Source organism: Macrotis lagotis, chromosome 2 (genome assembly GCF_037893015.1).
Source record: "Macrotis lagotis isolate mMagLag1 chromosome 2, bilby.v1.9.chrom.fasta, whole genome shotgun sequence".
NCBI classification, from domain to species: domain Eukaryota; kingdom Metazoa; phylum Chordata; class Mammalia; order Peramelemorphia; family Peramelidae; genus Macrotis; species Macrotis lagotis.
The window spans coordinates 182,001,192-182,066,383 of NC_133659.1; the positions used below are offsets into that span (position 1 = coordinate 182,001,192).

At 34.6% G+C, this 65,192-nt stretch overlaps 1 pseudogene; it reads left to right on the top strand.

Annotated features, from left to right (window-relative positions):
- The first annotated feature begins 14,558 nt into the window (after positions 1-14,558).
- On the top strand, positions 14,559-18,981 carry LOC141512035 (HCLS1-associated protein X-1 pseudogene; annotated as a pseudogene).
- The last annotated feature ends 46,211 nt before the right edge of the window (positions 18,982-65,192 follow it).

The window sequence follows — 65,192 nt, forward strand, 5'->3', positions numbered from 1 at the left end:
GAGGCCGGATTTGAACTCAGGTACTCCTGACTCCAGGCACAGTGATGTATCCACTGCACTACCTAGCCACCCCCTTTCTAAGTTACTTTCAACAATATTTGCAAATAGTCAACTTTGCAATGGCAGTCAGAAGCTTTTGTCAGATTTACACATATATATGAATTTTTCTTTTTCTTTTTATTCTTTCTTTGATTTTTGCAGGGAAATGGGATTAAGTGACTTCTTCAAGGTCACACAGCTAGGTAATTATTAAGTGTCTGAGGTCACATTTGAACTCAGTTCATCCTGACTCCAAGGCCAGTGCTACCTAGCTGCCGCTCATATATATGAATTAAACCAGTTCTGATCTATTTTTTCTTTATAGATATTTTTCACTTTAAACCCATATAAATTATAGAACGATTCAATTCCTTAAAAAATCAAGATTTTAAGGCAAAAATCAATGTATGCTAGATATAAATCAGTCATACTCAATTACTAATGAGGATTTTCACATAGACATATGTGACATACAAAACATATCACCTTGGAGAAGTAAAATTGGTAAAAAAAATGTGTCTGTTGTTACATGGCAATAGTAACCATTATGATTTCATGAATGGGACTCTGACATCTATTAAATCTGTGAAAAATTAAAAGACCCCAGAGGAAGACATCCAGTTAACTGGACAGATCCTACATAGAAGATTTATAAAAGGGCATGAATAAAGAAGTATAAAAGGGGAAAAAGGGGTGTGAGATAATTGTTACTCTGCCCAATTGGAGAGGGAACCCACATTGATGAGGTCAAAGACCCTTTGAAGTACAGAAACAGAACAGACAAGTAAGTAAAGGAAAATGAACAAGGGATTATGTAGAACTAATAGGGAGAGAGAAAAACAGAGATAGTGGAACAGAGACTGAGAGATGAACAGAGAGATGCGGAAGAAGGGAAACAAAGAGAAACTGAAATAAGTGAAAGATGAGAGTTGAGGAGAGATGTAGAGGCAGACTGACAAAGATGCTGAGAGAGAGAGAGAGAGAGAGGGAGGGAGAGAGAGAGGTAGAGAATAGAGAATCAGAGAGAAAGAATGAGAACAATTATTGCTGGAATAAAATCTCAGGTGCAGAGAGTAGTATATCAAGGATTATTTTCTCTGAGCAAAGGCAAAGTCATGATTCATGGGGAGAGAGATATTTTTGAAGTGGAGGAGGAAGGGAGGGTAAGAAGATAATGGACGGTACAGAGGAAGAAGTATATGTGAACTCATATGGGAGCTCACAAGATATCCTGAATTCATATAATAGGAATAGAAACTAGATCTGTGAATTTCAGGTAGGGAAATATCCTGTAATATTGCAATTGGACACTTTCTCTTCAACTTATAATCTTAGAAAGTTGTCTACAGTATAGATGACATTAAATGATTCACCCAAGATCATGTCAATGTAAAACCTGAATACAGGCCTTCTTGGAATCAAGGAAAATTATTGATATACCACTATCTCTGATAAGTGCAGAAATATAAGTCTTCACAGGATGGATGTTTTCATTTTTTTCTTTCTATGACCAGTATCTAAAATAATGCCTGGTACTTAATAAATATATATATTTATTAATTAATGACACTAAAGCATCTGTCCAGCATTGTCAATTAAATAGAAAATTAATCAGCAGAAAACAATAACATTGAAATTTGTCACAGATTCTAATTTTTCATGTAAATGTTGGAGCACCCTATAATAAGAAACTCTTGGTTTGACTACCCCTAACCAGCACATACTGGTTCACTATCATTTGGTTACATTTGAGTTGGTGTTTGTAGGTGTTTCCATTGAGCCCCAGAGATCACTCTTAAAATGTCCCCAGTTACTCACTTCGAGTTCCTCCCCAAAACATGATCAAGCAGTGGAGACTTGATGTAAACCAGAATCTACTATCCTGTTTCAGCTTCACCTATGAATTTTCATTGCAGTGACTATGAGCTAGGAGCTCATATCTATTAAAAACCCATTGGAGGCTTATAAGAACAATAAATTAGATCCAAGATAGAAGTTTGCACATCTTCTTTGCTGCTCTGGCAGAGAATGGAGTGGACTACACTAATATTCATTCTGGACCAGATTCAGTGATTTCTGGTTGGTTAGCTTCCAGCTGTAAATCTTGCTGTACATGAAATGTATCATGAAGATGCTGTGATGGGCAGTATGCCCAGTGCTTCATTGAGTTATCAACATTCTACTTGATCTGTAGACAGTGGGGGGGCCTTAGAATAAAGATCATTAACCACAAAGAAGAGCTGGATTAACTCAGAGCAAATAGGAAAGCTCTGTATATAGTTGATGCCCGCATGTGAAGTTACATGCTATATAACTTGGCTTCTGTAGATAACATGAATAGTTGCAATCAATTGTGAACTTTGTTAAAGTCATTAAATTTTGCTCAGAGTTAGACTATGTAATTAGTGCACATTACAGAGTTACTATATTTGTGTGTTCTGTCAGGGTTCTTAGTTTTGTAGGAATAGGAAGGAGACTGACAAAGAACAGAGTAATTGAAGATTTCCCATTTCTCCCTCCTATTGCATGTTTATTTTCTAACTTTGACCATTTTTCTGCTCCTTGAGAGGTTTGAGGGAGTAGTATATTCCATCTGAGGGAAGGCAGAAAAATGATAAATATCAAATACATAAGAATCCAAAATTAGATTGTTATCTCTTCTTCATGTTTGTTTTTGAGATTTCTTTCCTTCCTATGCAGGATATGCTTATTTGTGTTTTGTGGGGTTTTTTTAGGTTTTGGCAAGGCAAATGGGGTTGTGTCTTGCCCAAGGCCATACAGCTAGGTAATTATCAAGTGTCTGAGACCGGATTTGAACCCAGGTGCTCCTGAATCCAGGGCCAGTGCTTTATCCACTGTGCCACCTAGCCACCCTGCTTATTTGTTTTTCTGAGTGACTAGCAACTGATATTGGGAATAGTGGATCTCAGGCTCTCCTGAGGCAATATGGTACTGTGATAAAGGAGCCAGAAACAATTGAGTTTAAATCCTACCTAACACACTTTCTGATTTTTTGATCCCTGGAAAGTTACTTAATTCTCTGAGACTTAGTTTCTTTATATAAAATAAAAGAATTAAACCTAATGTCCTCTCAAGTCTCTTCTAGTTCTCAATCTATAATTTTATAAGAAAGTAAAGATCATTTGTTCTAAACTCCCTCTTCTCTTTTTCTCTTACCTCAAAATCCATTTTTAAAACCTTCCCACTTTTACTTAAATTAATCCCATCTCCAAAAATTATGATGCTTTCATTGTTAAGATCAACCCCTCTAAATATGTCCTTGATGTCTTCGTTCCATCTGATTGCCTCTCCATTATTCCCACTTATTGAATATTTCATTTCCTTATTCTTCCTTCTAGGACAAAATATAACATCCTATTAAATATTAAAGGACTTTCAAATCCAACTTCCAAGCTATTTTTTCCAATCTCCTTATACGTAATTCCCCTCTATACACTCCAAGATTCAGTACATTTCATCTCCTATTTCCGTGCCTTTCTGTTCCTGCAATGCATTCCATCTTCATCCCCATTTCTTTGAATCCCTTTTTTTCTCTTCCAAATTCTGTTCAAAATCACCTTCTATTAGAAGTCTTTCCTAATCCATTCTCCCTTTCACCCTTAGATTTAGCTAGTCTTTTCCAGAAAAAATTCCTATATTTATCTTATATTCATATATGGTAAATATGACAAAACATACAAACACACATAAACACACATATTATATATATATATATATACATACATACATACACATAAAATTGTACTTAAATACATCTATGTATACAAGTTGTCTCTGAGTGAAGAAATAGTTTATCTTTGTATCCCTGTATCAAGCAGAATTGTTGATACATGGTAAGTTTTGACAAATATGTATCAGGTAATTGATTGACCAAGGGACCATATTGCTAAGATTCAGACACAGGTCTCTGCAGTTGCGAGAATGATTGCTACCATTTCCAAACAGACTATACCTGAATGGTGGCAAGAAAGTTTCTCTCAGCCTGCAGCAGCAGACATAATTCCATAAGTATAAATCCTAATTCCCAGACATGCTTCTTTGGCAAGGTATCTCAAAACCAACACCACTCTTAGAGGTATAAGAGATGACACCAAATAATGGGGACAGAGAATGTCTTTATTATGTAATAAGTCTTCTTTTTTACCTACAGTGTTTTACATTTCAATAAGATTCTTTCAGTTTTAGCATTATGGTATTATGTTGTATGGGAGCTTAAGCCATAACTGATTAACTAAAACAATCACACTAACTTGGGGAAAGTAGAATCAAGTTCAAGAATCAGTTTCCATAAATGTTAGTTAGTTGCAATTAGTTTTACCAGGAAGAATAACAAGACTGTCAAACCAAGCACTAAATATGCAGTGCAAACAAAATTACCATATGATTCTAAAAAAAGGAAAAATTTCTAGCTATAATGAATAGGTAAACTTCTTTAGATTAGAGTACCTTGAATCTAGAAAACATTTAATAAATGCTTATTGAACTGAATTGAATTTGGCTAAGATCTTAATGGATAGGCAGGAATTGAGTAGGAGGGAAAAGGTGGTGTAAAGCATGAATCAGAGGTGTGAAATTAAGAAGCTTACATGTATGTAACAGTCCCAGTAATCTCCTGTGAGATACTAGGCCCATTATTTACTAATTGTGCTGTGCCTGTGAGGCTTCTCCAGTTGAACAGCAGGAGCATTAACTTGAAAAGGACTTTTTTATTTTATTATTTATGGGTGGCTTATGTTTTATTAAAGATTTTATATGAGTTTTACAATTTTTCCCCCAATCTTACCTCCCTCAGCCCCCAACAGAAAGCAATTTGTCGGTCTTTACTTTGTTTCCATGTTGTACATTGATCCAAATTGAGCGTGCTGAGAGAGAAATAATATCTTTTAGGACAAAATAAAGAGTGGAGGTAACAAGATCAGAAAATAAGATATGTGCTTTTTTTTCTAAATTAAATGGAATAGTCCTTGAAATTTGCTCAAACTCCACAGTTCTTTATCTGGATACAGATGGTATTCTCCATTGCAGACAGTCAACAATTGTCCCTGGTTGTTGCTCCACCAACAGTGTAATAGTGTCCCAGATTTCCCACAACCCTTCCAACAATGATCATTATCCTTTCTGGTCATATTGGCCAGTCTGAGAGGTGTGAGTTGGTACCTCAGAGAAGCTTTAATTTGCATTTCTCTAATAATTAATTATTTAGAGCAATTTTTCATATGGTTATGGATTGCTTTGATCTCTTCATCTGTAAATTGCCTTTGCATATCCTTTGACCATTTGTCAACTGGGGACTGGCTTTTTGTTTTAAAAATATGACTCAGTTCTCTGTATATTTTAGAAATGAGTCCTTTGTCATAATCATTAGTTGTACAGATTGTTTCCCAATTTATTGCATTTCTTTTGATCTTGGTTACAGTGGTTTTATGTGTGCAAAAGCTTTTCAATTTAATGTAATCGAAATCATCTAGTTTGTTTTTGGTGATGTTCTCCATCTCTTCCTTAGTTCTAAACGGCTCCCCTTTCCATAGATCTGAAAGATAAACTAGTCTTTGATCTTCTAATTTGCTTATAGTATTGTTTTTATGTCTAAATCCTGTGTCCATTTGGATTTTATCTTGGTAAAAGGTGTGAGGTGTTGGTCTAATCTAAGTTTCTTCAATACCAACTTCCAATTTTCCCAGCAGTTTTCATTAAAGAGAGAGTTTTATCCTAATAGCTGGACTCTTTGGGTTTATCAAACAGCAAATTAATATAATCATTTTGAAAAGGACTCTTTTTTTTAAAAAAAATCTCTATACATTTTAAAAATCTGTCTATACATCACTTCTATTTTCAATTATATCCTTCCTTTTAAAATTTCTCTTCCATAAGGAGGTCATCACTAAATCTTTTGTAAAGGGGAACAATTTAATCAAAATATTTAAAAAGTCTAATATCATATATATATATAGGTATGTTCCATACCCAAATCTATGCTCTGCTTCTAGCTCGAATTTAACTTTCACTTGTGATACTTAAACGTTAGAACTCTTTCTGATGTCCTACACATATACTCCCCAATATTTCTAGTAAGGTAGATTTCTATTGAAATGGGTCTGGTGAAACTCTACTAGAATCAAAAATTTCTTTAGCATAATCCAACAACTGATCAGACAGCTTTTGCTTGAAGGCTTCTGGTGTCGAGCAGAATATTACCTTTTGAAAAAGTTCATTGAATTTTTTGAATTCCACTATTAAGTTTGGAAGTAGTTTTCTTTTTCTTTTTGTTTCCTACTCCTCACAAGATGGTACTCTCTAGATTAATTAGCAACTGTGGGGTGATTATGAAATCCTGAAATATAGCAGAACCTTAAAAGCTTAGTGTGACTATATGAGAAAAAGAACTTGTTAACAGTATTTAAGAAAACATGGCTTAAATGTGTACAGTTTATTCTTCATATGTATTTAGGTTTAAGGCTAGAAATAACCTTAGTGCACACTGAATTCAACCCTTTCATTTTACAGATAAGAACTTTAGCCATAGAGAGGTTAAGTAACTTTTAACAGCCACATAACCATCAAGTGTATGTTTTAGGATTTGAAACCAGGTCTTCCTAACTCTAATTCCAGTAGTCTATCCTCTAGGTCACAGCAATTGAATGACAAATGGAAAATGAGGCAAGAAAATAGAATTTTTTTCTATAGATAGCAGAACTGAATTGAACATTGACTTGAAAAGAAAACTCAATTAGCTTTAAAATTCTGAATTCCTATTGTTTCAACAATATGTTTCTAAATCTGAAAATTTTAAGCCTGCATGTAGTAGATACTGTTGCTAAAAATGTAAATAAATCAGCCAGTAAACAAGCATTTATTAAGCACTTGACATATGCAAGGCTCCATGCGAATGTCTTGGAATACAAATACAAGCAAAAAAAAAAGATAATAAATTTAAGTAATCTCTTGCTCAGGCAAATAGGTGATACAATGGATAGAGTACTGGGTCTAGAGTCAGGAAGACTGATTTTAATGAATTCAAATCTGACCTAAAGGATTTATTATCTATGTGACCCTGGTTTACCTATGAGACCCCTATCAGTCTCAGTTTCCTCATCTGTAAAATGATCAAAGGAAATGGCAAAAATCAATAATGATTAGGAGGATTTTATATGACTATAGGTAGTTTAATTTCATCTAAAAACTGCCTGTTCATGATTTTTGACCATTTATCAATTAGAAAATGACATTCCCATTAATTTGAATCCATTCTCTATATAAGTAGTTCTTTATCAGGAACAATAACTATGAAAAACCTCTCCCGTATTCTAGCTTTACTTCTAATTTTGATTGCATTGGTTAGATTTGTGCAAAATAATTTCAATGTGGAATTTATTAATTTGTAATTTATTTTATTTTCTATCCCTTTTATCATAAACATCTCCCCATTCCATAGATCTGAAAGACTGTTCCCTGTTTTCCTCATTGCTTATGGAAGCAATTTTTAAGTCTAAATCCTTTATCTAATTTGCCTTGGGATGCAGTTTGAGATGTTAGTCAATAACTAGTTTTTACCATTGTATTTTCCAGTTTTTTTTCAAATAGTGAGTTCTTATCCCAGAAGCTAGCCTTTAGGTTTATCAACAGTAGATCACTATAGTCATATTCAGCTGTTTCTTCTATCTTCTTTCGATTCCATCAATCCACTTCTCTATTTCTTAGATAGAACCAAACAATTTTGATGACTGCTACTATAAAATGTAATTTTAGATCTGATAGTTAGGCCACTTTCCTTTTCATTTCTTTTTCATTATTTCCCTTGATATTCTTGACCCTTTGTTCCTCCCAATGAACTTTTTTATTATTTTTCCTACCTCAATAAAGTAATTTTTGGTAGTTTGATTGCTATGATACTAAATTAGTAATTTAATTTAGGCAAATTGTCACTTATATTATATTAGCAGCATCTAACCATGAGAAATTGGTATTTTTTCTAGTGGTTTAAATTGATTTTATTAGTATTTTTTGATAATTGTGTTTATAGAGTTTCTGGATTTGTCTTGACTGGGAGATTCTGAAATATTTTATGCTGTCTACAATTTCTTTAAATGGAATTTCTCTTTCTCATGCTACTAGGTTTTATTGGTAATATGTATGTGTGTATATATGTATATATACTTATGATTGATGTATATATATATATGTATATATATATATATATATATATATATATACCGATGATTTATGTATATTCACTTTATATCCAGTAACCTTTCTAAAATTGCAAATGGTTACAAGCAGTTTTCAACTAAATTTCTAGGGTTCCTTCAGCACAACATCATATCATCAGAGAAGGGTGAGAAATGTGTTTCCTCAATGACTATTCTAATAACTTCAATTTTTTTCTTTTCTTTCTCACTAAATGTAACATTTCTAATAGAATATTGAATAATAATTGTTATAATGGGCATCCTTTTTTTCACCGCTGATTTAAATGGGAATGTCTCTAGTTCATCACCACTTTGTAAAATATTTGTATATGATTTTTGATAGATACTGCTTCTCATTTAATTTTTTAAACAAAAGAAAGATTTTCTGTATTTTGAATTTTACCATTTGTGCCTTAATCTTGCTTACATCCCCCCACCCCTGACAGAAGGCAGTCTGTTAGTCTTTACATTGAATCCATGGTATACATTGATCTAAGTTGAATATGATGAGAGGGAAATCATATACTTGAGGAAGAAAAAATGAAGTGAAAGAGATAGCAAAATTGCAGAATAGGATAATGGTTTTATTTTTATTTTAAAAGTAATAGTCTTTGGCCTTTGTTTAAACTGCACAATTCTTTCCCTGGACATAGATGGTGTTCTTCATTGCAGATAGCTCAAAATTATGCCTGATTTTTGCACTGAAGGAATGAGCAAGTGAGTTAAGGTTGATCATCACCCCCATGTTGCTGTTAGGGTGCAAAATGTTCTTCTGATTCTGCTCATCTCCCTCAGCATCAGTTCATGCATACCCTTCCAGATTTCCCTGAATTGGGCAAAATTCTAAATTTCTCCTCAGAAAGGTTGAATGAGCTCACAGCTAAACCAACAATGCATTAGTATCCCAGATATCCCACATCCCTTCCAACATTGATCATTGTCCTTTCTGGTCATAATGGCAAGTGTGAGAGGTGTGAGGTAGTACCTCAGCGATACTATAATTTGCATTTCCCTTGTAAGTAGTGATTTAAAGCAATTTTTCATATGACTGTGGGTCACTTTGATTTCCTCATCTGTAAATTGACTTTGCATATCCTTTGACCATTGTCAATTCAGGAATGGCATGTTTTTTTGAAAATTTGACTCAGTGCTTTGTATATTTTAGAAATGAGTGCTTTTTCAGAAATAATAGTCTCAAAAATTGTTTCCCTATTTACTACATTTCTTTTGATCTTAGTTACAGTGGTTTGGTCTGTGCAAAAGCTTTTAATTTAATGTAATCAAAATTTTTTAGTTTGCTTTTAATGATATTCTCCATCTCTTTCTTAGTCATAACCTGTATCCCTCTCCGTAGATCTGACAAGTAAACTATTTTTGATCTCCTAGTTTGCTTATATGTTTTTATGTATAAATCCTGTTTCCATTTTGAACTCATCTTGGTATAGGGTGTGAGGTGTTGTTCTAATCCAAGTTTCTTTCACACTAACTTCCAATTTTCACAACAGTTTTATTGAAGAGAAATTTTTTATTTGAATAGCTGGACTCTTTGTTTTTATCAAACAACAGATAATCATTTCCTGCGATTGAACCTGATAAATTCCACTGATCTACCACTCTATTTCATTTTTTTTGAAATTTTTGCAAGGCAAATGGGGTTAAGTGGCTTGCCCAAGACCACACAGCTAGGTAATTATTAAGTGTCTGAGACCAGATTGGAACCCAGGTACTCCTGACTCCAGGGCCAGTACTTTATCTACTGTGCCACCTAGCAGCCTCCACCTCTCTATTTCTTAGTCAATACCAGACAGTTTTGATGACTGATGCTTTATAATATAATTTTAGATCAGGTAGGTCTAAGCTACCTTCTTTTTTATTTTCTTCATTGAATCCCTGGAAATTCTTGAGAATTTATTTCCCTATATGAATTTGCTGACATTTTTTTTCTAACTCCCTAAAGCAATTTATTGATTGGTAGGGCCTTAAACATGTAGTTTCATTTCAGTAGAATGGCAATTTTTATTATATTTGCTCAACCTATCCACAAGAAGTTGATATTTCTCCAGTTATTTAAATCTGATTTTATTTATGAGAGAAGTGTTTTGTAAATGTTTTCAAAAAGTTTCTGAGTCTGCCTTGGCAGGTAAACTCCCAGGTACTTTATATTGACAGAGGTTATTCTGAATGTGATTTTTCTTTCTAGCTCTCTCTGCTGGATCTTGCTAATCATATATAGAAATGTTGCGGATTCATAAGCTTTTATTTTATATCCTGTTAAAGTTGCTGATTATTTCTAGTAGATTTTCAGATGAGTTTTGGGAATCACCAGGTATACTGACATGTCATCTGTAAAGAGTGAAAGTTTTTTTCTCTTCCTTCCTAATTCTACTTCCATCAATTTATTTTTCTTCTCTTATTGCTGAAGCTAACATTTCTAATACAATATTGAATAATAGTGGTGATAATGGGCATCCTTGTTTCACCCCTGATCATATTGGGAATGCCTCTAGACTATCCGCATTGCATATAATGCTTGTTGATTGTTTCAGAAACATATTGCTTATTGTTTTAAGGAACAAGCTATTCATTCCTACAATCTCTAGTGTTTTTTAATAGGAATGGGTTTTATATTTTGTCAAATGCTTTTTAAACATCTATTGATATAATCATATGATTTCTGATGTTTGTCATTGATATAATTAAATTACACTAGAAGTTTTCCTAATATTGAACCAACCCTGAATTCCTGGGATAAATTTTACTTGGTCATAATGCATTAGCCTAGTGATAACTTGTAATTGTTTTGCTAAGATTTTATTTAAGAGTTTTGCATCCATATCCATCAGAAAGATAGGGCTGTAATTTTCTTTTTCTGTTTTTACTTTTCCTGGTTTTGGTATCAGTATCATCTGACTTTCATAGAAAGAGTTGGGCAGAATTCCATCTTCACCTATTTTTCCAAAGAGTGTATATATAGAATTGAAACCAATTGTTCCTTAAATATTTGATAGAATTCACTTGTGAATCCATCTGGCCCTGGAGATTTTTTCTTAGGGATTTCAATAATGGCTTGTTGAATTACTTTCCCTGAAATAGGATTATTTAGGTATTTAATTTACTCTTCTTTTAACATGGGCAACTTTTATTTTTATAAATATTCATCCATTTCACTTAGGTTATCATATCTATTGGCATAGAGTTAGGCAAAATAATTCTGAATTATTATTTTAATTTCCTCCTTTATGATACTAGCAATTTAGTTTTCTTCTTTCTTTTTTAAATCAAATTGACCAGAGATTTATCAGTTTTATTGCTTTTGTCATAAAGCCAACTTTTTGGGTTTTTTTTATTAGATCAATAGTTCTCTGGCTTTTGATTTTATTGACTTTTCCTTAAATTTTTATAATTTCTAATTTGGTATTTAATTGGGGGGTTAATTACTTTCTCTAATCTTTTTGGTTGAATATTTAGTTCATTGAATTTCTCTTTCTCTAAGTTATTCATGTAAGCATTTTAAGATATACTATATTCCCTGATGGCCACCTTGAGTAAATCCCATAGGTTTGGGTATGTTGTTTCGTTATTGTCATTATCGTGAATGAAATAATTAATTTTTGCTATAATTTGTTGCTTCATCCACTTATTCTTCAAAATGAGGTTATTTGGTTTCCAAATAGTTTTGGGTCTGTATCTCCCTGGTCAATTATTGCATAATATTTGTATTGCATTATGATCTGAGAAAGATATATTCACTATTTCTGCCTTTCTCCAATTGATCATTAGGTTTTATTCCCTAGTACATAGTCAATTTTTGTGTAAGTGTCATGTACTACAGAAAAAGTATATTCCTTTCTATTCCCATTCAATTTGCTACATAAGTCTATCATGTCTAAATTTCCTAAACATTTATTTACCTCCTTAACTTCCTTTTTTGTTTATTTATGGCTAGATTTATCTAAATCTGAGAGTAGGAGCTTGAGTTCTCATACCAGTAGAGTTTTGCTGTATATGTCTTCCTGTAACTCTTTCAACTTCTCTAAAAATCTGTATGGTATACAATTTGGTGCATACATATTTAGTATTGAAATTGCTTCATTGTCTATGGTACCTTTTAGGAGGATATAGGTTTCTTCCTTCTCTTTTAATGTGATGTATTTTTACAGATATATTGTCTGAGATAAGGAATGCTACCCCTGCTTTTTTCACTTCAGTTGAATCAAAATATATTTTGCTCCAATCTTTTACCTTCAATCTGTATGTATCTCTCTGCTTCAAATGAGGTGTTTTAAGCAGCATAATGTAGAATTATGGTTTAACATGCAGTCTGCTATTCTCTCATGTTTTATTGGAGAGTTCACCCCATTCACATTCAAAGTTATAATTACTAACTCTTTATTACCCTCCATGCTAACTTCCCTATGTTTGTATTTTTCCCTTTTTTTCACTTTATCCACATTCTGCAGTATTTTCTTTCTGAATACCACCACTTTTACTGTGCTTGCCCCCTTGTATCCAACCATCCTCCCCTTTCTTTCCCCTTTCCCTTTGCCCCTTCTTTTTTCCCTCTTAGTTCCTATTATCCTCCTCCCTCCCCTTTTCCCCTTTTATTACTTGAAAGATCAAATAAGTTTCTCAACTTAACTGAGTGTATGTATGTTAACTTTAGGCCTAATCTGATGAGAGCAAGATTCAGGTGGTTTTCCCCTCCTCCTTTCTTCCCCTCTATTGGAATAGGTCCATTATACCTCTTTCTGTAATGTGATTTACCCCATTCAATTTCCTCCATCCCCCCATTTCTTTATTGTCCCTACTTTTAGGGAGATTTTGTTTTAAATCATTCCATTAGAGTCATGGATATGTCATGAGTTTCCATTACTTCTGGCTAAATATATTCGCATTTTTTGAGTCTCCTGTTTGATGTACAAATATTCTATTAGGTCTAGTCTTTTCATGAGTAAAAGTTGCAAGTCTCCCATTTTGTTAAATCTGTCTTTTCCCCTGGAAATGAAGGCTCAGTTCTGCCAGATAGTAGATTCTTAACTGCATTCCAAGCTTCATTGCTTTTGATAATATCACATTTCAGACCCTTTCATCCCTTAAAGTCTATGCAGCTAAGTCCTACATAATCCTTTCTGTGGCTCCTTGGTATCTAAATTGTTTCTTCTTGGCTACTTAAGGGATTTTCTCTTTTATCTGATAGTTCTGGATTTTGGCCCCAATATTCCTTGGTATTTTCATTTTAGGATCCCTTTCAGGAGGGGTATCAATATATTCTTTCAATTATTATTTTGCCCTCTGGTTCCATGATCTCAGGGCAGTTTTCCATTCCTAAATCCTGTAATATTAAGTCCAGGCTTTTTTCTCTTCAATGTTTTCAGGAAAACCAACAATTATTAGGGTGTATCACCTTGATCTATTGTTGATGTTAGTGGTTTTGCTGATGAGGTATTTTCATTTTGTTCCATTTTTTCAGTCTTTTGCTTTTGTTTAACAGAATTTTGTTGTCTCATGGAGTCATTATTTTCCACAGATTCCATACATTTTTTAGAGAAGAAATTTCTTCTTTTATCTTTTGCAACTCCTTTTCCAATTGGTCAATTATATTTTTGAAGGAGTTTTCCATTTAACCAAGTGTAGTTTTGAGAGGATTATTTTCTTGTTTTATTTGTCCACTTGTGTTTTCCAAGGATTTATTTTCTTGTAGTGAGATGTTAATTTTCTCTTTCAAGGTGCTAATTTTCTCTTGAGCTTCTTTTGCCAATTATTCCAGTTGAGTTTTAAACTCCTTCCTGATTTCTTCGAGGAAGTATTTCTGTGCTGGAGACCAATTCATATTCTCCTTAGAAGTTCTAGATTTCTCTGGGTTATTATCTGTGCTTTCAAAGTCATTCTCAATAGAACCCCCCCCCCCCTTACCTCTGGTCTTTCTTCATATTCCTAGGATCTTGTGTTGGGTGGGGGTGTCTGGCTCTCAGAGGTTTGCTTCTGAAATCTTTAGAGGCTTTATTCTCTCAGCTTAGTAACTGCAAGTAGGCCAGTCAGTAGGGGATGCTGGTTGCTTTCTCTGGAGTGTTTGAGGCTCTCTCCCTAAGCCTGAAGGGAGTGTGGGGAAGCAGCAGGGTCTGAATTATCCTTGTACAATATGGGTTGGGCCCTGGCAGAAGTAGCTAATCTCCCTTTCACCTGAGAGAGATCTGCTGCCCACACCTGAGCCTGGTGTGTGGGTGGGGCTACTGCTGTGTTTCTTTGGGGAAGAGAGCTCTGCTAAAAGTATGGAGCTCAGGGCCCCTGAGCCCATTGGATTGATGTCCAGCCATGTTCTTCAACAATCTGTGCAGCCTGACTGGAACTGACCAGACCTCTGCTCCCCCAGACAAAGATTCCACCTCTAAATTTGGTCCACAGACCCGCTACTCACCAAAGCCTCCAAAGTTAAGCCTGGTCCTCTGGCTTCACCCTGCCCCCGCTGGCTCTCTGTTCTCCATTCCCATTTATCCCATTGTCCTTTGAGACAGACCTTTTGGTAGATGTTCTTCTCCTAGATTCTCTTTCTGGGTTTTGTTGATCAAATTTCTGTTATGAGATTTGTTTCATGCTATTTTTTGAGGGGAAACCAGGAGACCTCTCTTCTCTCCACCATCTTGGTCGGAAGTCTGCATGTCTATATTTTTATAACTCCTCTAACATCAAATATCTCCTTCTTTTCTCATCTTTGCCAATTTGGGGAGTATGAAGCAAAACCTTAGAGTTGTTTTGATGTACATTCCTCTTGATATTATGATTTATATTATTCTGCCATATTAATAACTCTAAATATGTGCTTGTTGAATTGAATCAAATTGCCCTTAAACAAATAACCCATCAACACAATCATCATTCTTTGAAGCCATTCATCAATTTAACATCTGCTAGCAAAGGTCTAGCATTCATAGTCTCCAAAGGCTCATTAAATTGTCTGATTAACTCCCATTTTTCAACGTTCTTCCTCTTTCTTCCTCCATGCTCTTAAATACATAACTGAAATATTAAAAAGTATGTGTCCATCAATTTTTATAATATTATACACAATATTTATATGCCAATGAGACACAGGAGCTTTAAAGATCCCTGCAGTTGTATAGAGAGGAATTGATTTTATCCAGTAAGGGTGGGGGGGAAGATGGATATCACTCTTAGAAGTTAACTTTCTTATCCCTCTAGCACCAATCCCAAATTCATCCTAAATAAACATTTTCTTCTCTCTGTGTACATTATTTCTTATTATATCATATTATACCACAAAGTATCACAGGATTCTACATTTAAGTTTTAAAGGACCTTGGAAAAGATTTAGCCCAACCTTTCATTATACAGATGAAGAAACTGAAGCCTAGAGAGATGACACAGATTCACCAAATAATAAGGATTAGTTTTCACTGTATCATATTTCTATATGACAAAATTCCTATTTTGTATCCTGAAATTCAAGCCATTTCACAAAGTGACTTCAACTAAATTCTCCCACTAGCTGACATAGAATCTTCCACTTTAACCAAACCAATCTAATCACTGAATTTCAATGTGCCTCATAAATTTCTATCTCACTGTTTATTCTGATACCTCTAACTGCAAGCCTCCATGTTTTATTTTAAGTTTAACTCATACATTAAGGTCAACCTTACCTCTCCTGCTGAAGGTTTCTCCAGACATCCAGACCACAATGATCTTTTTTTTTAATTTTTTAACTTTTTTAAGGTTTTTTGCAAGGCAATGGGGTTAAATGGTTTGCCCAAGGCCACACAACTAGTAATTATTATTAAGTGTCTGAGGTCAAATTTGAACTCAGGTACTTCTAACTCCAGGGCAAGCACTCTATCCACTGTGCCACCCAGCTGCACCCACAATGATCTTTTAAGCTTCTTAATCATTATAATGTTACAATATTTAATCTCTTTGATCTTGGCAGCCTCTGAACACCTTTATTATTACAATCCATTCCAGTCATTTGCTAGTTAGCATATATTTCCTTCTGAGCTCTAGCAAAGTGCCTTCAGAATAAAAAGTACACATTAAATGATGATAGCTGAGGTCAAACTTGGCCCACATTAAAAGAGGCATAGCTTCCAGGAACAAGGAAGCATTATTCTCACTGTGTTCTCACCTTATTAGACCTCATTCAGAGTTCAGTGTTCAGATGTGGATAGCATAGTTGAAGAAGGACCTGGATAAGCCGGAAAAATTCCAGAAGAATGCAATAATTATGATAAAAGTTTTTAAATGTATGTCATATGAAGCTCTATTGATGGATCTGTGGATGCCTCACCTGAAGAAGAGAAGACAAGTAGTGACATGAAAGATTTTCTTAAATGGAGATTTATATCATGTAGAAGAAAAATGGTAGGTGTTTTGTTGGACTCCATAGAGCAGAATCAAAAAGACTGAGTGAACATTGAAAGGAATTAAAATTTTTATGTCAAGGGGAAAACAACAAAAAAGGCAATTTACTAATGATTAGAGCTTCCCTATAGTAAAACAAGATATCTCAAGAAGTAGTAGGCTGTTGCTCCTTAGAGGTCTTCACGTAGGGATTAATTACTACTTGCCAAGAATGTTATGCTATATATATTGTGTATGAGAACTTTTTTTAAATCAATAAACTCCTTTGGGCATATGCCTAGCAATGGAATCTGAATCAAAAGTATGGCCATTTTTTGTCACTTTATTTGTTAATTATAAATTGGTTTCCAAAATGGTTTTGCTGATTCACAAGCTTGATATTCTTTGGGATATATATTAAATTAGAAATCCACTATAGTCCACATCCATTCTCAAATTGTGTGAATTCTGTAAGTTTATCTGGGACAGTTGATTTCAGCACTGAACAGGGAAAAGAAAATGAGCTACTTCCAGGAAGTTGTAAAATTTCTTTAAATAATACCAAAATATCATGAAAATAAAGGGACATATTTTTAATACTAATAGTCTATTGATGTTGCTATATAGTGCAAAAACATGGAAGAAAATAGATTCCAAAGAACTGAATATGTATATCTTGTAGAACATATGTGATGAGTGTAAGGAAGCTGAAATAAATCAAAATAAGGAAACCTAAAGAGATAAAACAAGTAAAAGATGATACCAGGTAAAACTGAGAAAAGAATAAAAATGAAATAATCACTAGGTGAGGGGGGGAATATAATTTAATGGGCCATAGTACTCTACTTCTTACTCATGATGCTAGGAGAAATCCAGTCTAACCACTGGCAGAACAGATGGATTTGATGTTGTAAAATTAGGGTAGAACACAGTCAAAACTGATACAGAATGAACAGGTATTAATGGGCTACAATTTGAATTATTTCACGGAATATCCAAATAGATAGGTTCACAGATTTGTTTGAATATGGAAATATATAATATGTCAGATATTTTAATTATTTTTTTAATTTGTGTGTGTGGGGAAGCTAGGAGGCACAGTGGATGCAGGACCTGGAGTCAGGAGGAATTAAGTTCAAATATGGCCTCAGGAATTCAATAATTACCTAATTGTGTGACCTTGGGAAAGTCACTTAACCCCACTGTTATGTAAAAATCAAAGAAAAAAAGAAAAGAAAAGGAGAAAGTTTGTGTATGGAAATAGATAGATAAATACATATTTAGAAATACATACATTTTTTATCTTCATTTTTCCCCTTCCCTACTGGTGAACAATGTAAATCTTTGTTTTTCAAAGAAAAAAAATAATAAAACCAAACACAATAACAATTAAATTTAATGATATATACATTATTCAATAATTACAGTCTTTAACTTTTGCAAAGATGAAATATTAAATACTATAAAAAGGGAGAATTATAAAAGAAAGAAAAATTGGGTGTGCATGTCCATTTAAAAACCATTTAGGAGCTGCCTTTTAATACCTACCTAGTATTTGGACTGTGGAAAGTTAGAAGGTTCAAGTCCCACGTGAGGGATGAGTCTGTTTGACTATTTCTGGGGCACTTTTTAGATTTCTAGGCCTCAGAAACCCAGGACCCCTTCTTTGGAGGAATGACTAGAGAAGAGGATGATGAAGATGAGGAGGAGGAAGAAGGAGTCACAGGTTTGGAAGTCCCAGTTCCCCTGATCACTTCACTTTTGGTTTTAGTTTTGCTCTTGTAGATGAGATAAGGTCTCTGTGATAACTTTGGCTTTGACAAACTGATTCCAAATTTCAACCAAATTTTTGGAGACATGGGGGCCTGGATCCTGCTCTCCAAACCCCCTGAACTCCCAGGTCTAGAGTCAGTGGCACCAAATGAGGAATGGAGGGAGATCATCCAGGATTTGATGCACAAGACCCCAGATAGTCCTCAGTGTAGGATTTTCTGTGGGGCCTCAGAGAGTGATAATGGGACCCTCATCTCCCAAAATAGTCCTAGACTGGGACTCCCAGAGGCCTTTACATGGGTTTGATGATGTGGTCAGACTCTTATGTTCAAATCAGACAAGATAAGGATCTTGGTTCCCAGATCTAACAAGAGAGCCTGGGTAAAGCCCTATAGCACCAGCCTAAATCAGAAACATCTTCATTATCAAAATAACTGGACTAGATAGGACACTGTCATAGATAGTGAGAGCCATAAAGAAACTACAGCACTGGAAGAGAAACAGAGATGGTAGTTCTAGAGATGATTCAGGCACCCCATGACCTCCAGACTTGGGGGACAGTTATTTCAACCTGGATTCATTCCTAGGACAAGGGTTGTGGTCTTGGTAACCCAAGTTGACTACATGGAAAATTTCATCCCTCTCCTCTTTGCCCTATTCTTTGCCATCTGGGGCTCCTGATACCACTCATTAGTAGCTTTCTCAGTTGCTCCTTTTCTCGCAGTGATTCCTGGGACAGGGCAAGGTGGGGTGGGGGTGGAGAATATTGTGACAGGTGAAGGAAAAGATATTTTCTGGTCTTCCCCTCCACCCCATGCCACCCCCCCAAAATAAAATCTTCATTTATGCTAAAGAAAAACAACCCAAAAAATCATTCAGGGGAGAGCAGACACAAGATGGTAAACTACAGAAAGCAACCACATGAATTATCCTAGCATTTCACTCCAAATGACTTTAAAATAACTCCTTAAGTTATAGAGAAGGCAGAGTAATGAATACATGATAAAATCAAAAGGAGGGAAAAAAGAAAATATGAAATATCTTATCAGAAAAACAATTAATGAAGAAAATAGATCAAGGAGAAATAATTTGAGATATTGAGCTATCTAAACCCCATGACCAAAAAAAGGAAATTGGACATCATATTGTAAGAAATTGAAAAGGAAAACTGCCCTGATACCTTAGTTCCAGATGGTAAAACAGAAATTGAAATAGTCTACTAATCACCTCCTAAAAGAAATCCCAAAATGAAAACTCTCAGCAATGTTATAGTCAAATTTCAGAGTTCCCAGGTCAAGAAGAAAATATTTCAAGCAGTCAGTAAGAAACTAAATTTTATGAAGGCACAATCAGGGTCAAATAAAATTTAGCAGATTCTACAATTAAAGCACTAGAGGGCTTCAATTATGATATTCCTGAAGGCAATGGAGCTAGGATTATATTCAAGAACAATCTACCAAATAAAACATATAACCCTTTGGACATTAAAATGACTATTTAATGACTATTTATTCATAAAATCCATGCAACTCCTCCTTAGTGTCAAAACTCCCATCCATTAGCTTGTCCTCATTTGTATTTGATGGAACTTTCAATTATTCCTGATAAAAATATCAAAACTGAATAGGGGTGGCTAGGTGGTGCAGTGGATAGAGCACCAGCCCTAGAGTCAGGAGTCTCTGAGTTCAAATCCAGCCTCAGACACTTAATAATTAGCTGACTGTGTGGCCTTTTGCAAGCCTCTTAACTCTACTGCCTTGCAAAAACCTAAAACCAAACAAAACTGAATAGAAAATTAGTCATTCAAACAAAATGATAAAAGAGCACAAAAAATGTAAACAAGAAAGAGTAATCACAAGAGACCAAAAAAACTAAACTGTTTATATTCCTATAGGGAAAATGATCTATGTAACTCCCAAGAACTGCATCATAATTAGTGCAGTTAGCGTCTTTCTCTACTTTGCAGGACAGCTAGGTGGCAGAGTAAATAAGGTGCCAGTCCTGAAGTCAGGAAGATTCTTCTTCCTAAGTTTGAATCTGTTCCTCCCACACTTACTATCTGTGTGACCTTTTAGTTTCTTTTAGTTTTTCTTTTAGTTTCTTCATCTATAAAATGATTTGGAAAATGAAATTGTTCATTACACTAGTACCTTTGCCAAGAAACCTCCAAACAGGATCACAAAGAGTCAGACGTTACTAAAATGCCTGAACAACAACAAAGACAAAAGGCATAAATGTAAGTTGATTATGTTGAGATGAACTCCAAAAACAAAAAGGAGTCAGAAAAAGAAGTTCATTAGGAGAAAAGGAAATGGTGAGATAGAATAAGGTAAATTTCATTGCCTAAAAGAGATTTACAAAGAAGATTTTTATACTGGAAAAAATGGGGAGGGATGAAGACCACTGACTAAACCTTATTTTTCATAGGAATTATTTCAAAGTGGGAAGAATATATTTGCAAGCTCATTTGGGCAAAGAAATCTATCTTATCCAAAAGATAAATAAGAGGAGTAGAGGATAGGGGATATGGGGAGAGAGGTGATAAAAGGAAAAGCAGATTAAGAAAAGAAATGGACAGAAATAAAACATACTTTTGAGGGCTAGCACAATAATAGAGAGAAGGACAAACATTAGAAAACAGAAGGATGGAAATATGATTAGGAATCAAAAATCTGAATATGAAATGGATAAGTTCAACCACAAAATGGATCTGTAAAGCAGAATGAAATAGAAACCAGAATTCAACAGCATGTTGTTTACAAAAGACACACTTGAAACAGAAAGACTCAAAGACTTTTAATAAAACATGGGTAAATGCTTGCCAGCAATGCTCCAACGGTGATGAAACTGAACTTTAAATTGATTCTAAAAAGGATAGTTATGAAACTCTATTGATTAGACTGGCATCTAAAAACCCTGAAGTCTGTAAATTTTTGGAAGCAAAACTGAAATTATGCACATGAGGGGTGTCTGTGACTTTCATTGCTGATTAAATTATGCAAATGAATCTTGAATATAGGAAGAGGATGAAAAATAATCATTATGACTAAGACATTATTACTGAACACATTCATCATTATTCACTAATGCCAAAAGTATATTTTCTTCAAAGTAGCTACCAAAAGAAGGGTCACCCATTTGTCAAAATGGTAAACCCATTCTGAAAATTGTTGGGCTATGAACTTAGTTGCTGAACTAAGAGATTCATAATTCAGATCAAGATTCTAGTTGAATTAGGAGAGGAACCTTATTATGTCATTATGCTGAATGTTCCCAGTAGCATGCTTAAGTTATTTGCTTTATTATTTACTGATTTTGGCCTCAAATTTAAACCAAATACTTTCTAGAATAATTTCTATTGGAATCATGAAAAGAGGAGCACTGGACCTGAATTAAAGAGTTGAAGTTTATGTTGAATGACATGGGCAACTTAGTTACTCTCTCTAAGTCTCAGTGTCCAACTTTGTAAAGTAGAAATAATAATACTGGCACTTCCCACTTCACAGACTTGTTATAATATCCTTTGTGTTGTATTAGTTCAGTTCTTAAAATTTAAGATCAAATATAAATAAACAGATGTTTTTACCAAGAAAATAGTCACATGCCCACAGTATTATCTTATCCCTGATGAAGGGATTGATCAACTAAAATGTTAATCAGTTTTGGCCTGGTATCATCTCCTATTTCTTTAGTAAGAATTAATAGCATGATAATTATTGACATTAATCTTTTCTTCAGTTCTTTATCACTACCCCAGTATCAATCTTACTTATATAAAATTATAAATTCAATTCAGTATAGTATTAACTGTCAACATTTAAAGTAAATGAACATAGCAGAGTGAATAGAAGTGTGACATTATAATGAGAAAGACTTGGGTTTAAGTCATACCATTTCACTTGACTTCCTTATGTATAGTTCCCAGTTATTGACTGTCAAATGCAATGACTCTTATTTGGTTCCCATCAGTCTTGAACTCTGATCACTTTCTTCTCTTGGATAGTCTCTCATCTCTTGCTTTTAAAGAAATTACCATATTTCCCCATGTATAAGATACGCCTTAATTTTGGAGCCTTAAAATTGAAAAAAAAATCTATTACATAAAGTTATTGAATTCAAGTTTTATTCATAAAATCCATGCAACTCCTCCTTAGTGTCAAAACTCCCATCCATTAGCTTGTCCTCATCTGTGTTTGATGGCAAATCACTTTCATAGGAGAGGATCTGACTGCTCTCTTGCCTGTGCTCTGGTCTGTGGTTGATGACAAATACTCCTTGGTGCATGAATGCATGCTTACTCCATTCTGTTTCATAAACCTGAAGCTCCAATTGCATCCTCCTTCGAAATCACAATTTTTTTCATCAGCAATTCTTCTTACCTCATACTGAAACATCTTTGTGCACACAGGAATTTCAATGGCCCTTTGTTCTTCAATCCATATCTTCAATTCCCTCTCTAAATCAGGCCATTTTGCTAGCTTGCCTCTCATGGTTTCCTTCTGACCTGGAATTTTCAGTTGGGTTTCTTCTTCCAGTCTCATATTGTATTCTCAGTGAACTGATGTTCAGTAGCACAATATCCATTCACTTTTGCAAACTAGATCAGTTTGAACTTGAATTAAACACTGTAAGAAAATTGTTTTTGAGCCATTTCTGAGCAGAACGTGGCAAAACATAACCTGATATAATGTATCAAATGTGAAACAATGAGTACAAAGACAACAAATGTGAAAAAACATGTAAAAGCTGTTCTTTGTTCTTAGATGCCAAATTTTTCATAAAAGGATGTGTCTTATAAATGGTAAAATATGGTATTATCTCTTGGCTCTCCAATGAAGTGAATATTCCTGTTCAGTCCCTTTTTGGGGGACATAATTTATATTTCAAATGGTTAAGTATGGGTGTAAGACAAGGTTTTGTCCTGAGATGTCTTCTTGTTCTACACATTCTTCCTTGGTGACTTTTTCACTCCACAAGTGTTCAATTATCATCTCTATATATTTGATTTCTAGAACAGTATTGTCTTCTTTAGTCTCCCCTGAGCTCCAATCTGACATCTGTAATTGATATTTTTTAAAAATTGAATATATTTTGTATTTGATTTTCTCCAGTTATATATAAAAATAATTTTAACATTCATTTTTAAAACTTTGAATTTCAAATACTATATATTTCTCCCTCCTTATCCCCTCTCATTGAAAAGATTTCCATGCAGGTTTTGCATGTGGAATCATGCAAAATATTTCCATATCAATCGTGTTGTAAAAGAAAACTTAAACCAAAAGAACAATCCTTAAGAAAAATAAGAAATCTAAAAAAAATTATACTTCAGTCCATATTCAGACACCATCAATCCTGTCTCTAGAGATGTATATCACTTTTCACCATAGTCCTTCAGACTTGACTTGGATCATATTATTGTGGAAAATAACTACACAGATGATAATCTTACAATATTATTGTTACTTTGTACACAATAAATTTTAGCTCATGCAAGTCTTTCTGGGTTGTCCTGCAAGTATCCTTTCTTATCATCTTTTCTTATAGATCAGGTATGGGGAACCTCCAGATTATGGGAATGCATTACCAAGGCAACCACAGTTGGGATTGGAAATTCAATAAATCGAGCAACTTTTTTGGGGAAATTAATCAAATGTTTAGCCAAATATATAGATGTTGCAAATATTCAAATAGCCCTAAATAGAAGAAAAGGCTCCCCACTCCTGTTATAGAGCAATAGTAGTCCATCAAAATCACACATCACAATTTGTTCAGGCATTCTCTAATTGACAGGCAACCTCTCAATTTTCAAATCTTTGACAACAGAAAAGTATTGTCAGGAGCAGAGACCAGATATCTAGCTCAAGGGTGATAGGGAGAGGAGGGTATTAATGTGAGATTCCAGGCGGTGGGAGTGGACCAGAAAACAAAATAATCATGGAAAGAATCTAATTATCATTTTCTGAAAGGGATATCAAAATGAAAATCCAAGGAATATTGTAGCCAAATTCCAGAACTATCAGATCATGGAGAACATCCTTCAAGGGCAAGAATCAAACAATTTACATGCCGAGGAGTCACAGCCTGGAATAACCAAGACCTGGCTGCATCTTATTAGAAGATCTAAGGGGGTCAGCTGGGTGGCATAGTGAATAGAGCACTGGCCTTGGAGTCAGGAGTACCTGGGTTCAAATCCGGTCTCAGACACCTAATGATTACCTAGCTGTGTGGTCTTGGGCAAGCCACTTAACCCAATTACCTTAAAAAAATCTAAAAAACAAACTAAACAAAACAAAACAAAAAAAAGATCAAAGGACCTGGAATGTTATTCCATAGGATAAGGGAGTTGGATTGCAACCAAATATCAACCACCCAGCAAAATTGAGCATATTCTTTCAGGGGAAAAGATGGATATTTAATATAATAGATGATGTCCAAGTTTTTCTGATGATAAGACTAGAGGTGAACAGAAAATTTGATCTTCAAACAGGAAATTCAAGGGAATACATGAGAAAAGTAATTGGTTCTACCCCCTACCTGGGAAGAAAATTCTCATAACTTGAGAATCAGAACTCTATTACAGGGAGTATACTTGGTTTAAAACTCTGGACTTAACCTGATTTTGATAGAATGGTTTAAAAAAAAACTAAAACATTAAAAAAGGGGAGAATTGTAATGAAAATGGAGGAAGTGGGAGGCAAAAAGGGGTAAATTATATCACATGAAGAGGTACAAAAGACCTATTGCACTTGAGGGATCTACTTGAATCTTACTTTCATCAAATTTGGCTCAAAGAGAAAATAACATACAGTCAATTGGGTTTAGAAATTTACCTGACTCTTCAAGTATTAGGAAGGAAAAGGGGGAGGGGGAAAGAAGGGAGCAGGACAAAAAGAATAGGAGGGATAGAAGGAAGGGAAGGAAGAAGATGGAAAAGGAAAATAGCAAGAAAGGGGAAGATGAGTGGTAGAAGGGGAGACAGAATGGGGCAGGCAGTATTAAGAAGCAAAACACTGGTGAGGAGCAATAGAGTAAATGGATGGGGGGAAGGACAAAGAGAGGGGAAATAACATAAAGGGTAATAAGAGTCACTAATAATAACTGTGAATGTGAATGAGATGAACTTTCCCATAAAAGGGAATCAGACAGTGGAGTGGATTAAACATCAGACTCATACAATATGCTGCTTATAAGAAACATACTTGAGGCAGAGAGATTTATACAGAAGAAAGATAAAAGACTGGGTAGCAATTCTTATCTCAGAGAAATCAATTACAAAAATAGATTTCATGAAAAGATATAAGGGGGCATCTCGGAGGCACAGTAGATAAAGCATTGGCCCTGGAGTCAGGTGAACCTGAGTATAAATCTGGCCTCAGATACTTAATAACTTCCTAGCTGTGTGACCTCAGGCAAGTCATTTTATCCTATTGCCTTAAATAATATTTTAAAAAATTAAGAATTAAAAAAGAGAGATAAGGAAGGAAACTACATCCTCCTAAAAGGTACCAGAGACAATGAGGTAATTTGTACTAAATATGCATGCACAAAGCAGTATAGCATCCAAATTCCTAGAGAAGAAACTAATTGAATTACAGAAAAACATAGAGAGCAAACCTTTACTGAGGGGCTACTACAACCTCCCTCTCTCAGAATTATATGAATCTAATTATAGAATAAACAAGAAGGAAGGAGGTGAAGACAATGTTAGACAAGTTAAATGTGGTAGATATCTGGGGAAAACTGAATAAGAATAGAAAAGAATATACATTTTTCTGTGGTATATGACACCTACACAAAAATTAACTATGTATTAAGGTAGAGCTACCCAACCTTACTTTGGAAAGTTTTTTATGAAACAATAGAAAATATTTTTTGATTTACCATTTTAGTGAGAGCTCTTTGTTAACTCAGTTTTGTTTACTAAAGCATTTAGTAAACCCACAAGGGGACAGAATAAAATGACATTGTGGGCCTCATTTTAGACAGCCCTGTATTAGGTCATAAAAATCTCATATTCAAATACAGAAAGGCAGAAATATTAAATGCATCTATTTCAGATCATGATGTAATAAAAATCATGAGCATTAGAGAACCATGGATAGATAGACCTAAAATGAATTGGAAACTTAATAAGCTAATTTTAAAGAATGAGTGGGTCAAACAAGAAATCATAGAAATAATTCATTATTTTAGCCTAGAAAAATAACAATAAAGAGACAGCATACCAAAATTCACAAGATTCAGCCAAATCAGTTATCAGGGCAAATATTATATCACTAAATAGTTACATGATTAAAACAGAAGAAGAGATCAATGAATTTGTTATGCAACTAAAAAAAGGCTAGAGAAAGAACAAATTAAAAATCTCCAATTAAATACCAAATTAGAAATTCTAAAAACCAAAGGAAATAAAATCTTTCAAAAGTAAAAAAAAAACAATCAAACAAAAAAATAAAATTAAGAGTAGGTTTTATGGAAAAAAAAAATCTTTGGTTAATTTTATTTAAATAAAGAAAGAAGAAAACCAAATGGCCTGCATCAAAAGTGAAAAAGGTGAATTAACCACCAGAGGAGAAAATTAAACTAATAGTTTGGACAATTTTACCCAACGGTATGTCAATAAATTTTACAATCTATGTGAAATGAATGTTTACAAAAATATTAATTACCCAGATTGAAAGAAGATAAAATTTATCAATAACTACATCTTTGAACAAATTGAAGAAGTCATCAAAGAATTACCCAAGAAAAAATCTGCAGGGCCAAATGGATTCAGAAGTAAATTCTAACAAACATTCAAGTAATAATTAGTTCCAATTCTATATAAATTATTTGAAAAATTAGGTGAAGGAGTTCTGCCAAAATCCTTCTATGACACCAATATGCTGTTCATACCTAAACCAGAAAAAAGACAAAACAGAGAAGGAAATTTATAAACTTATTTTCCTAATGAATATGGATGCAAACATTTTATATAAATATTAGGCAAACAATTACAGTAAATTATCAACAGTATAATACACTATGACCCAGGAGGATTTATACTAGGACTAAAGGGTTGGTTCAATACTGTTCTTTAAAGTCATAAGCAATTTCTATTTAAAACCATAAACAACCATTGAATGTAATGGAGATAAGCAAGAAGCATCAAAATAAGATCAGCAATGAAAAAAGGATGCCTGTTATAACCACTATTATTCAACATTGCAAAAGAAATGTTAGCTTTAGCAGTAAGAGAAGAAAAAGAAATTGAAGGAAAAAGAATAGGTGATACAGAAACAAAATTCTTATTCATTGCAGATGATATGGAGGTATACATGCAGAACCCTAGAATCATCAGAAAAAAACCACTTGTATCAATTAACAACTCCTGCAAAATGAAAAATAAAAAAATAAACACACAGAAGTCATAAGCATTTCTATATATTACTAGCAAGATACAGCATCAAGAGCTAGAAAGAGAAATTCCATTTAAAATAACTTCAGACAATCTAAAATACTTGGGAGTTTACCTGCCAAGGCTGTAAGAAACACTAAGAAAAACAACTATAAAACACATTTCACACCTTTTAAACCACATAGACATCTCAACTTCAACAAGTCCAAAATAGAATTTATTCTCTTCACCGAAGTCCAAATTTTTTAAGAAAGATTTTATTTATTTTGTATTTTATAATTTTCCCCAATCTTGCTTCCCTCCCCCCTCCCTCCACAGAAGGCAGTCTGTTTATGCTTTACATTATTTCCATGGTATGCATTGATCTAATTTGAATGTGATAAAAAAGAAATCATATCCTTAAGGAAGAAACAAATTATAACAGATAGGAAAATTACATACTAAGATAAAGATATTTTTTTAATTAAAGGTAGTAGTAGTCTTTGGTCTTTGTTCAAACTCCACAATTCTTTCTTTGGATATAGATGGCATTCTCCATTGCAGATACACCAATATTGTGCCTTATTGTTGCACTGATGGAATGAGCAAGTCCATTACAGTTGACCATCATCCCCATGTTGCTGTTAGGATGTACAGTGTTCTTTCGATTCTGCTCAACTCGCTAAGCATCAGTTTATGCAAATCTTTCCAGGCTTCCCTAAATTCCCATTCCTCCATGGTTTCTAATAAAGCAATAGTGTCCCATACCAAACATATACCACAGTTTGTTAAGCCATTCCCCAATTGAAGGAAATTAACTTAATTTCCAATTCTTTATGACCACAAACAGGACTGCTATGAATATTTTTGTACAAGTGATATTTTTACCCTTTTTCATAATCTCTTCAGGGTATAGACCCAGTAGTGGTATTGCTGGGTCAAAGGGTATGCACATTCTTGTTGCCCTTTGGGTGTAATTCCAAATTGCTCTCCAGAAAAGCTGGATGAGTTCACAGCTCCAGCAACAATATATTAGTGTCCCAGATTTCCCAGATCACTTCCAACATTGATCATTGGCCAGTCTGAGAGGTGTGAGGTGATACCTCAGTGATACTTTAATTTACATTTCTCTAATTAGTGATTTAAAGCAGTTATTCATATGACTATGGATCTCTTTGATTTCCTCATCTGTAAATTGCCTTTACATATCCTTTGACCATTTGGCAATTGGGGAATGGCTTGTCTTTATATAAAATTTGACTCAGTTCTCTGTATATTTTAGAAATGAGTCCTTTGTCAGAAATACTAAAAAAAATGTTTCCCAATTTACTACATTTCTTTTTATTTTTATTACAGAGGTTTTTGTCTGTGCAAAAGATTTTTAATTTAATGTAGTCAGATTGTGTACCTTATGTTTAATAATGTTCTCCATCTCTTCCTTGATCATAAACTGCTTCTTTTTCCATATGTCTGACAGGTAAACTTTTTCTTGATCTAGCTTGCTTACAATATTGTTTTTTAATGTCTAAATCCTGTATCCATTTTGATCTTAACTTGCTATAGGGTGTGAGATGTTGGTCTAATCCAAGTTTCTTTCATACTAACTTCCAATTGTCCCAACAGTTTTTATCAAGGGGAGAGTTTTTATCCCAATAGCTGGGTTTAGCAAGCAATGGATTACTGTATTCAATTCCTGCTATTGCATCTATTCTATTCCATTTATCCACCACTCAGTTTCTTTGCCAATACCAGAGAGTTTTGATGACTGATGCTTTATACTATAATTTTAGATCTGGTAGGGCTGTCACCTTCTTTTGCACTTTTTTTTCAATTGAATCCCTGGAAATTTTAGAGTATTTATTTCTCCATATGAATTTAATGACATTTTTTCCAACTCATTTTAGTAATTCTTTGATTGGTATGGCACTAAATTTGTAGGACATTAAACAAGTAGTTTAATTTTGGTATAATGTCATTTTATTATATTAGCTTTACCTATCCATAAGCAGCTGATATTTGACCAGTTATTTAAATATGATTTTATTTGTGTGAAAAGTGTTTTGTAATTGTTTTCAAAATGTTTCTGAGTCTGCCTTGGTGGGTAGACTCCCAGGTATTTTATATTGTCTGAGGTTACTTTGAATGAGATTTCTCTTTCTAGCTCTTTCTGCTGCATCTTGCTAGTCATATATAGAAATATTGAGCATTTATATGGGTTTATTTTATATACTGCAACTTTGCTAAAGTTGCTAACTATTTCTAGTACTTTTTAAATGATTTTAGGGGATTCACTATGTATATCATCATGTCATCTGCAAAGAGTGAAAGTTTTGTCTCTTCTTTCCCAATTCTAATTACTTAAATTTCTTTTTCTTCTCTTATTGCTGAAGCCAATATAACTAATACAATATTGAATAGTAGTGGTGATAATGGGCATCCTTTTTCCCCCACTGATCTTACTGGAAATCCCTCTAGCCTGTCCCCATTGCATATAATGTTTGTTGATCTTTTCAGATAGATACTTATTCTAAGGAACAATCAATTTATTCCTACACTCTCCGGTGCTTTTAGTAGGAATGGTTGCTGTATTTTGTCAAAAACTTTTTCAGCATCTATTAATATGTTCATATGATTTCTGATGTTTGTTAATGATATAATTAATTATAATAGCAGTTTTCCTAATATTGAACCAACCATGCATTCCTGGGATAAATTCTACTTTGTCATAATGCATTATCCTATTTGGCACAGAATTTGCATAGAGTTGTGCAAAATAATTCTGAATTATTACTTTAAGTTCCTCCTCACTGGTGGTAAGTTTACCTTTTTTTCATTTATGATACTAGTAATTTAGTTTTCCTCTTTTTTTAAATCAAAATGACCAGATGTTTATCAATTTTATTGGTTTTTAAAAAAAAACTCATGGTTTTATTTATTAGTTCAATAGTTTTCTTGCTTTTGATTTTATTAATTTCTCATTTAATTTTTAAGATTTCTAATTTGGTATTTAATTGGGGGTTTTTAATTTGCACTTGCTCTAATTTTTTAGTTGTATTTTTAGTTCATTGATTTCCTCTTTCTCTAATTTATTCATGTAATCATTTAAAGATATGATATATCCCCTAACAGACCCCTTGAGTGTATCCCATAGGTTTGGTATGTTGTTTCATTATTGTCATTAATTCTTACTATAATTTTTTGTTTGATCCACTCATTCTTTAAAATGAGGTTATCTAGTTTCCAATTAGTTTTGAGTCTAAATCTCCCTGACCCAATATTGCATTTGAGTTTTATTGCATTATGATCTTAGAAAGATGCATTCACTATTTCTGCCTTTCTACAATTGATTATTAGGTTTTTAAGCCCTAGTGAATGGTCAATGTTTGTGTAAGGGCCATGTACTACAGAAAAGAAAGTATTTTCCTTTCTATCCCCATTAAATTTCCTCCATAGGTCTATCATGCCTAGGTTTCCTAACAATCTATTTACTTCCTTAACTTCCCTCTTGTTTATGATTAGTGTTATCTAAATTTTAGAATGGGAAGTTGTGATATCCCAATAGCAGAGTTTTGTTGTCTATGTCTTTCTGTAGCTCTTTCAACTTCTCTAAGAATTTTGATGCTATACCATTGGGTGCATTCATATTTAGTACTGAAATTACTTTATTATCTATACCTTTTAGGAGGATGTAGTTTCCTTCCTTATCTCTTTTAACACTATATATTTTTGCAGCTTTGTCTGAGATAAGGATTGCTACCCCTGCTTTTTTCACTTCAGCTAAAGAAAAATATTTTGTTCTAGCCTTTTATCTTTACTCTATATGTATCTCTCTGCTTTAAATTATTTTCTTGTAAACAGCATATTGTAGGATTCTTGTTTTTAATCCACTGTGCATTTCACTTACATTTTAAGGGAGAGTTCATCCCTTTCACATTCACATTTATAATTACTAACTCTTTATTGCTCTCCATATTATCTTCCCCCTGTTTATATTTTTCCATTTTTTCCCTTTATCCATATTTCCCAATACCAACACCTTCAATGTGTTTGCCCTCCTATATCCAACCCTCTCCCCTTCTTCCCTCCCTTCCTTCTTTTGGTTCCTCTTTTCCTCCCCCTCCCATTTACCCCTTTTAATACTTGAAAGGTGTAAAGGGTTAAATTTAAGAATGCTGGCCATGAAGTTCTCTTGAGAAAACATGAGACCCAGATGCTCGCACAAAGTCAGAATGTTCTGATAACAGCAAATATCTGAGTGTGCTCTGTACTCAGGGAGGAGCTCTGGTCCTTCCTTACTTAACCATTATCTTACGCCTTTGAAGTTGATAGAAAAGAGAACATCTAGTGTGAAAGAGGAAGCCTGGGAGTGATCTTTGAGTTATACTGTTTTGTATACCTAAAGGAGGCTGATAGAGTGGTCTCACATGCATAAAAAAGGACTGTCTGCTTGCAAAGGCAGAGATGTAGTGGCCTGTTAATAAAACTTGTTACTCTTCTCTCCTGGTTTGAGCTCTCAATTTTGACCATGCTGTTCATGTCTGGCGGTGCCCTGAAGACCTTGGAAAAAGGTATGACTGGGTTGCCCAAAAGGAAAAGTCAAAGGACTTTTCAAGTGGTGCCCTGAACAGGGACAGGGATAGGGCAGGATAGGAACTGGGACCCTGTATAAACAGAAAGACAAGGATTAGTGTGCATACCCCAAAAAAGGTTGGAAATATGGGAAATTCATTACCCATAATTAAACCAGAAGAACAGAAAGTTTGGGATCAACAATTATATAAAACTCTAAAAAAGCAAGGAGTAACGATAAATCTTTCAGATTTAAAAAGTTTCATAGAAAGAATTCAGACTGTTTCACTATGGCTTCGAGATATAGAATTAACCCCTGAAAAATGTAAAATAGTAGGAGAGCAGATGACTGAACAAGAATGCCCTGATTATCTTAAAGAAATATATTTCTTGATATTTAGTATAATGAAAAATGGTTTTGGGGGAATGGAGTGGCCTAAAAGACATTTCTAGATAGAAAGCCAAACAGACAATAAAACTGTACAAAATAAAAAGGAAATAGAAAAAAAGAAATAAAATTATACAGGAGGATGAAAATCCCCCCCCCCCCATCAGCTCCTTCTTGTTCATTATATCCAGATCTTAATAGTTTAAGAGAGAATCTCCCCACACGGCATTCCTGAGGTGTCAGGAATTTGTCATTGGTCTATGTTTATGGATATGCATTGAGATTGTCAGTTTGGAAAATTCTTTTGCTTTTGTGTGATCTGTGCTTGTGCCTCATCTGTCTTTATGTGTTTAGATTGTCTATTTACTTGTGTCTTTGGGTTCTTCTATTGATTTGCTAGATGGGGAGAAAAGTTCCCCTAAAATTGTCCTTGGGTTGCCTCATTTAAATTGCTGCTCTTTCTTATTTGGGGCAGCTAGATTTTAGGCATCTAATGCTCTCACTGGCTCTCCCCTTGAGCCTGCTTTCTGCCTGTGTTACAGCGAGTAATCTGATCCCTCCCTCCTCACCCCTGCTTTGTCTTTTGAGCACATCCAAAAGAGATTTTTTTTATTTTTATTAAAAAAAAGGAATGGATTTTGGTGTTAAATTGACTGAGGCCAAACTACTCACCCTGTTATTTTACTATTATGAGAAGGGCCCCCCATTCCTTGTTTATGTTCCCTTCTCTTCCCTGTTCTCCTTTATTCACTCCTGCCAGAGTGTTTCCCCCTCCCTCCCCATTTCAGAAGGGAGAGCTCCTTCAGGAAGAATTAGTAAAGTAAGTGTTAAAAAGGACCTTATTTTGAAGTTAAAAAATAGCAAATATTACCAAATATGTTAAACAAAGAAATTATAGAAAGAAATGCTATTTTAATTTGAAAATAGGGAAAATAAATTTCAGAAAGACAAAAGACTTATAATGTATAATGTGTTTAAGTGTATAATGTGATTACCAAGATGCCCGTATAGGGGAAACTAAATAATTAATCTTTTTTCCAGAATTATATGGCATCATTAGAGCTTCAGGAGTTTATCAATATAGATTCAAATGTTGCTAGGTATTACAGAAAATTATGGGACATGTAACAGTTGAAGAATAGAAGACCAACCCCCACCCCAGAAAGACTGAGTGAGTAATGATAAACAGTAAAGGTAAATCATGTGAAAAATCATCTTTATCATTGTTTTTCTGTGTCTCGGACACCAATTGAAATAAAAACTGACAATGGTCCTGCATATAACTCTTCATCTTTTAAAACTTGGCTGGTGGAAATGGGCATTTCCCATGTCACTGGAATTCCTTATAATCCTACAGGTCAGGCTATATTGGAAAGTGGTAACAGAACAATTAAGGCCATTCTCGCTAAACAAGAAAAGGGAAGAGGATGTCTATCACAAGGAATTCTAGACAAAGCAATATATACGTATAATTTTTTACAAATTTCTAAATTGGGTGATTTGTCTCCAGCCATGAGACATTTTACACAAATTAAGAAACAATTGGAAAGAAAATACTTTAAAAATAATTCTGAAAATAAATCTATGGTATTGGTAAAGGAGCCCGATGGCTCGTGGTCTGGACCTTATAAAGTATTAATATGGGGACCGGTGTTTCTTTGTATTTCCACAGATCATGGAGACCAAGGGGTTCCTGCAAAAAAGAACAAGAAATTTGGAAACTGAGGAAGAATCAAATAAAGAGAAGGTGAAGCAAGAGAAGGAGAAAGAATCATGTTCATAAAAGACAATTAAAGATACTCATAAGAACATTTATGATGATGCACTTGTTAACTGTAGGAAAGGCTGATATGACTGACTATCGATGGGTTTTCATTCCATCTCCACAGTGGTTGAAAGCACTAACCTGGACAGATACTATGCCAGAATTTATTTTACATTGAAATCTTTCTTGCATGTACGACAAAGGGGGTGTTGAAGAAATAACAAGTAATGAATCCATACAGAACTTTAACAAAACAATGACTTTCATGGGATTGATTAAAGGATTTCCTGTGTGTTTCCAGAAACAAATGGGAGGAATCTGGTTGGGCACTGAATGGAATTACATTAAAAGTATTGTACCTGCTAATAGATGGTGTGCTCAGATTGTGGATGGAAGGATGTATTTGGGGGATATTGCTGTAAAAACAAATGAGATCTGATCAGATAGCAGATAGGTTAATTTCCTTCTTTCATTCATCCCATGATGGGCTATTGCATTTTGTGTTACCTTATGTTTTGTTTGGTGCTGGACTTTTATTGTTCTGTATCTGTTTGCCATTGTTGATAAAGGCATTGATGTTTTCTGTCAGAACAGTAATTACTGATCTATATGTCAATCCACCGAGGCAACTCTTTCCATGAGATCTGTGAGCACTTTGTGCTTAAACAAGAAAGGGGAAATGTAAAGGGTTAAAGTTAAGAATGCTGGCCATGAAGTTCTCTTGAGAAAACATGAGACCCAGATGCTTGCACAAGGTCAGAATGGTCTGATAACAGCAAATATCTGAGTGAGCTCTGTATTCAGGGAGGAGTTCTGGCCCTTCTTTACTTAACCATTATCTTACCACTGTGAAGTTGATAGAAAAGAGAACATCTAGTGTGAAAGAGGAAGCCTGGGTGTGATCTTTGAGTTATATTGTTCTGCATACCTAAAAGAGGCTGATAGAGTGGTCTCACATGCATAAAAAAGGACTGTCTGCTTGCAAAGGCAGAGATGTAGTGGCCTGTTAATAAAACTTGTTACTCATCTCTCCTGGTTTGAACTCTCTTTATTGAACATGCTGGTTGTGTCCAGCGATGCCCCAAAGACCTTGGAAAAAAGGTATGACTGGGCTGCCCAAAAGGAAAAGTCAAAGGACTTTTTCAGAAAGGTAGGATAAATTTAACTTCACTGAGTGCATGGATGTTAACTTTAAGAAAAATCTGAAGAAAGTAAGATTCAGGCAGTTCTCACCTTCTCCCTTCTTCCCCTCCATTGCAATGAGTTTGTACCTTTTAATGTAATGATCTTTATTTCTCTTAAGAGGTTTGTTTCATATTATATATGAGGGAAGATCAGGAGACATTAGCACAGTGCCTGTCATCTTTCTGCCATCTTTGCTGAAAGTCCACCTAAGTTCAATTTGAAATTTCTCCATCCCCTTAAAGTTATCTTTGACTTGTCACTATCCTCCACACTCAAGGCATATTGATATTACCTTCATATCTACCACAGCCATTCACTTTATTCTACTTAAAAAGTCTCCTGTAGCTTAGAACCCAACACTCCACATAAACTATTGTAGTAATGTCCAATTCATTCTTCTTGCCTCCATTCTCTCCCCTCTCCAATCAAAATTCTACACATTTATCAAAGCGACATTCTTAAAACACAGTTTTCCCCCCTTCATAACAAGTTTACTACTTTATTCAGTGAACAACAGTGACTCTCTCTTACTTCCAAGACAAAATAAAAATTCTTCTACTTGGCATTTAGAGTTCTTCAAAACCTACTCACAGCCTATTTCTTCAAAGTAATTATGTATAATTTAATTTTGTGAATTTTATATTCCAAGAAAATTAGGCTTCTTGATTTTCATCATACGAAACACTGAATATCTTGTATCCATGCCTTAACATATTTTTTCATCACTGTAATTCATTCCCCCTTCTCCTCAGCTTCTGATATTTCTTTGGTTGCCATAAAGCCCCCTATTTAATTAGTCTCTCTACCCACAAAAACATTAAAAATAATTTTGTTTATGAGGCAGCTATGTGGCACAGTGGAGAGAGTTCTGTGGCTTAGGAGAGTGCCTAGCACATAGTAAACACTTAATTAATGCCTATTGATTGTTTATTGAAGTCACAAAGCCGTGAACTCATATCTGATCTTGGTTTCTTAGTAATTGTGAAACAAGTCATTTAAATTTGGCTCAGTTTTTCAACTGTAAAAACAGAGCCTACCTTTGAGAGTTGTGAAAAAGATACAATGAGAGAATATTTATAAAACAATTAGCATAGTGCCTAGCATATTTAGCACTTAATAGACAGTATATAAATGCTTATTCCATTCCATTACTTTCCCTCTTTCTCAAATTAAAAATGTTTCTCCTTAAATATCCAAGACTTGATGATGAGACATTAAACTAAAAACATGTTGATATTCCATGTGAGGTCTTTATGGAATATGAACATTAAATAGCACCATACAAAAGACAATGATACCCACAGTTTGACCTTTAAATTTGACAGTTCAAGTGAAAGTCATTTTCTCAGTTGAACCCAGCCCCTGATGAGTTGGAAAGCATATTTCCCAAAGCTAAATAAGGAAAGCCTATAGAAAATTCTGAGGATCTGCAAGAGGAGGGGTAAACTAGGAACAGTCATCAAAAGAAGCAGGATGAGAACACTAGGAACAAGGTTGTGTAAGATGATCAGATATGTGTTACTTATTAGAGAACTGCAAATTAAAGTGCCTCTGAGATATCACCTCACATCTCTCAGTTTGGCCAATATGACCAGAAAGGACAATGATCAATGTTGGAAAGAATGTGGGAAAGCTGGGACAATAATGCATTGTTGGTAGAGCTGTGAACTCATCCAAACCTTTTGGAGAGCAATTTAGAATTACTCCCAAAGGGCAATAAAAATGTGTATACCCTTTGATCCAGCAAAACCACTACTGGGTCTATACCATGAAAAGTTCATGAAAAAGGGTAAAAACATCACTTGTACAGAAATATTCATAGCAGCTCTGTTTGTGGGGGCAAAAAATTGGAAATTTAGTAAATCTCCATCAATTGGGGAATGGTTGAACAAACTGTGATAAATGTACAGTATGAAACACTATTGTTCTATTAGAAACCAGGAGGGATGTCAATTCAGAGGAGCCTGGAAGGATATGCATGAACTGATGCTGAACAAGATGAACAGAACCAGAAGAACATTGTTCACCATAACAGCAACATGGGGTTGATGATCAATCTTAATGTACTTGCTCATTCCATTAGTGCAACAATCAGGGGCAATTTGGGGGTACCTTTGATGGAGAATATCATCTGTATCCAGAGAAAAATTGTGGAATTTGAACAAAGACCAAAGACTTTAACCTTTAATTTAAAAAAAAGTTATCTCATTGTGTACTTTTGCTATCTCTTATACTTTATTTTTCTTCCTTAAGGATATGATTTCTCTCTCAACACCTTTAACTTAGATCAATATATAGCATGGAAACCATTTAAAGACTAACAGACTGCCTTTTATGGGGGGGAGGGAAGGAGATTATAGAAAAAAATGTAAAATAAATAGATAAATTTAAAAACAATAAAAAAGATGATCAGATATGAGGACTATTGGAATAGATGTTGTGTTGACAAACCATCCTTTTTTCCACTTCCACTCTTGATTCCAGGTTGTTAATATTATACTTCATTTCTTCCTTTAGATTCCTACAAGATACCAAGAAGTCTCTCCAGATAAATATATAGAAATTACTATACTTCTGCTTATTTTAACTGATTATATCATATTAATAATAATGCTTGGCCTTCATTTTTGAAGAGGATCATGACAACAAGGAGGTGATGCCATGACCAGCACATGAATTGGATTTGAATGAGGGAGAGCTGTGCTAAGTCACCAGACTCACTTTCTCCTCCAGAATCATCTGGATCCAGTAGTCAAATATGAATCAGGATGACTGGAGATGGTCCTGGGTATGAGGCAATCAGGGTTAAGTGACTTGCCCAAGGTCACATAGCCAATTGTTAAGTATCTGAGGCTGGATTTGAACTCCTGTCCTCACTCCAAGACCAATTTTCTATCCACTGTGCCTTATATGGTATTACTAAATAATGCTAGCGACCAATATTTGCTAATCTTGCTTTATTTATTTTTAATGTACCTAGAAAAAAAATCCAAATTGGGAGATTCAGAGAAAAGAGGGGTGTTTTACATGGTAGGAGTTTGGAGGGTCAAAAAATATAGAAAATTACTTAATACAATTCCATTGAACAAAAAAGAAATGTCACAAATAGAAACTCATGAAGGCATCGAGTCAATTGTAGGGTAAATGAGGGTCAAATAGGTATGATTGAACAACCCTGATCACCTGTAGACCAAACTACCAGGATATGTATATATTTTACATATAATTATGTATATATATATATATATATATATAGTTTCCTTCTCCATTCAATCCCCTTCACAAGCCTTATCTTTGTATCTTCAAGTGTTAGCATACTGTATTTTATACTGTATTTTATAAATATTTGTTGATTGACTGATTGATTGCACATATTAATTTTGTGACCAGCAGCAAGAATGTTAATTTTAATTTCTCAGTGCTTGTAGGCAATTTTCTAAGACTATAATTTAGAGGCTTGTTGCATATTTGTCTGAATTTCTAAAGGGAGTGATCATTTGAATTCAAACAAAATCAAAAATGAAAAAATGAAATGGCTACCAAGGTCGAAACACTCATTCTCTATCCTTGATCAGCTTATGAGAATATATATATATATATATGTATATTAAGATAATCAAATACAAAGCAATTATAAGAAGCAGAGAGAGCTAAGAACTATAAATTTTATTAAATATCTTGAAATATAGAACTATAGTTGGCACCAAAATAGCATTCCACTGGAATTAAAAATTTCTGAGTAGCATTTAATATGGTACAGATGATAAGTATCATCTAAAAAGAACAATTGATTTGATTTTTGAAAACTCTACTATGAGTTAACTAAGCATTAGAGAAGGCCTGGTTAGCTGAGGAAGTCTGTCTGGAAATGGAAGTGAGTTCTATCATTAAAATTTAATGAATTTATAAACAGCCAGAAGCTTTCAGAGGGCACCTCTCCCATAGCAGACAGAAAGACATTTCATTTTCTTGAGTAAAAATGATCAAAATATTGTATGGTGAGATTTTGCATGACTTTGATTTGTGTGGGGAAATGGATCCACGGCAGAAGGATTAGTGCAGAGATTTTGAAGTAGACATAGGTTTCAAAGTAAAAAAAAAAAAAAAAAAAACTAGGGGCTCTAGAAGAAATACATCTGGGTCTTTGGGAGTACCCTAAGTCAGATGGCAATATCTATGTTTGTATTCACACTAAATCAAAATGCAGTAGAGTGAAATGCTGAGGAATAGATAGATACTGAGACCAAAAAAATTGCTTTGTGTTGAACATAGCAACAGTTCAGCTGCCAAGAAGGATTTGGCAAATACTTATGTTTTACTTTGTTTTTTCTTTCTTTTTTTTTAGGAAAGGTATTCCTGGGAAAGAAGTTACATTTTTAGTTGATTCTCTAACTTTGATGAAAATGTACTTTCCAAGAAATATTATCTACACTGACCTGTGTTTCCCTGTAATTCATAGGAATTTATTTTGGTGGCAACTATAGTTCAAGGCATTTAGCATAATTTATAGTCCTTAGCTCTCCTTACTTCTTATAATTACTTTGTATTTGATTATCTGCATCTGTATAGCATTCTCACAAACCGCTTAAGGATAGAGAATGTATGTTTCTTCCTCTGTGTTCCCAAAGTTAAATCCCAGTTTGGGTTCTTAGGTAGTTGGACTTTGGGCTTTAAAACTAGAGAAGATTTAGCTTGCTCTTAGATCAACCATCTGTTTGAATTCAGCTCAAGATGTTGTGGTGTGTGTGTGTGTGTGTGTGTGTGTGTGTGTGTGTGTGTGTGTGTGTGTGTGAGAGAGAGAGAGAAATTATTCTTTTTCATTCTGGAGCCCAGAATATCTTAGAGAAAGATGCTATGGATCAGATAGAGTTTAACCAAACTGATCTTCATAGCCATTTAGTTCCTGGAACCATGAGAATGGTCCCATGAAATCCCAAGTTGCAGCAGAACATGATTTAAGAAACACTAATGAAGGGGGCAGCTAGGTGGTGTGGTAGATAGAGCACTGATCCTGGAGTCAGGAGTACCTGAGTTCAAATCCTGCCTCAGACACTTAATAATTACCTAGCTGTGTGGCCTTGGGCAAGCCACTTAACCCCATTTGCCTTGCTAAAACTTTAAAAAAAAACCCACCAACGAAGATTGTGCCATTCATGTTTAAATCCTACTAATATATTTGGTCTTACAGACATGTGTATTTTTGCACAACATCTCCCAGAATAAGATTTCGCTTGCAAAGAAAACTAATTTGGATAAAACAGAACACAGAAGGATAAACAGTAAAAAGAGAAAAGGAAGTAGAGGATAGATAGAAGGAAATAGGAAAAAATGCTTAAATGGGAAGGAAGAAAAAGATATAATGAATAGGGTATAATTGCTTTGGAGTAGGTTTACTATAAAGGAGAAAGGAGATAAAAATTCTGCCTAAATGGTACAGAAGAAATATTAAATTTTGTTGGTTTTTCTAAGACAATGGAGTTAAATGACTTGCCCAAGGTCACACAGTAGGTAATTATAAAGTGTCTTGAGACCAGACTTGAGCTTATGTCCTCCTGACTCCAGATTTAGTGCTTTATCCACTGTGCCACCTAACCACCCTGGTATAGAAGAAATGAACCTAAGGAAGAAACTTCTAAGAGCCTATGGCTCTGAGAATAATAAGAGTATCATGGGATATGTTGGTTGAAGTCAACTTAAATCAGCTTTCAAAAGCTTATTATTACATTTTCAATGTATTTATACCTCAGAAATCATCAAATACTACAAATCAAAACTGAATGTATTGCTTTGTGCTTTGTTGATTATCTAGGCATAAGCACATGATAGAAGAACTTGATTCAAACAAAATGTTAAAAAGTTCCATGTATACTTTTTTGAGAGTCAATTGTTAAATGTTTACTCCCGACTCCAGCATACTACTAATAATGCCTGTCTTTTTAGTGATAAAGGGGTAAAGTCTCAGACATTTCCTAAGATGCATCAAAGGCAGGCAAGCAGCCAGGGTGGATATGAAATGGGCTTTAAAACAAATGTTTTCCATAATACAAAGCAGCTGAGATCAAGAAGAGCACTGGAAGAGAAAACAACAATAACAACAAAAGTCAGTGATGAGTAATGACTATGAAATTGAGCAAGAAGCTTCTTAATACATCAGAACTTCCACATTCCAATAAGAGATGTATTCATCCAGTTGTTCTGTCTGAATTGCAGGATTTTTGCATTTATTCCAATGATCCCATCAAAACAAAGCATTTGTGGAGTTTTTCCCCTTAGGGGTACAATCAGAAGCTGGGCCACTTTAGTTTGAATCTCCTTAGTAGAAGTAAATCTTCATTCAATGATGGTAGATATGATTTTTGGAAATTCCAAAAGTCACTGAGTCTGATGAATAAGGATGCTAATTAATTCAGTAGTATCAATTTTGTTTAAAAAATAGTGTAGCCCCAAAGCAAGGTTTCTTAACCTGTGATCTGTGAACGTTTTTTAATTGTTTTTCTGTTTTGCAACCTAATTAAATTCTTTTGTAATCTTATATGTCTTATGTTATGCATTTAAAATTTTTTATTGTTGAATCACGTTAATTGAAATTGAGACTTCATAATCCCATTTGTCTTGGACAAAATACTAGGGTGATTTGTCATTTCTTTCTCCAGCTCATTTTACACCTAAGAAAACAATCATATAAGGCTAAGTGACTGGCCCAGGAACAAGTAGCTTTTTGAAGCTAGGTTAGAACTAAGTTCCTTCTCAGTGCTCCACTGCGTCATCTAGTTATTTTCTGCAAAGGTGACCATAAATTTAACTAGACTTTCAAAAAAATCCATATAATCAAATAGGTTAAGAAGTCACACTCTAAAAGAAAAGCACTGGAAAAGGCACTGACTTTCTATTATTTCCTACTTTCTCAGAAGTACTTTAGCAGTTTCAGACATTCTAACCAATGGCAGAACTGCTGAAGTAGAACATTAGAATTAACTGAGTACTATTAACAGTTAGATATATAAATTCTAAAAGTCTTGTCTGAAAACATGGATCATTACTTTGTAGTTATACTCCTATAGTTATACTTTCTAGCTGAACCCTATATAAACATAGCATTCAAAGATCTTCAATTATTGGGGGCCTTAGAGCTTAAAAGAATCTGGCAGTATTACTATATTCACTTGAGATTGTAAACCATTAACTGCTATTATAGTTCTTTAGCCTACACTAAATGAATCACCTCCAGAATTTGTTTGTCTTCCCATAAAACTCTGCCTTCTATAAAATTACTAATCAAATAGAGATTGGGGAGGGGCCACTCAAAGGAGATGACTTTGGAGAAAAAGTTCTGTTCAGTTCTACTATGTGAGAATGACTTCATATATCAGACTAGGGAGGGGTTACCTTCAATAGAAATAGAAAAGACTGAATGAGGGATAGACTTGGGTAAGAGAATGATTTTTTTTTTCCTCAGCAGTGAGATTGAGACTCAGTTTTATATGTCCAGAACTCATTTTGGTGATATGGACAAAAAGCTAGGCAGAGAAACCAGAAGCAAGATTTATAAATCTGAGATTCTAACTTATGCATATAAATGACATCAAAACTCATAAGAGTTGATGAGATCACTGAACATGAAAATTTGGTGAGAAAACACTAGATCCTGCAACCCCTAAATAAAGTAGAAGACTTCTCTTACACTTGAGCTACCTAGTCAAAATGTTTTATTCCTATAAGCATCTAATACTCTGTCAGTCCTTTGGGAAAGCAGTTCTGCTCACAACTCCTATTTTCTAAGCTTATAGTATCTCAGGTCCATAAACGATGAAGAACAGGGTGCTTGGGAATGGAGAACCAAAATTAAGATACAACTTCAGAGGTGAATTGTAAAGTTTCTCCTTGCAGAATAGCTTACTTTTCTTTATTTCATCTGCTATATAGCAATTTTTTTTTATTTCATCCTGTTACTATATACCTGTCAGAGGGATCTGCAGGCATAATAAAACAGACCAAACATAACATAAAAAGCAAACCAAGACTAAAGTGGAGGTATAGGAAACAAAGCACCCCTAACTTTGATGTACTTCCCAATTGTTTCCATCATCAGGATGGAGTTTCTCTCTGACACTTTATTGGAAAGTCCCAGTATTATCCAAGTTAGTATTGATTCTAAAGAGGTTTAGAATACTCCAGACCACTTTTTGGAAGATTCAAAATGAATATTACTCAAATAAATACAAGCTCCAAGGATACTCTCCCAAGTTCCCCCTTATATTGGCAGACTAATTCCCAAGATCTAAGCTATTGCCACCAACACCCAGCCTCTAGGCAGGACCATGGAAGGTTGAAGGATAATTCTCTAATGTTATTGTTTACAAGTCCCCATCCAGTGCACTCCTTTCCATTGGCAATAAACAGTGACCATATACCAAATATCAGTTAACCCACTGATATTCCAAAATCAATTAAACCATGTCTATAAAGGGATATCTGCTGAGAAGATAAAGATGAAAGTATAAAACCTATTCAATGGAAAGTTCACACTCCTCTACCAATTCAGGAGAGTAGACACACATTTAGAATACTCACTGCCAACATTGTCCATACCAGTAGCACAATCAATCCCAAGTACCTTCCTTATTTTGTAAGATAAGATGCCATGATTTCTGAGTCAATGCGCTGTTGTACTGGATTAAGCAGGTGAATCCTTTGGGCTGGCTGCTCACTAAAAAGAGGTACTACAGCTACTAGAAGACCAGTCCTCAGAATCAGTTGTTGGAATTTTGGTGACCCCTTCAATCTCTTAAAGCTTACGAAGTTGACTGATTTGCCCATTGTTAGCAGGTGTAAGAGCAGTACTTACTCTACTTTGTGATAACTTTCTAAATCTATCTAGATCTTCCTAATTTCAAGGTTGATCTTCTATTCACTATGTCAGACTATTTCTTAATGGTTGTAATGCTACTGTTGTTGTTCTTACTATTATTCTTTAGATCTATAAAAAGATAAAAAAGCAAGGATTGGTCTAGTCAATAGCAGCATAGATTTAGATAGAGCATAGGAATAGATAGGACCTTAGAGACTATCTAGCTTCACCCCCTTGGAAACCAAGAAATGTTAAGTGACTCATACAGTTCAGAGAACTAGTAAGAAGCTGGGATTCAAACCAAAGTCTATTAACTTCAAATCCAGAATATTTTATATTATTCCATTCATCAGGAATTTATTAATCAGACAACAAATATTTATCAAGCTTCTATGTGCCAAGCACTGTGCTAGATAATGGGTTGCAAATATAATTATCATTCCAATGACTCTTTTTCTGTCATGGACCCCACTGGAAATCTGGTGAAATATTTCAAAATATCTTAAATGGGATTTCCAATGAGACACGTATTGAAATATAATTGTTAAAAAGTAATCTTTCTAAAAAGAAAGCAGCTTACATTTTAACAGAAGTGACAAGTACATATGCAAGTATATACAGAATAAAAAGGAAAATGTATACATTTTAAAAAGTTGTTGAATTCAAGGAAGTCTAAGAGAAAAGGCTCTAATCCTTGAAAGGATCAAGGAAGGCTTCATATAGAAATTGTTTTAGAGCTGTGCTTTAAAAGAAAAAATGATTCTTTGTAATGAGGTAGAGATAAGGAATACATGTAATTCTCTCTTTGGGGTGGAGGATGTTATAAATGAATGAAAGAAAAACCTTCTAGAGTGAGAGAAAATTGGAGATTTTATTCACAAATCCTACAGGATACAGGTTCCCCACCTAGCATGAGGCACAAAGTAGCATTCCAATATTAGGTAATTTATAATCTTCAGAAACTCTTTCCCCTCCCTCTTGGATTTTCATAGGCTCTCAGAGTTTGAGTTACAATCTAAGAAGTTCATCCATTCCATGACATGTCCCTAATATGATCCCCTCCACATCATAAGTGCATGATATGCCAAAGAACACAAATTGTCACAAGGGGTGTATGGAATAATATTCAATTACCTAATTGTGCAAACTCAGTTGCATTGGGTTAAGATCTCTAGGTCACTCTTGACCTGTTGAGAACTGGATTCTTCTAATCTTGGGTTTGCTATCTCTGGAATGGGCTTTGGAAAACTCTCCCTGTCTTGTGATTGGCTGGACCATTTCCCCCTTTGTAATGGATTCCCTAGGGCCTCCCCCCTCCACACCCTGTGAAGGCCAACACCCTACCTTCTTCACAGAGGGGCAGGCCTACAATGAAAAAACTCAAACTTTAAAGATAGAATAACCCATGGAAGGTACAACAAGAAGGCCAGTGTGGCTGAATCATACAATATGGGAGAAGCAATAATATCTAAGAAGACTGGAAAAATAGGTTGGAGCCAGGACGTATAAGGCACTAAAAGTTAAATAGAGGAATTTATATATTATTTTAGAGGTTATAGAAAACTTTTAGAGTCCATTGGATAGGGAAATGACATCTTTAGCTACAAAGTATACCAAGACAACACAAAACTTAAGTAGCCTGTGCTCAGGTCATTGCCTCATCCCTCTTTTGTGGTAAGAATTTTGATTTTTGGTTTTGAAATCTATGTCATTGATATATTTCCTTTTGCACATATACTCAAAATCCTGAAGAACATGGAGTAAAGGAGCCTTATAAGCAAGATGATACCTTTCAGGAAATGATCTTCAATGACACAAATGAAATTGACTTTCAGTAAAATATTTCCTATCTTGTTTACAAAAGATGCTAAAGAAATTATGAGATGCTACTAAGTGTGAAATGAGCAAACAATCAGGAAATATTATGGAAAGAGAAATCTAGAGCCAGGAGTGATCTCAGTCTTCTCTTGCCTTCCTGATGGTGATGACAATCCACCCACCCACCCCCAAGACAGTCACAGCTCATAGGCAGCCTTCTATTTAGAAAGGCATGTGAGGCTCAGAAAATAAAAAATTCAATTACAAAAAAAAGCCAAGGGAAAACAGCTACAGTGACAGCACCAGTAAAACTTGTTAGTCCTCAATTTATGAGAGCAATAGAATACGTGAATAACATAAACCTCCTGATACCTCCAGATGGAGGGTCAACATCACTGAAATGAGGTATTTCCAGCAGTAAAGGATGCTGCTATCAGAAATCTGTTGGCAAAGAAAGATGATGCTTTGGAACCAGAGTGAAAAAACAGCTGTGCTCTAGCTCTGTGAATATAAGTGATAACCTAGGCACTAGCTAGTCCCTGAGATAGAAATAGCATTCATTGCCCTCTGTCCAGTTCACAATTTTAAAAGAAGATTGAAATGAAAATTGTTGAAAAGTATCTTATGCTTCTTTTGAAAATCTGACAGGAGACCATGCAGTAAGTTGTTTTGTTTGATTTGAGATCAAGTGATTTATGAAAATTACATGAATAATATGTGAGACAGCATTTGAACCTAGCTCCTGTAGTTACAGAATCAGTTCTAGTTCTTGTTTTTTAATTTTTATAGATAGATTTTGTTTTTACATTTCAATTTTTACAGATAACTTCCATTTTGTGAGAGGTCCCTAGTACCAAAGTGATATTTAATAAAACTAAAAATTGTGGTACTTCATTTGCAGTTCCCATTCATAGTATCTTTTCAGTTCTACATTTTTTAAACTGACAGTACATTAGTTTTCTCTTCTCCCATCTTTATTGTATTAGAAAATGAAGGGGAGAGGAGAGGGAAAAGGAGGGAGGGGAAGGGAAGGAAGGGGAAAGGAAGGAAAAGGAGGAATGGGAAGGGAAGAGTAGGGGAGGGGAAGGGAGGGAAGGGGAGAGGAAGAAAAAGGATGAATGGGAAGGGAAGAGTAGGGGAGGGGAAGGATGGGAGTTTGAACCCATCCTCTGACATTTACTAGCTATGTATCCTTGGGGCAAGTCTCTTAACCCTGATTGCCCAGCATCCAGGGCCATCTCCACTCAGCCTGATGCATATCTGGCCACTGGACCCAGATGACTCTGGAGGACAAAATATGACTGGTGACTTAGCACACATATTCTCACTCAAATCCAATTTACATGCTTGTCATGGTCTCGATGTCACAGTCTTCTTAAAAAAATGAAGGACAACCATTACCATCTAGTGTATCATAAAATAATAAAGGATCTAAAGGTGGAAGGAAGCTCAGAGGACTTCTAATCTCAATCTCATTTTCCAGATGTGGAAACTAAGGTTTATGTACACACATATGTATATTAACATCCATAGTGTGTACATGCATGTATTTGTCTTATGCACAAATATAAGGATACTCCTAAAAAGAAACGCTATCTATTACACAAATAGGCAGTTATACAAATAGTCTGTGAATTTATTATACATTTATTTATCAATCAACCTACCTAACATCACTTGATTTATATTTATACACACACATATTATATATATATATATATATATATATATATATATATATATATATATATATATAATGTGTGTATATACACATATATGTACATATGACTCTGAGACTACTAGGCTGACTACAGAAACATTACAAATTTCATATACACATATATTTGTATTTATGCATATATGTTTTATATCAGGGCTGTCCAACCTCACTTTTAAAAGTTTTTATTTTAACAATAGACAACATATTTTGATCTACCATTTTAGTGGGTGCTCTGCAGCAGCTGGGCTAGTAAACCCCCAGACACACTGCATAAAATCAACTTGCGGGGGGCGGCTAGGTGGCACAGTAGACAAAGCACCAGCCCTGGAGTCAGGAGTACCTGGGTTCAAATATGGTCTCAGACAATTAATAATTACCTAGCTGTGTGGCCTTGGGCAAGCCACTTAACCCCATTGCCTAGCAAAAACCTAAAGAAAAAAATCAACTTGCAAGCCACATGTGACCCGCAGGTAACAATCTGGACCGGCCAGATATATATCATAGATATTTCTTTATGAAAATTATTTCTATATAAAAAATTCCATTTATAATAATAATCATTTTATTTTTTGCATTTAAAAATATTCAGGAACCCATTATCACCAGTCTGCCAATGGGGTTCATGACATTAAAAAAAATTTAAGAACTTCTCATTTAGAGTGTTTTCTAGGGCACACCTTTCAGCTGATGAATTGGTTGGGTGAGCATTCAGTCATAAGGTGAAAAAATGAAAAGAATCCCACCCTCCTAAAGAAAATCAGGTATGAAACCATACTCACAACTATCATTCACTCATATCATCTCAATACTCTCACATTCTACTCCCTTTCATCCTAGTTTAGCACCTTAGGACAGTTATCCTAACAAAGCTTTATAGTTAACCTTGGGAAAATCCTTGCAGTTTCCACACCCAGAATATGGCGGGAAGGGGATAGAATTTGCTGATGGCAGATAAAGACCAAGAAAAAGTTTGGACAACACTTGATCAAAGCAGTGAGGCATTAAATATTAAGTGACTTTACTGTAGAAAAGTAACCTCTAAGTGTGAGGGTCCAAGTTTCAACATGAATCCAGGTCTTTTTGATTCTAAGAAAGCACATTCTCTACTACTCCAGGCTATTTCATATGGAATGTATTTAGAGTATACATATATATATATATATATATATATGTATATATATACATATATATATGTATATGAAATCATATCACAAAATAGCAGGTACTCAAGGACAGTAAAGTAAGCATTTAAGCATTTGCTTTGGAAATTTCTCTCTTCATTAATTGTCTGATATATAAGATCAAATGACAGTGCATATCTCTTTTTTCATATTGTGCAACATAGATGAATTCTAGGATGGTCCAGTGTTAAGAATCAGGTAGCAGGGAAGATAAATGAACTAATCTGTTATTAAATAGCATTTTTTATGATTTTGTCACCTCTAATGATTTGTTCGATAAATTCCTCTGACTTCACTCTAGATAAGAATCTGACTTCAAGAAAATAACAATAACATTTTTTAACAATCAGAACATGTTAGAAGTTTTAAATATTTTGCATTTTCCTTTAAGTGACTGACATTTAATCAGTATATTCATATGTTTATAAAGAAGGCAAAGTACTTAAGATAACAACCATAACATTTTTTTGTTACTGCATTCCTCTCTGCCTTTCTAGGTTATTCATTCCTCAACCCTATACTGGTCTCACTTTGTTCCTTTCAAATCTTCTGAATCAGGTTCATCTTTCACCATTCTTTATTTCTGAGTCTTTGCCTTCTTTTCCTAGAATTTTCATTCCTTTTCAAACCCTAACCGTAGATTATTATCACTTTATTTTCTCTATTCTTTTACACGTGTATCTGAATACAGATGAAGGGGATCACACAACTGAGATGATTGAATTCGTGACAGATTTCCATTAGGCAGTTACTTCCTTTGAGTCATCATTATTATATAACACAAGTCTTCTTGACTCTAAGGTTGGTACTCTATCCTCAGTGGATATGGGACCATCACTGAAGTCAAGAGAATCTGAGTGCAAATCTAGCCTCAGACACTTGACACTGGGCAACTCACTTTACCCTGATTGCCTCACATCCAGGGCAATAACTAGTCATGCTGATGCATATCTGACTACTAAAACCAAATGGCACCTGAGGAGAAAGTGAGACTTGTAACTTAGGATAGCAACCCTCACTCAAATCCAAATCACTTGTTTTCATGGGAACACCTCCATAACATCATGGTCTTCTTCAAGATTGAAGGACAAACTCTACATGGCAATTATTTTTGACTTCTCAGATTGAATCTCTATTCCACCTACTAAAAGATCTGTTCCAAAGCTTTTTTTTCTATTCTGATCATTTCCTTCTCCTCTTCTACATCTCAGCATAAGTATTTGCCAAGTCCAAGAGAACCTTGGTTCAAGAATTTAATTCATTTTGAGATTCTGTTCATCATGCAATTTGTTCATATTACAAAGTGAATTTTTACTTAGGAAATAATGTAAAGTCATATGATAGGTACTATCCCCAAAAATATTCACATAAAATAATTATCATTTTAAGTAAGCATTTTGTCCCTAATGCACCTGAAATACAATAGCAATGATTAGTTCACAATCTACACCAAAAATAAAACAAATTAACCTGCACTTTAGCTTTGAGAAGAGACATGGTTGACATGAGGAAGACTAGAGAGGGAGGAAGAGGAAGGGATATTGCTTCAAAGTAGAATCTCCTTCCAAGAGAAAATCTGGGATTTCAAAGTCAAGTGCTTTCTCTTATGCTATTTTCACTAAAAGTAAGTCTAACACTTAAACTTCACTTATTTTTTTGGGTTTTTTTTAGAATTACTTTCACATTTTGACTCAGGGACTTTTTGTCTTTATGTTTGCTTCTGAGTGAATTGGAGCAAAAAGGTACTTGAACAGGTTTAGGAGGCTATGCAACAGTCCAGGTAAAAGGTAATGAGGGCATGAACAAAGGGGATGATATTGGTCAGTGAAAAGGGGCTGCCCATGGAGTTAGTATTGAAGTAGATATTGACAATGTGTATTGAATGAAGTTATTTTGTTTGACATATACAAACAAAACAAAACAAACAAAGAAGCAAACAAAACAGTGCCCTAGCTGAGTGTCATTACTTCTCAAACTGTTCAAGTTCAAACATGATGTTCATGCCGTAAATTTTTGTTCATCCTACAAGACAAATTTTGTGAAAAAAAATTTCCTCATCCAGCAAAGCATACATTAACCAGGTTACTTGTGAACCAAGATTCTACTGCATTTCACTGAAAACAATTAAGACAATGTCTCTAGAATACTTGATCATGTCCAATTGTTCTTTCTGAACCACATCAATATCATACTCTATTCTCTCCTACTTAGATGTGCCCCTGCTCTTTGCAAGCACTAACCTTTCTACTGGTATCCTTGAAACCAATCTCTATTACCTCCAGAAGACAGCCCCTCATGTAGAGAACAATAACTCCAATTTAGGGTTATGCATCACATGATGTCTACTCATATAAGTAAGACTAGTTTCCCTCTCAAAGACAATGAAATTGTCCTCAATTTGATCCAATACACTAAGGTCTGAAGCATTGGCACAGCTTCCAAGTCACTTAAATATAAAAGCCCAATGTGAGAGGTAGTAAATTATCTTCAGGATTGTATACCCTGAAGCATTCCACCCTGACAAATGATTAAGCAACTTAATCATGACTATCCTTGCTGCACACTCTGGCCAGGATCTTGTTAATTAAACTTTTCCAGATGTTAAGTGTTAGATTGTTGAGTGTCTCATTTTGCTTCAATTTGAATTTGAACTTGCCTGAGTCAGTTCTGTCCCAAAACAAAATGGTTAAAGAATTTAACCTTGGATAAATGACTTGTATTTCAGTTTCTTCCATCAAAGAATAAAGATTTTCTATTAGAATTTCCCTGGCCCCTTCATTTTCTGGATCTGTGACCTTTTAATTCTATAATCAATCTTATCAAGCAAAGATTGGGATTGATGCTTCTAAAGTAGTTTACCCTTTCAAAACCCCAAAATGAGTAAAGGGGGAGGTGGGAGGTGAGCAGGGCCTTAACTAATTTCTATATAGTAGGACAAGAAAGGAAATTAGAAGGGATATAATCACAGATTTTGACAGAAAAAGTAGAGATAAAGCCTTCATGTCATGGTATAAGGAGGAAAGTTGTTTTTTCTTTGTTCTTTTGCTATTTCAGTATGATTGGTTTTCTTAATAATACATAGATATCAAAAATAATACATAGATTTTTTACTTTATGAATTTTCATTTTTTTTCTAAGAAGGGGTATTTAGGCTTCACATGCCATTAAAGAAGTTAAAAAAATCTTAGTATGGAAGATGTCTTAGTCCTGGGTCCATTGTTTCAGGAAAACTTAAACAACTCCCTTTTAAGGTCATAGAAACTCCTTTTCCCTGGATGTAGATTATGGTAGAATACTCAACTGGGAGGTGAGCTTCAAGGATAATGGATCAGAGTTTTTCAGGTGTATTGTTAGGAGGAAAGGTGTATGACTCAATCATATCTATCCCTGTGGTCACTATCAGGGAAGCAAAAATAATGTAATAAATAGGAAGTTCATGCCCAAAGAGCAACAAAAATGTGCATACCCTTTGATCCAACAATCCCACTATAGGGTCTATACCTTGAAGAGATGATTTAAAAAAGGGTAAAAACATCACTTGTACAAAAATATTCATAGCAGCCCTGTCTGTGATGACAAAGAATTGGAAATCAAGTAAATATTCTTCAATTAGGAAATGGCTTAGCAAACTGTGGTATATGTATGTCATAGAACACTATTGTTCTATTAGAAACCAGGAGGGAATGGGAATTCAGGGGAGCCTGGAGGGATTTACATAAATTGATGCTGAGTGAGATGAGTAGAACCAGAAAAACAGTATACATCCTAACAGCAACATAAGGGCGATGATCAACCTTGATGGATTAACTCATTCCATTCAGTGCAACATTCAGGGACAATTTGGGGCTACCTTCAATGGATAATATGATCTGTATCCAGAGAAAGAACTGTGGAGTTTAATTTAGAACAAAACTGATATCTTATTGTCTGATCTAGCTATCTCTTATACTTTATGTTTCTTCCTTAAGGATATAATTTCTCTCTCATCACAATTTGGATCAATTTATACCATGGAAACAATGTGAAGACTGACAAATTGTCTTCTGTATGGGATGGGGGGAGGGAAGTAAGATCAGAGTAAAAATTGTAAAATTCAAAATAAATAAAATCTTTAAAAAAAAAAAAGAAATAGGAATTTCCTAGTCTAAAAGCTCTCAGACTTAGAAGATCAAAACATTTGTCAGGGTGAAATGCTTAGTTGTCTGGATACAATCCTGAAGGTAATTTAGTACCTCTCATATTGGGTTTTTATATATAAGTGACTTGGAAGCTATGTCAAAGCTTCAGACCTTAGTGTACTGGACCAAATTAAGGACAATTTCAATGTCTTTGAGGGGGAAACTAGTCTTACTTATATGAGTAGATACCATGTGATGCATAGCACTAAATTGCTCCCTACATAGAGATTTCAATAATGGGGGGGTTACTGAAGGATATATAATATAATGGACGAATATAGACCAGATCTGAAAAATTAGATATTCCAGAGGACAATAGAATTATATTTCTCCATGTTCCTCTATACGGTAAAGACTATTCCAAACTTTTGAAGGGAAATCAGAAAAAAATTTCAACTTAGAAAGGAACATGGCTTGTGATAGCTTTGTTGTGTTATAAACTTCTTTAGTGGATATCTATTTCTAAAAGTTCATGCTAAATGAGTGATTGGCTTTTGTGGGATTCAAAATCACTTCCAGTACTGGCTTTTATCAAGGGACTTGATAAGACTGTATGATAGCTAGATATTTGGGATAAGATGAGATATTTGAAAGGAAATTAATTTTTGTGTTAACATTTTGTTTTCCAATTATATACAGTAGTAAATGTACTTATCAGTTTTTTAAATTTTTTGAGTTTTACAATTTTTCCCCCACTCTCCTTTCCCTTCCCCCCAAACAGAAGATTTTTTCTGATAGTATTTACATTGTTTCCATGCTATACACTGATGTAAATTGACTGTGATATAAGAGTAAACATAAGAGTAAACATAAAGCCCCTCTTCACCCCAAGAAGATGAGAAACCTCAAGAATAGAGAGAGAGAGAAAGAAAAAAATTAAAAAACATGTAGTTCATGTCTGTGTTCAGATTCCAATGGTTCTGTCTCTGGGGTGAGTTTCTTTCTTTATCATAAGTCCACCAGAGAAGTTGCTCCAATATCTCTCCCATAGTTGCTATTACTAGCTGTACCTCCACTTTATTTCCCCCCCACTCTCATTTAGTTTATTCTCTCTCTCCTTTCATCCTGGCCCTGTCCAAAACTGTTGAATCCAAGTACCCTCTTCCTCAATCTTCCCTCTCTTCTATCACCTATTCTCCCCTTCCTCCCCCCATTCCCCCTTATCCTGTCCCTTCCTTCTTATTTTTGTTTAGGGTAAGATAGATTTCTTCACCCTATTAAGTGTGTATGTTATTTCCTCTCTAAGCCATTTCTGATAATAATGAAGGCTAACTCATTCCCCCTTGCCTTCCCCCTTTCCTCTCCATTGAAAAAGCTTTTTCTTGACTCTTATGTGAAATGTCTTAGCTTCTTCATCTCCTTTTCCTTCTTCCCAGTATTTTCCTTTATCACCCATTGACTCCATCTTTTTACTATATTATACCATTATATTCTGCTTCTTCCTATGTCCTGTGTATATATGCTCCTTCTAACAGATCCAATAAATGATAAAGTTCATATGAGTTATCAATATCTTCTCCCAATGCAGGGATACAAACAGTTCAATGTCATTAAGTTCCTCATAGTTAGTCCTTCTTGTACACCCACTCTATGGTTCACCAGAGTCCTGTACTTGGAGATCAAACTTTCTGATCAGCTCTGGTTGTTTCAGGAGGAAATTTAGAAAGTCCCGTTTCATTGAAAGTGCATCGTTTCCCCTGAAAGAGGATGTTCAGTTTTTCTTGGTAGTTGATTCTTGGTTGTAGACCAAAATCTTTTGCCTTCTGGAATAACATATTCCAATCCATTGGAGCCTTTAATGTAGATGCTGCAAGATTCTCTGTAATTCTGACTATGGAGACTTGGTAGTTGAATTGTTTGTTTCTGAGAGCTTTTAGAATTTACCCTTTTATTTGGGAGTTTCAGAATTTGGCTATAATATTCCTGGAAGTTTTTCTTTTGGGATATCTTTCAAGGAGTGACTGGTGAATTCTCTTGATTTCTATTTTACCCTCTGCTTCTAGGACCTCAGAGCAATTTTACTACATTATTTCTTGAAAAATGAAGTCTAGGCTCTTCTGATTGTGGCTTTCAGATAGTACAATAATTTTTAAATTATTTTTTCTGGATCTGTTTTTGTGGTTGGTTGTTTTTTCAATGAGATATTTCACATTTTCTTCTAATTTTTGGCTTTTTTGGAAGAGTTTTATTTCTTCCTGATTCTTGCAAAGTCATCAGCTTCCTTTAGTTCCATTCTGCATATGAAGGAGTTATTTTTTTCAGAGAGCTTTTTTATCTCCTTTTCCAGCTGTCCAATTCTGCTTTTTTTAAGGCATTCTTCTCATTTGCCTTTTGTTTTGCTTTTTCTATTAGGCCTAAACTGGTTTTTAACATATTATTTTCTTCTGTATTTTATTTGTATATCTTTCACCAAGGTGTTTATTTGGTTTTCATGATTTTTCTGCATCTCTCCCACTTCTCCTCCCAATTTTTCCTCCATTTCCCTTAATTGCTTTTCAAAGTCTTTTTTGAGCTCATCCATTGTCTTAGCCCATTTTCTCTTTCTCTTGGAGGTTTTGGATATGGAAGCTTCAATTTTGTCATCATCTGAGTATGTGTTTTGATCTTCCATGGGACTAAAGTAATTCTCTAAGGTCAGATTCTTCTTTTTCTGTTGTTTACTCATTTCCTCAGCCCAAGACATCACTTCCAAGGCTTTGGTTTTTTTTTTTTTGGGGGGGGACACCCCACTGGGACCTTTATTCCTCCAAGGTTTTATGTTCTCTTGCCTGTGCTTTGATATGTAGATGGCCCCATACTTCCCTCTGCCCTGGAGCTATAAGGATTGTCCTGCTATCTTAGTGTGGAAGACCAAACTGCAGCCAGGATCTGACTTTAGGCTAGCAGCAGAATCCTACTGAGAGGGAGAGCAGAGAAATCTCTGCAGTCTTCCCTGACCCCTACTGTCTCTGGCTATGCAGACTGCTTTCTCTAAATTCTCTCTGCAGATTCTGCAGGCTGTGCTCCTCACTCCATACATATTCTGGTGTAGCAGAGTTCTCTCACTGCCCCTTCAAGCTGTTTCTGGTGATCTCTGGGCTGTGCTGGACTGGGCTGCACTTCGGCCATGGCTTTTTTTCCCACCCCCCAGTCCTGGTGAAACACACCTTTCCAGCATAACTTCTTTTTTGTTTGTTTGTTTTTTTTGTTTTTTTGCAAGGCAAATGGGGTTAAGTGGCTTGCCCAAAGCCACACAGCTAGGTAATTATTAAGTGCCTGAGACCAAATTTGAACCAAGGTACTCCTGACTCCAAGGCCAGTGCTTTATCCACTACGCCACCTAGCTGCCCCTTCCCACATAACTTCTAAGTTATCTTGTACTGGAAAAATGTATCACACAGTCTTTCTCTGTGTGTTCTGCCCCTCTAAATTTTGACTAGAGTCATCATTTGTTGGTTTTTGGAGTTTGGGGGAGGAGTTCCTGGGAAATGCTCCATGCCCTAGAAGTTAACTTTTAGCCTTATAATTTTAACACAGCATTTCAAACACAGGAATTTGTTCTTAAGACAGGTATAAATGACAGTGTTTGTACCTTCCCTTTGTTTCAATGAATAATAGGGAAAAAAGAAAACACTGTGGGGCAGACTGCAGGTGAAAAAGCATTGTAGATAGTTATTATGATTTCAATGACTATGACCAAAAAAACTAAACTAATAACAATCAAAGGAAGTTCTAAAGGAAATCATTCCTATCCTCCCTTCAGTGTGGCTCAGCCATGGTAACAATACACCCTAAGTTTGAGAGCTGATGAATTACTCAAGTTGCTGAGCTCAATAACTTCCCAAAGATATTTCTGACACTGGAACAACAGAGACATGTGGTAAGCAAACCTAAAAATGGCAAAGGTTCTAAAATAGAATAATGTGCGACTGAATACATGAGATGGCAATGTAAACCATTAAAATGGTGAGCCCTAGCCTTTCCTTCTAGTTATCTTTTTTTCTTTTTAAAAATTAATTTATTTTTACAAACATTTGTTACCTTTCCTTTCCATTCTCCACCCTTGAATTTTTTGAAAACAAAAGGAAAAAATGCACTTATAACAAATATTCATAATCTAAGAAAACAATTTGCCACATTGGTTAGATTCAAAAATCATTTTTTAAAGTCTATAACCACCATTGTGAGGAGTAGCAAATTTCCTCTTTGCTCCAGTGGACACAAAGTTTATTATGCATTAATCAGAGTTCTAAAGTATTAGATGGTTATTTTAATATATAATGTATTGTTATTGTATAAAATTTCCCCCTACTTCTACTCTCTCCACTTTGCATTAGACTGTAGAGGCTTTCTCAATTTTCTTCTTCCAGTTTCAGTGGATTGACAATGTATTTCATCTACCAAATCCATACAATACTTTCACAACCAATATTGTATAGGACAGGATACCTAACAATTTCCCACAATCAAAATTTTGTAGGGTAAAAATCACCAACAATTTCCCTAAGGGGAAGTCAAAGCCTTCTGTTCTTATATAAATATTTAGCTCTCATCTTTACATTTTACCACTAGATTCTATCAAAACTTATCTTGGTCAATATTAGAGACAAATATCGCATTAGATCAAATAAAATGAAGCTGCTTATGTTCTCTGAAGTTAGAAAGGTATTAATCAATTAAAATAAAATTTATAAAATATCCAACAAAAATGGTTGAATTATGGGTTTGAACATCTCTGGAAAGCTATTATTGTTATTAATGTAAGAAGAAAAGACAGGAATAACATTCCAGGTTTTTTTTGCACTTCCTTAAAGTTTGACTAAAATGCAATAGATTTAAAGTGTTTGTGACTGCTTTGTATATGACCTTAAAAAACAGTACTTCTTGGACACATTCCATGTTGTTGTTTAGTTTTTTTCAGTTGTGCCAAAATCTTCATGATCTCTTTTTGTGTTTGTTTGTTTGGAGGGGGGTTGGCCACAATAGGAGTGGTTTGCCATTTCCTTCTCCAAATCATTTTATTGATGAAGAAACTGAGGCAAATTGGGTTATATAACTTTCCCAGAGACAAAAAAACTAGTAAATATCTGAGACTGGATTTTAATTCAGGTCCTTCCTGACTTCAGACCCAGGAATCTCTCCACTGTACCACCTAGCTGCCTAATATACCAGAAAAGATCTTGGAATTATTGAGTGTTAGAGTGTATGGGATAGTAGTGACCATCTAGTCTAACTCTCTCAGTTACAGAATGCACAGAGTGATTCAGTAACATATCAAAAGTGAAGCAATTATTTAACTTTATCATAGGGAACCTTAAACTGAGACCTATACAATTTATTTTTACAACTATGTTTTAATATGATTGGTTTCCTTTGTAATCATATATTTTATTTTATGCATTTTAAAACATTATCCTTTGAAGAAGTTCATAGTCTTCAGCAAGCCACCTAAGAAATTTATCACATAACAAAAGTTTTTAAAATGCTTTTAAAGATAGTATATGTAAATGTGGAGGGGACTCCTCATACCATTTTATTCAATCATATAGAATTTCAGAATATAATTCCAAAAGAGAATACTAGTTCCCCTAAATATGATCTTGAGAAATTAGTCAGTCAATAAATATTCATTAAGACCTTATTATGTGATAGGAACTGAGGACACAAGGGACGCAAAAACAGTCTTTGCCTTATGATTCTCAGTGCCTTCCCACTTGTCCCAAGGAAGTTGATTGCAATGTTCATACAAGAAACAGCCAAAGTCAGAGACCAATTTTCTGGCTTTAGTAGAATGTCAAAAGAAAAGGATGTTGGAAATGGAAGAAGGCAGGATGCTGTTGATGCCAAAAATGACAAGGGCTAAGTTGCTAGAATACAAGAATGAAAGCCAAGGATAAGCATCAGCCCAAATAGAGTTACAAAGAGGAAAGAAAATTGTTCAGACAGACAGATAGGAGTTGACTCTGGCAGTTGATTCAGATGAGTTGTTAGGCTCTATTTTCCTCCTATTCAACCTTTCCTCTCAAGTTAGTTCTGATCCAGACAGGCTGGATACCTATGGGACTTCTGATAAATGCTTCCACTAATCCAAGAAGTGCTTATTTTATACAAGACACCATCCTAGGTTCAAAAATATAGAAACAAGAGTCTCAACATTTTTTTCTGGGTATTTATATATGTATGTGTGTATATATCTATGTATGTATTCAGTTAACAAAAATCAGATAAATTGATTCAAGGGAAAATAATAGCAACCAGGAATGCCAGATGAATCCTGAGTGGAGCCTTGAGGAAAGATTCTCCTGAAAGGAAGAGAAAAAGAACAAGCATAATCCAGGCATGACATGGACAAGGGTAATTGATTAAGTAAAATTAAGTTGGGTTAGCAGTTGATTTCAGTTCAAGGTCTCATTGATTGAAGTTCTAGTCTCTCAGATATGAAGCTTTAATGGTCATCTTACTCATAAATAATTAGATCTTGAGATAACTGATTCATACAATCTGAGTCAATACATGATTGACTTGTATTTGAAATCTAGTAGATGACATTGATAAATTGATATGCAAAACAATCAGATAAATTATATCAGAAAAGGTATTCATTATCTTTCCATTGGGGAGCTCTTTTTGAGGAAGGATGCATATCTCAGGTACTCATTTGGTAATTAAATAATGAAAAGGCATTTCAATAAAATATGTGACATTCAGTGAGGACATCTAACACTTATCAAGCCTCTCCCAAACTCTGCCCCTGTATCAATCGCATCTCATTCTAGACCAAACACACACACAAACACACACACACACACACACACACACACACACACACACACACACACACACACACACACACACACACACACACACACATATTCTGAGATTGGAATAGGACCCAAGAGATCACTTTGACTGATCCAACATGCTGCACAAATAGTTATCTGTATTTACTTGAAGACTTAAGTTGGTAGGTATATTGGAGTTGGAGTGGAGGAAGTAGAGAGGGAGACAATTGCTTCCCATAAACGTTCATTTCTCTTTTCCTAATATTAAGCCAAAATTTTCTTTGCTGCAGCTTTGACCCATTGTTCCTACATATTACCTTTATAGCCATAGAAAATAAATCTAATCACTTTTTTTCACATGATATCCATGTAAATATTTGAAAATGTTTGTCATCTTCCCTCCCCATCTCCTAAACCTTCGTCTTCTACTTCAATTGCTTCATCTAAACCTCATATAGTATAATCTCTAAAATCTCTACCAGATTGCTTATCCTCATTTGGTTGGTCTCTAGGTCATCAATGACCTCTTGGGTTGGGCCACCATTAATGTCACACTGCTTATCTTGTTAATGCACAGTCAAAAATCAATATAGACTTTACATCTTTGCTTATTTCTTATTCTGGGATCTGATCATTTATCCATTTCAGAGACATGAGTCACTTCAGGACTCTATCTTGGGTATGGAACTCCAAAACCACATTACTCCATGTGATTACAAATTAAGGACTCGTAGTCATATAATAATATCTACATATCATTAAGTGTCTTCTTTCTCCAGTAGTTGACCAGGTTCACTTTTGTGCTGAATCAGTTTAAAGATCATTTCTGTTACCTTTTTGAAAATTCATATTAATGTCTTTGATATTTTTCTAGCCAGTGTCCTTTACATAATGGTCCACAAGGTATATTTCTACTGATTCTACAAAAATTGCTATACAACTCTGATTAGGTCACTTAGTCTCTTTGAGCATCAGTTCCCTCATCTGGAAAATGGGAATAATACAATTCCATAAAAATTGATTAATTAGTTATTGTGTAAAGAACCCCATTCTAGAAACTAGGAAAGATATGAAAATTTTAATACAAAATACCTTCCCTCAAGTAGCTTATAGTCTAATAGGGAAATAAAATATGTAAGTCATTATGTATTATACACTTTAATATATTAATCATGTATCAGATAAGTATGTATGTGGGAGAAAATATTTACCAGTAGAGAAAGATTCATGGTAGAGATAGAATAACAATTGGATTTTTTTTAGGTTTTTTGCAAGGCAAATAGGGTTAAGTGGCTTGCCCAAGGCCACACAGCTAGGTAATTATTAAGTGTCTGAGACCAGATTTGAACCCAGGTACTCCTGATTCTGAGGCCAGTGCTTTATCCACTATGCCACCTAGTCGCCCCACAATTGGATTTAAAAAAGAAAGAATCAGGGTTTAATTTCATACAATCTATTATTGTCAATACAATTTGGAATGATTATTGCTTTTCATAAAACCTTCATTCATTAAACAGACTTTTGCTTTTGAAAATCCATTTTCTGCAAGTCATTGTGCTGAGAACTTTGGAGGATATAAAGAAGAATGGAAGATCTCTTCCTTCAAGGAAATTATGGAACACTGCTGTCTAGTGGCAACAGTCTTCATGATAGATAAAGCATACCAATGTTGATTATTATAGAGTACAGTCCAAAGAGTTTGATAACCTCAGGATATAGCAGTAGGCATTTCCACTCACAGGAACAGAAGTTTCTTGAAGGGCACACCTGACGACTCAGTTTCAAGCAGTGTTAGTTACTAAAGTAACCATCATTATTCTGCAGAGGTAGAATGCAATTTCAAGTGAGTTTAAGAATGAGGAATAAGTAGAAGAGTCCCATAATCAACTGTGCTTCCCCAGGTGTCTGTTCTAATATCAATATCTTTTTACATTTTCACATTTGGTAATTTCATTAACTGTCTTGGATTAATAATGTTCTCTATACAGATGTGTGCCAAAAACATGTTTTATCATCATTATATTTTTAATAATAATATGTGTAATATACTACTCTGTATATAACATAATATTGCTAATGATGATATAACAACTATTGTTAGAAATTATATAATATTTTAAGGTTGGTAAAAGCATTTTATACCCTGTATCTCAAATAATATACTTCCAGTAACCTTGGGAGGTAAATACAATTTTCGTTCCCTATTTATAGAAGAGAAAACTAAAGCATATAAGTGCTTTGTCTTGCCCAGGGTCATACATGTAGTATCTAAAGTAAAATTTTAACTTGGGTATTCCTGTCAAAATAAGACTCTATTCACCATGACACCAACTTATTCAGTGTCTTAATTTTTTGTCTAAATTTATCTCCTGAGTTCCAGTTCTGAACCCTCCCTTCCAATTTCCTAGATATCCTAATTTGTAAGTACCAAATCAAACTAAAATTTGACATGACCAATATAAAACTCAATATTTCTCCTCTTACTCCCTTAAATTATTCCTTTTTAAAGGTTCCCTTTTTATATTGAGAATTCCATCATCCTTCTATTAACTTCTTTGACACTTTGTTTTTCACAATTGCTTCTTTTAATAATGGACAATAGGACTACCAAAAACATGTTGCTGCCACTGCTCTCAAATCTGTACTCTTCTCTGCTCACAAGCCTGCCATTCTACCTTTGTCATTCATTATTTCTGCCAAGGACTATCACAACAATGTCCTAATTGGCCTCTCATCATTTCAACACCATGAATGATAAAAACATATCTTCCAAAACTACAGGAGTGACCTTACTGCTTCCCTGGTTGTAATCTTATGTTGATCCCTAATGCCTCTGGGGTAAAATATAAACCCTTTAACTTGACATTTCATGTCCTACAAAGTTTTGCTTTGTCCTTTTTGGACTTATAAACCACTCACTCTACCCAAATCCACCTAACATGATTATTGATTTATCCAGTAGTAGAGGCATGTAGCAATTTTTTGAATTTCTTAATTTCAGAAAGTTACCACATGTGTTCTATGCTGGCTTCAATAATGCCCCTAAGGAATTTACAGTCCTTAGCCCTCAGTCACAATGATATTGAGATATTCTTGGTTATATTCAGCCTTCTAATTCTTCAAACAGAAGTTGGATAATCATCTATATTACATGTTGAATTAAGAGTTTCTTTCATGTATAGATTGGATTAAAAGAATGCTGAGATCTCTTGAACTCTCCAGTTCTGTGATTCTGTGTGAAGCAACTTTCCCACATTCACTTAATAGTAAGTTAAAATCTGGCCTTAGACACTTGATACTTAACTAGCTGTGTGACCTTGGGCAAATCACTTAACCCTAATTGCCTTACATCGAGGGCCCTCTTCAGTCACTCTGATTCATATCTAGTCACTGAACCCAGATGGCTATGGAGGAGAAAATGAGGCTGGTGACATAGCACAGTACCTTGTCACAAATTTCCAATTCATGTGCATGTCATAGCATCATAACCCTAGATGTCATGGTCTTCTTTGAAGAACAAATATCATCTTCAAGTTGCCATCATTCAAACATTCAAGGTGAGGTTTCCTGACTCTAAATGCTATCTGTTTGCCATTGTATCACTTTGCTTCTCAAGTATCAAATAAATAATTTACTTAAAAATATTAAAAGTAACTGCAAAAAAGGGACCAAAATGATTGATATATATTTCATAACTATAACTTGTGGTGAAGATTCGTGTTATTTTTAGTGAAATTAAAAATCTTTTGCAAAAAAAAAAAAAAATTTTTGGTAAATTTTTTTCCACTCTTTGCTAACAAAGCAAACTTGCTTGGAGTGAGGCTTTCCTTATAATAGTTTGTGAAATGAAGGTGATGTAAAAATAAAAGAAATATTTAAAACAAAATATGAGAACTCTCGAGTGAGATTACTATTATAATTATAGATTACTTATTTTAATAAAGTCTTAATCTTCAACTCTTCCAATACATGCATATTTACATGCATATATCAAATTTTCTATATCAAAACAGATATATCCAAAAGTTTTTTACTAAGAATTATTAGTTTCATAATCATTATAAAGAGAAGCTGCCTCAAAACTAATTGTTTTTCAAAATGTCCCTTCTGGAGTTTCTGTCTGATAACATAGTGAACTCACAGTTCCATAGGCTAGACCTAGGTTACCTGGTAGACCATGGAACCAGATTTTTTCTTGTCACTATTTCCATATGTTTGAACTGATCAGTCTGAAAAACTGATGACCTGACAAATACATACTTCAGGTGTGAACATGAGGAAAAGAGAGGTAGAGAATCTCTCAAGGGAGAATTTCTGAGAAATACATCAAAACTATGCCTTATTTTTTAAAAATACTACCATAGTTCAGGAATTATCAGAACCTGGACAGCTGCCTTTTACTATACTGGAGCCTATGGCTATAAAGTTCCATAACATTACAGTTTCACCTTTGCTACCTAACATTATAAAAATAGTATAAAGCAGAAAAAAATATACCTGAGATCTGCTGCTCAGTGATAGCTGATGTAGGCAGTGCTATATTTATCTGATGGACTTTGTATTCTAGCAAAACTGGCTTAACTCGTTTTCCAAAATATAACATTCCCTTCCTCCATTTTTGATAGAATTGCAAACTAATAATAACTACAAGAACAATTCTTCAGCTGCCTAGTATAAGTAGATGAAAATATTGTCCTTATTTTTTTTTCTTTTGCACAGGAAGTCTTTTTTTCATGTAATGTACTCCTTTCTCATTTCAAAGTCTTAGTATTCCAAGTTTCCTTCATTGCTCAACTCATGTTCCTAACCCCCTTCATTGTTGCTGTGTAACATATAGTTACAGTAGACACATAATAATTTTTTTTAATTGAATGAATCTATCATAGCATGTGGAAGCATCCAGGCTTTGGAAGTTTAAGTTTGTACTTACTCATTTATCATTATCTACTATATTGTCCTATTCTTGACTTGCTTAGGCTTTCAAATGTCTGTTCCACATGAAGAGTAAAGTATGTTGCTGACCTAGTTT